The sequence below is a fragment of the Acanthopagrus latus genome, chromosome 12 (genome assembly GCF_904848185.1).
Source record: "Acanthopagrus latus isolate v.2019 chromosome 12, fAcaLat1.1, whole genome shotgun sequence".
Taxonomy (NCBI): domain Eukaryota; kingdom Metazoa; phylum Chordata; class Actinopteri; order Spariformes; family Sparidae; genus Acanthopagrus; species Acanthopagrus latus.
The window spans coordinates 4,002,569-4,074,657 of record NC_051050.1 but is presented as its reverse complement, the minus strand read 5'-3'; the positions used below and the strand labels follow the sequence as shown (position 1 = coordinate 4,074,657).

At 41.6% G+C, this 72,089-nt stretch overlaps 2 protein-coding genes across 3 annotated transcripts in view; one reads left to right on the top strand and one right to left on the bottom strand.

Moving 5' to 3' along the window:
• fech (ferrochelatase) overlaps positions 1 to 16,730 on the top strand; it is an 18,880-nt gene extending 2,150 nt beyond the window's left edge. The window contains exons 3-11 of the mRNA XM_037117306.1: positions 2,397 to 2,516; positions 3,359 to 3,507; positions 3,984 to 4,118; positions 5,490 to 5,596; positions 5,918 to 6,016; positions 7,229 to 7,336; positions 9,070 to 9,234; positions 10,270 to 10,329; positions 11,650 to 16,730. Of these exons, the coding sequence (XP_036973201.1) occupies positions 2,397 to 2,516; positions 3,359 to 3,507; positions 3,984 to 4,118; positions 5,490 to 5,596; positions 5,918 to 6,016; positions 7,229 to 7,336; positions 9,070 to 9,234; positions 10,270 to 10,329; positions 11,650 to 11,787 (1,081 nt within the window). The 3' untranslated portion in view covers positions 11,788 to 16,730. The remainder of the gene's footprint in view (positions 1 to 2,396; positions 2,517 to 3,358; positions 3,508 to 3,983; positions 4,119 to 5,489; positions 5,597 to 5,917; positions 6,017 to 7,228; positions 7,337 to 9,069; positions 9,235 to 10,269; positions 10,330 to 11,649) is intronic.
• Positions 16,731 to 37,542: 20,812 nt separating this feature from the next.
• Positions 37,543 to 71,014, bottom strand: onecut2 (one cut homeobox 2). 2 transcript variants are annotated; one of them, XM_037117506.1, is made up of 3 exons: positions 69,451 to 71,014; positions 48,703 to 48,798; positions 37,543 to 37,848 (listed from the first exon to the last, which is right to left on the bottom strand). In XM_037117506.1, exons 1-3 carry the CDS (start codon positions 70,673 to 70,675, stop codon positions 37,559 to 37,561), a joined length of 1,611 nt encoding a protein of 536 aa, XP_036973401.1. In that variant the 5' UTR covers positions 70,676 to 71,014; the 3' UTR covers positions 37,543 to 37,558. The 2 variants fall into 2 exon arrangements, with proteins under 2 accessions (XP_036973401.1, XP_036973402.1); XM_037117507.1 differs by lacking the exon at positions 48,703 to 48,798.
• Between the last annotated feature and the right edge of the window lie 1,075 nt (positions 71,015 to 72,089).

Here is a 72,089-nt window from a genome sequence, read left to right as displayed (position 1 = left end):
CTCAACCATCAGACGCCTGACACACACCCTTCAGGACACCAGCCGAATGTGACATCCTCTCTTAGTGGAGATGTCCCTGAGCAATTAAACAGTACGAAATGGGAGCAGGATCAATAGATAATGTAGCAGCAGATATGAGGGTAATGAAATGTGGAATTATTAACTTAATCTTTAATAATGGCCTTCAAGCCAAGTCAGCATTTCATTTAAAGTATGGGATGAAAAGCGGCAAAAAATGCCTGAGATGAAAGAATTCGAGCTGTGAGTTTCAAAAGCAAAAGACTAAACAAGTTGGATTTTACAGTTGAAGAGTGAGAGATTAAGTCAGAAGTCGAGTGGTCGAGCCACATGCACTCTACACAACTCCACACAATATAAAATCTTTTGTCCGAGACTGTTATCATGTTGAGCTACACAACTGATCTCCGACCAGGTGCAGTGATTACAAGATGTGTGTGACTTCTCTGAGTCTTGCTGTGTGATGCCTCTGGCTTCAAGGTCATTCTTATTAGATACCGCTCTTTTCTTGTTATATCTTCGACAGCTCAAGAAGAACGAAATGAATTTGTCATTCGTCTTTCTGCAATATCTCTACCTTTTGAAATAAGACAGCTGACATCTGATTGCTTTTCATACGGCCTGGGGACATTTGCATATCCATAGTTGGCAGACTGCTGGCTGTATAATTTTTTTTTTTTTCCCCCCTCTACTTATAATCATCTTATTAACCTTTACAGTTTAATATTTAAACCAACAGGCTTGAAACCATTGAATTAATCTAGATCTTCTAATGAATGATGCATCATGAAATTCATAAAAATGAAAAAAGGATGAGATTTGTCCGTCGACAGTTTCAAGATCCCAGTCCCAAGTTCATAAACTGTGTACTCCTGAAACACAAAGAAGCAGCAAAATCCTCAGATTTGAGAAGCTAATATTTTAACTTGATGAATGACAATAAATTAGCCAGTTATCAACATCATCATGGATGATTAAGCTATTAGAAATCAACTGAGAAATCTTTCAGGTCTTTAGATTTGTTGGGTTTGTGTAAAGTCGTCTGGAGAAACTGAATGGAGCTCACTCAGTGGAGCAGCTGTTGGACAGATGCCAGTCTGTCCTGGTTTAACCTTTTGGTTTTTTTAATAGAATGAACCAGTAGATCCATGCCAGCTGACTGTAGGCGACCTCTGCTTTCTGGGGATGTCTGTTTGCACGTGATCCTTCTCATCTCCGTACTGTCAGCTTTTTGGCTCTATAAAGTCCTGTGAAGACGACAGCCGAACAATACTTCTGAATGAGACAGCAGATTCTTCAAAGGGCATTCCAGTTCACACGTGAATGCAGAAATGGAAGCCACAGCTGTGCATTTTTCAGCTTTACAGTGGTTGCAGTGGTGATGCAGTGCACAGTTAAAACCACTGCAGCACCCTTGATATTAGCTGACTGACAGGCTAATATTAGCTGCTGGCTTCAGAAGCTGACAGGGCTTGTGATCATTAGCTGCTGCTGGGGCCAGAGTTATTTGTAACGTTACACACGGACCAAATAGCTGCGCAAGGTTACGTTAAATTCACAAAGTGACACAATCTACTTGAGCTAACACTAGTTTAATAAACTAAGAGGACAAGCTCACACACTGCCAGGGTGCATGTTAGTCTGACGAGCTGACCGGACAAACTGAGATCACCCGCAGGAGCTAGTGTAACATCACAAGCTCTCAGCTCTGAGTTCTGCGTAGTCCCTCATTGGAACTGTTTTCAGTTCAGTGGTCACTTTGTTTAGGGGCCTTTTTATATATGAGGAATGTTTTTGTCATCAGCTGTCTGCAAACCTGCTTGAAAACAGTAAACTGAATGACTGCTGGCAACGTCTTTCTTTCTGCTATCTTTACCTTCTCTTGGGGAATGTTATGCATCTCTAAAGCGAAGGTGAAGAAGAAAAAGAAGAAGTTGTTCAGCGTGTCGTTCTCCCTAATGACCACCAACTGCTGCAGCTTAGTAGAGCCATACAGTATAGACAAGAGAGCTGCGTTTCCTCTAGGGTTCTGGATGGAGGTGAAAAAAAACATGAGTTTTAAACGACAATCTCATCAGAGCTGTGGAATCTGAAATCATCCATCTTTGCTCACTACATCTTAGCCTGTAGTGCATCTGTGTTGTGCGTTCCCTAAAAACATCAGGTCAAGTCATCAACGATCAGTGATGCACAACAAACCTGTGGACAAAGACTTAGACATCAGCAGGCAGAAACCAAATATGTCAATATATCAATGTGCTGTGAGATGTCATAATAGAGAGGCCCATTAATTCACCGTTAATCAATAACCTCAACACATGTTTGTGGGGAGTGATGAGAATGTTGGATTAATGAGTGTGAATCACTTGTGCCTGCAGGAAACCTAAGACGGGCATCCTGATGCTGAACATGGGAGGACCCGAGAAACTAGAAGATGTCCACGACTTCCTGCTGCGGCTCTTCATGGACACAGACCTGATGAAACTCCCTGTGCAGAAGTATGAACCACGGACACACACAGACACACACAGTCACACATACATTGTCTGCTTCTGTGTAAAAGTGACTTTTTTATAAATTGTTACTCACTAAGTTACTCGACCGTTAATGAAGCAGCATAGTGTATATCTTTACTATTGATTGACAGTCAACTGAGGAACTGACATCAACACATGCAAGCCTTTGTCTGTTTCATTACAAAAGATATCACATCAGCAATTAGTCAGTAAACAACATTATGTTCAGTCTGCGTTTGTTCAGTGACACAAACGCTGGCCTGAGACTTGAGCTAAAAATAACATTGTAAATGTGCTGTGGAAAGCACAGGCAATGGCCTCCAAAGTCATAGGATATAAACACACACACACACACACACACACACACAGTGAATGGGGAAGGTTGTTGGGTCAGAGTTCTCTGCTGTGTCTGTGTCTGTTTCATAAGTGATGATGAACCAACAAAGGGTTTCTTGTTGCTGCAGAGAAAGAAAAAAGCTCTTTGGTCTTCTTCTTCCTCTTCTTTTTTTTAACATGTGAAATAAACAACGCAGATCCTTGTAAAACAGTTGTTCCCCAGACAAATAGACAGGTGACCCATTATAACATGAACCAGCATCACAGGTTATGGCTTCAGTGTGGCTGTGACTTACAAATGGATCATGTGAAGATTTGGCTTGAAACTTTTTGGAACTGATGTGTCTCTCTCAAAATAATGTCAGTTCAACAGAAACACAGTTACATATCCATTTCTCATTTGCTTTTGGTGTTTTATGAATATATTAATCTACTATAATACAGTCTATCAGTTAATCTCACTCTTCATTCTCTCCCCCGCTTCGCAGTAAGCTTGGTCCGTTCATTGCTAAGCGTCGCACGCCGAAGATCCAGGAGCAGTACAGTAAGATTGGAGGGGGCTCGCCCATCAAGCACTGGACCTCTATGCAGGGAGAGGGCATGGTGAAGCTGCTGGACGAGATGAGTCCTGAGACTGGTGAGGCGGCTCAGATTGAGAGTTTGAGTGTCCTGTAGGCTTCTGACATCCCTGGTATAAGACATGTTGGCATGTCAACAGTGCTGCTGTGTTGCCTACGGGTGGACTCATGAGCAGCTGTGTGTGTGTGTGTGTGTGTCAAGTGTAGATAGTGACACAGTGAAGGAGTGCCTCCTCAAACGCCTGCACTCACCTCACTGATAACAAGCAGCTGTCTGAAAACTGACCATATCTAGTCGTTTCCAATTTAGCACTTCAGGAACACCCCTGACAATAATCTCCATAAGAGCTTCCTTTTACAATCCGGACTGAGTGAATCCTGTTATTCAGATATTTCAACAAATGTACAAGAGACAGATTTGTGTTTTTTCAACGTCGTTTCAACGTTTGTATTTAAACGGTCAAACTGTTGGCGACTGATGAGTTTGTTTCACATGGCCGTTGGTTACTGACTCTCCCTGTCTCTCTCGTTTCAGCTCCGCACAAGTTCTACATTGGTTTCCGGTATGTTCAGCCGCTGACGGAGAACGCCATCGAAGAGATGGAGAAAGACGGAGTGGAGAGAGCCGTGGCCTTCACACAGTATCCTCAGTACAGCTGTTCCACCACAGGTCACAGCCGCACACAGTGATATCGCTATAAAAAGAATGTCACAACACCGTTGCAGGACTGTGACCATATCTACCAACACATCATGTGGTTGTTTTTCTCGTAAAGTTCATGGATCTAACAAGGGAAGGCAGTATACTCTCTTAAAAGTGTCAAGAATGCTCATTCTGTGCACTGAAGCTCTTCAGAAGCAAGTTACAAACTGTCCAAAGATCACGTGTTAAATGAATTGCAAAGGAGATAAAAGGAAAAATGTTCAGATAAAAAAAGAGGTTTGTGGCCGTTAGTGTCACCACACCCTGAGTGGTATCCACCCTGTTAACCTCTGCTGTCAGTAAATATCAGCAGTCAGTAAGACTGCATCATGCTGGATGGAGGAGTCTCTGAATCAATCATCATCTTTATGAAACGCTGCCTGCAACACATTCTTAACTATTTGGGCTTACTTCTTGATTCCAACATTATGCATGAAGGTATTTTTTTCTTTGTGTAAAACATGTATCTGTCAGTTCCACTGGTGTACGTGTGTATTTGCATACATAGAGGAAATAGGGGAAATGAGATCCGATCGCAAGAGTAAATCGAGACGCTTTGAATCCAGGTGTGAATTATCGGGCTCGAAGCTGTCCGCTTGTGATCGGATCACTTAGTATAGATTTTAAAACTGAATGTGAATAGCCTCTGTGTTCGTCGAAAGGCAACCCCAGACCCTTCAGTGACATCCAACAGTGTGCACAATCAAGTACACGTGGGAAATGCAGTTCCCAAATGTAGTTCCCAAGGTCTAAATGCTTGGAGGCTAAATCAATACAGAAACCAAACTGAAGTTGTTGGAAAATGTGTTCTGTTTGCCAGAGTGCACACACCACAGCAATAGCAGCCAAATGTGATGCTTCATATTGCTCACAAGGTGCAGTTTTAAATTGGGATCATGACAAAGAGGTTTTTTTTGAATATACTTCAATTTGAAAACCTCTGAGGTTCCTATTTTACGTGCTGATCAGGGGGATAACCCAAGTGTTGTGGTGTTGTGCAGTCAGTGTCGGTGCTGACCAACGTAATAAGTCATTCAAGAAGGCTCATACATTGTATTAAAAAGTCCAAAAAGCAGATGAAATATATCCACTTCACCTCTCATTTCGATTGTTAACTCTGTTTTTGTGGATCCCCAGAAAAGGAGAGACTGACCCAAACGATGCAGCTTGTCTTTGGGAATTAGTTTATAGCCTGAGCAGTCCTGCCTTTGAGCAAGGCACTTGACCTCGTTCCCTCCAGTGGAGCTGCTCAGTGATCAACAGAGAACACTGGCTGTTGTGTTTTTATATTGATTAATATTTATAGTATTGATATGTTCTTCTTGGTTGTCTTAACAGGCAGCAGTCTGAACGCCATCTACCGTTACTACAGCAACAGAGGCGAAAGGCCAAAAATGAGCTGGAGCGTCATTGACCGCTGGCCCACACACCCCCTGCTGGTGGAGGTGAGACACACACACACACACACACACACACACACACACACACACACACAGTTTGCCAGAGAGCCCATCAGGCACCTCCTTCTGTCAGAGAGACCAAGTTGTGGAAAATAAACTGAGTAGGGGAAAGAAGTCGTCATAGCAACTAATGAGCCGAAAGTAGCTATGGTTGGTGACCATGGCAACTAACAAGCGTGACTGTCTTAAAGATCCCTACATGTAACAGAAAATTTCAATAAAATACATAGAATAAATTCATTGATCAGGTTTGTGTGTGTGTGTGTGTGTGTGTGTGTGTGTGTGTGTGTGTGTGTGTGCGTGCAGTGTTTTGCAGACCACATCAGTAACGAGCTGCAGAAATTCCCAGAAGATAAGAGAGACGACGTCGTCATCTTGTTCTCAGCACATTCGCTCCCGATGGCTGTAAGTACCAGCAGTCCTGCCTGCTGCTGCTGCTCTGTCCCAGTTGTACACATTCTCATGACGGGTGCAGTGACACCAGCACTCGTCCCTGTAAACGCTCCCCCGTCCCCCCCCATTCACTTTAATTTAAACCCATGTGACTAATTCAAAGGCAGGTCACAGTTCTCCTTTGTTCAGCAATTTCCTGTCAATTTGCATTTTGTTATTTTTTTTCTTGGCTCAGTGTGGCAAAGATAAAAGTTAACAAGGCCGCCCACATCAACATCAATAGCTATAACAATACATTTAGCTATGTATTGTTTTTAAAAACTCCACACCACAGCTTTAACACACAGCTATATTGGGGAACAATATCGTTGGAGTGTTTCGATGCACGGTAGAAACGCTGACAGCCGATCAAAATCTATTCCAATTTGTGGGGCCTGTAATTGGCTAAAGTTTGGGACATTTTTCTCCAAAATGATGTTGCAGGAGTGCTTATGATATTGGTCTCTTACTGTGTTAACTGACTGGTGGCATTTATGAAGCATTCTCGGATGCTATAATTATTGCAAGTTACTAAATGCTTACATAATAAAATATTAATCTATACATTACAATTCAATGTCACAATTTTATAAAACCATTTAGGCTGGGGGGATTTTGCCTGTTTGTTTTGTTTGTCTGTTTAAGGTACAGCAGTAACAGGCCATAGTGTCAATTTCCCTAAGCTGCATACACAGCCGGAGCACACATCATTATAGTTATAGTGATATAGTTATAGTGATTGGTGTTGGACAGGCTAGAATTTAAAACACCGTGATGGTGTTCCCTGCATGCACAACCATTCACAATCATTCACAGCAGAACCATGTTTACCATTTCCCCAATAAAGAGCCAAACTTTAAAGTTCAGGAATTTACCATTCAGATACAGGTATCCTTTGATTATTAATATGTGGTTCTGAATGAGTCCAGTTTTTTTGTAGTATGTCAGTTGGTATCTTAAATCATTTCAGTACCCTTTCCCAGGTTACCATATTACTGATGATGCTATTGTTGCTGATGCTATTTATACCACATTTACACCACAAACAGACAAGTATTTCTGCTTATGATGGCACTAATACTATCACTGCCACTGGTATTAGCACCACTACTTTTATTACTTCTGTAACTGAACTTTAACTGCTATAAATAATAAGATGGCATTCCTGCTGTTAACTGTGTGCAGGTTGTAAACAGAGGCGACCCGTATCCTCAGGAAGTGGGAGCCACAGTTCAGAGAGTCATGGAGAGACTCGGGCACTGTAATCCTTACAGACTGGTGTGGCAGTCAAGGGTGAGTACGCACACACACGCAGGTACTTGAAATAGACTGAGGCATTGTGTCAGTGTTAGAAAGGTGGCATCATCTAGTGGTTGTTTGCTGCAACTGAACAGCAGGGACAATTACAACCAGCAGCAGTCAGTTTGTCATTAAGTGTCATTAAGTGCCATTAACCTTATTTGGTCGTACTTTATAATGCAGCCTGCCATTTACAGTCTAATTTCATTGCATGAACTGGAAGCAATGAAATATGTCCCAGTTCTTGCTGGTTTTTACTGGCGATGCTGTCATGGTGAGAGTGAAAATTGTGGACCAGACAGCTGAATAATGAAACTGTAAAACTCCATAAGGTGATAAGGTGATGATTCTTGGTAGGTTCATCCCTACGATTTCAGATTCAACAAAATTGCACTGTAAATTGTAATTGCTCTAATATAAAGGGTGTTTATTTAAATAAAAACAAGTGTGTATACGTGTGTATTTAAACTTTTCTTATTTGTTGCTTATTTTTTTGTGGCCTCCACACTAGAGAAAGAAACATGGATGTGTACTGGGCTCGAACGTTGGAAGTTCATTGTTGAAACATGATGTTTCTCATGATGAGATACAAAAGTAACCTTTTGTGTTATTATGATAAACAATGTGTCTTGTTACGATGTGAAACATTTCATATATTAACTTTATATTTTCTTTTATAACAAAAAAGGTCTTGTTTTAATTATATTCTAAGTTTATAATGTTGATCTAATGATGTTATAATGGAAGTTTAAGTTTGATAAGAATCAGTTTCGTGACAACATGAACATATTTTTAGAACAGTAAAACATCTTTTCATAAGAACAGATATTATAATGTGATACAGATCTATTTTCCTTTTCTGGTGTGGCAGCAGTGTACACTGTAATTCTTCAAACAGAAACACTTTTCTCATTCTGAGAATAATCTATAATTTAACCTGAAATCTTATCTTTTAAAGTAGATCTTCTGGTATAGCAGAAGTTAAAAGGATTTTCTTAATATGTCTTTTCAGGGTTTTTTATTTTTATACATGAAATATCTGCAATATTTATAGCTGTTTAACTACAACTTCAAACTTTACAGTACAGTTCTCTATTCATCAGAATCATAGACTGTTTAATTTTTCTTGGTCACCACAAGATGGAGCTACTTGTCTGTCTAATGCTGCAGTGGACAACCCCCAAAGCTTTTAGTTCTCAGGTCAGAGTGGCTGACAGCTTACAAAAAACCCACTCCTCACATGAATTGTACCCACAGCCATTCATCTGTACACAAAAGAAGAGGACTTAGAAGTGTTGCCAGCTCCCCGTACAGCAGAAAATAAACCAAGCATGTGGAAATAATACCTGAATTACTGTGTAAAGAATTTTTGTGTTGTTGTAGCATATTGAAATTAATTTTTAAGACATAAATTTTGTTTGTTGCAAGATAAAACCCTTCTTAGGAAACTCATAAGATTGCACAGTCATGTTAAATTAAGGTGTGCATCATGAGAATACCTGGATAACCCGCACATCTGCAGCACTCACAAACTGCATGATATGAAAAGGTTTGTCCTGAAGGTGGCAGTGGAGGGAACATCACAAAGTCATAAAAAAATGGACCATCATCTGGAGACCTTGAATGTCCACAAGAGCAGGCATCAAAGAGTTGTACCATGTCGACACCTGTGACTCCCCACCTCACTGAAGTTAAACTGTTGTCACGCCCTGTGTTTGGTCTTTCAGGTGGGACCCATGGCGTGGCTCGGCCCCCAGACGGACGAGGTGATTAAAGGCCTGTGTGAACGAGGGAAGAAGAACCTCTTGCTGGTGCCCATCGCCTTCACCTCAGACCACATAGAGACATTACATGAGCTGGACATCGAGTATGGACAGGTGCTGGGGGAGGAGGTAAGGAAGCCCCAGGCTGATGAGTCGGCCTCTGTCTGCACAGTTAAATGAACAAAGTATCACATGACGGTCTCAAGGTGAGGAGAGGCTGAATATTACCTGAATGTTCCAGATAATTTGAGATACTTTAAATTCTCAGGACGACACGGACAGACTAGCTGCTTGAAGCATTCACCAAAAACATACACAGAAATGACTGAGAACACTATTTTTGTTAAGAGATCATTTGGAAATTCGGGAAGACGATAAGCACAGTGTTCATTCCTAAAAGTAAACATTCAAGTCTCTGCACGCCAGACAGTCAGATCAGGTGATCAGAGAACCTGAAACCTGGAAACACGGAGATCAGAAATCAACTAACCCTGCATTGTGTTCACTTGAAGTGGAATCTGTATGATGGTTAGACTTGAGACTTGATATCCAGTTTAGGAAGCAACCGTGCGCGCGTGTGTGTGTATGTCCTCTGTTTAAAGGCACCAGTGAGGTGACCACCAATCAATGTGACTGGTGCCACAAAGACACACACACATACACACACACACACACACACAGCTGTCTGTACTTCTTTACTTCTGAGAACTATGACATGATTCATTCCCAAATCTTGTGTCAGGGGGTCGTAACACCGACCATAACCCAAAAATGTCCTCACTTTCCAAACACCTCCTCACTTTGCAAACATGTCCCCACTTTGCAGGTTGTCCTAACTTACCGAAGTGTCCTTGTTTACCAGAACACCTGTCCTCACTATTCAAGCATGTCCTCAGTTTCCAAGTGTGCCCTTTGTTTCGAATCGTGTCCTCCCTCATCAAAAAGTGTCCTCTCCTTCAAAACATGTCTTCACTGTCAGTGCTTTAAGATTTATGCCTTTCTCTCGTTAAGGTCCTTAGCAAGAGTTAGTGGACATCATTATGTTGAATATTGAACTACCTGTCCTGTTTGACTTTGTTCATATGAACTGTGTGTGTTTGCATGTTGGGTCCAGTAGTATGCCGTGTGACAGATTTGTCCGTCTTTCTTCCTTTGTGTCTTCAGTGCGGAGTGGAGAACATCAGGAGAGCAGAGTCGTTGAACGGGAACCCTCTTTTCATGAAGGTACGTTTCACACACACCGAGCTGACCCATGTCTACAAACACCACATGGAACTGTCCCGCCATTCAAATGTTTCCATGACCAAGAACCACCAATTTTCATCCTAGGTAGAGAGGAAAATATAGATTGAAATGTAGACATATGTTTGCATGAAGGGGAGGTGACAAAAGACACACAGAAAAAAAGTAAATGATAAAAAATACATTAAGAATTGAAAGAAGAGGAAGAGACTGCAGGAAGACAGGCAGGGCTCTAATCATAGAAAAGGAGACGGCAGTAGAAGGTTCTGTGAAGTAAGTGAGCTTCAGGCACGAGAGGCTCAATAAATGGATGCCTTCCTTCCTTATTTCCTTCCTTCCCTCCTCCACTCCTTCTTTCTTTCTTTCTTTCCTTCCCTCCCTCCTTCCTTCCTTCGCTCCCTCTATCCTTCATTTTTCTCTGCCTTGTCCCTGTCTTTCCTTCCATCCAACCTCCAACCTTCCCTTCTTCAACTCTGCAACCATTTTCACAACAGGCAACTCCTACTGCTGTAACTGTGTGTGTGTGTGTGTGTGTGTGTGTGTGTGTGTGTGTGTGTTGCGTGTGCAGGGTTTATGAAAGGAAAGGGGCAGATCAATGGGAACCTTTAGAGCTGACTACAGTAGAACTGAACCGCCCGGCTGGCTGGCTGGTCAAACCCGCCGCGCTCAGAGACCCCTCGCCAAGTGTGTGTGTGTGTGTGTGTGTGTGTGTGTGTGCGTGTGTGCGTGTGCTTGAGAGTATAAATCAATATCCAGAGGATGATTAGTTGGTAGTTACTGAAGGATGGTTTCCTCAGCGTAGTTTTAGTTTCTCAGTGAGCTGCATCAGTCTGCTGCCGTCTGCAAGCAGCAGCTGCTGGAAAATAAAGAAAAATACATTCATCTGAATTTCTTCTGCAGAGCCTGGCTGCTGCTGTTGGCTGTTTATTTTTTAAATAAATCCTCTTAACATCGTGACATCTTATACAATCTTTTTTAATAATGTCACTCTTCATTTAGACCTTCCTCTCAAATGAGTACTTTCATTTATATCTATGCAGGAAGTGTTTGATGTTATTTAGATTTACTTTGGTGGAAAATGAGCAAGCAGCGGGACATAATTCATGAACAAAAACAATGTTTGTGTGGTGATTTGTAGTAACTCCAAGTTTCTAACTGAAGGGAAAGTTACAAGGAGGCCTTGGGTGGGAAACTTTGTCTGATGAGCCGAGACACAACCAAATGTTCACAGAGATAAAGGAGGGAGAATCTCTTTTTACTTCTGTCTCGATAATAAACGTGTGTGTTTTCCATCCTGTCCAGACTCTAGCAGACCTGGTCCACTCCCACCTGAAGTCCAACATGCCCTGTTCCCGCCAGCTGACCCTCCGCTGCCCGCTGTGCACCAACCCCACCTGTGGAGAGACCAAGGCCTTCTTCGCCAACCAGACACTGTCATAGAAAACACACACACACACACACACACACAAACCCACACACACACGCAACCACACAGGCACACATCTGTAGGTGCCCTTCTTGCAGCAGTGCTACCCATGCAGAAACTGAAGGCCTTCTTCAATAAAACACATGCATACTATAAACAATAAACACATACTGTCTCTCCAGCAAGAGTGTCAGTTACACAGTGAACAGATCATGAGGAACTGGCCAAATGGTTTCTGCAGATACAATTTGGCGTTTGTTTTATTGTACCTGAGTGTCGGAGCGAAGGAGTTAAGCCACTTCAAACATAAGAAAAATACATTTACAGGTAGATCAACAGTTATGCATTTTGGAAGTCACACTTAAACAATGATTGGAATTCTTTATATCAGGCATTTGATAAACGGATGATGCAGTTTATGGTTTACATGCATTGATTGATTCTCGTGGGATTTGGAGACAATAAGACGAAACAGACTTCTTCTCTTTGAACTGGATCAGTCAGTTTCAGAATCTGACTGATAAGTGAAAAGCAAAAAAAAAAGTTACCTGAATATTCTTCAGTCTGACCGGCACACCGCGGAGAAAACAAACGTCCCTGTAATTCCAACAGATTCCGTTTGGTTTAGTTTTGGCAGATAAAAGAACTGGCACTCTGCAGAAACATCTGCTCACATCACATCTGCTACAGAAAAAGCCTCTCACTAGTTTTGTTGTTGTTGTTTGTGTTTTTTTTGAAAATTATAGTTCCCCTGCTTACATTCCATTCACTTGGCCCCTGCAAACTCCCATCAGAGATCCTGCTTCTCTTCTTGCTGGTGCTTAATGAATCACAGTCAGCCGAGGGTGATGACACCACCCATTAGGGACCCCTATTGTTGGCTGTTTCTCTTCCCCGTCATCACGTCTGTTGCTTCGTGCCGTTGGGCCAGGAGCCAGAAACCCCGTCCCATCCAGCCAGTCCTGGCAGTGTCACTGGAGGAGGTTGGTGCTCCTCAAAACCCTTTGCTCGATAAATGAATTTGAGTGAGCTTATTGGTACGGTCCCACACGCGCAATTCAGTGTGTGAACATTGCCTGCTGAGGCGAATATTGCAGTGAAGTTCAACAAAGTTAAATTCCACGTGAGGCGAACACACTCGTTTGCTCACGTAATTTTGGGTGTGTGACCGTACCCTGGGAGAGAGAGAGAGCACGATTTAGCACAAATTGCAGCTACTTTAGGGATTCGACAGATTTTACTTTGACTGTCAAGACAAAATCCAAGATAAAAACTAAGACATTAGTAATTAAGAATTATAACTAGAAAAAATTAATGCTGCGTCATTTTATGTTGGTGCTATACATAGGTAACAAAAAGGTATTGCATGGCTTCTATAGCAGACTAGATTGCAGCTGTAGTCCAGCTAAGTTAAAGAGGGTCTGGGGTGGAAACCTCTCAGGGTGTCGTGAAATCATTTGTGGGGTATTGTGACTTGGTTTACAAGCTTGGAGAAACATGTTGCTATGATACAATTTCATTAACAAGTTTATTTTTATACTCTGCGTTTGCTTTTTTTCCTGCTGTATTGTTAAGCGCTTTGAGCCTCTTGGCCACTGCCGATGACATCAAAACTAGAAAAGGGAAAATTTTAATTGTCACCGTTGTACCCGTGCAGCTTGTGAGATGGATGTTCCAATCGACACAAACAAGGCTGGTTGAGTGTAGTGTACACGTTACTGGGTACTGAAATGCAGATGTCTCTTTTTGGTCATATGTCATCACCACATCTGGTCCCATGAGAAGACAGCAAGGCTAGTTAGATGCCAACCTGCTAACAATCCTGTAATGACATCCGTAGTTTTTCTTTAAATCGGCTCATTATTTACTAAATCAGTGAGTAATTTTCGACCTCTAAGCTAAATATGTGCAGATACTACTTCATTATTAATGCTGATCCAGTACTTTTAGACCTATGATTTTGTGCCCTATTTAGTGATTAGTGAAGGCCTTCTGTTCCATTTAGTTACTCTATATAGATTATACAGTGTGAGCTAGGGACTATAATACAAACAAGTTTCTACATTTGAATCATAAAATGTCACATCTTTGTAGGTGTGATGAGAGCAGGACAAAAAATATTTTTGAGGGAAAAGTATATAAGACCGTCAGGAAAATAACAGTGATGCTGGAATTGTCCTTCAGTGGCAAGATGCAGTATGTGTTCATTAAAAAGAAATACTATGTAGAGACGTAGCAGAGATGTGTCAAAAGTACATATATTGAGTGTGGGGCTAGTGTTTCATTTGAATGTCAGTTACCTTTGATTTCCGTCTGCCTAACCTTCAGTGCAGTTCATTTTTGTTCGTCCGCTCACACCCGCTGACTGCAGCACAACTACTAAATGTGAAAACCTAACTGAATTAGTCAGTGGGTTGACTTTATTTTGTTCCACCTTCAGGTGCTACAACTCCAGAAAATGTCTCGATGGTTAGAGGTTTTATCCCATCTGCTGTCCCATCCACTCTGATTATTTTGAGACATTGCGAGACTCCTAATATAATGTGTAAATGTCAAAACAATGTCACTTTTTATGGTTAGTAACTTGACCTTTGACCTCCAACCTTGTTCCCCCTCTCCTGTTTCTGTCCCGTTACGCCATGAGAATGTGCCTTTTACACTGGCTAAGTAGAAGTACTGGACTTGTGCTTAATGTCGATTTAATGTGTGCTTAACCAAAATGCTAACAGGAAAAATCCTCCCTGAAATCTGAACTTACATGTGCCTGCTGTGATCTGAGCCGTCAACAGCTCTCTCCTCACGTAGAAATCCAGAAAGATGAAACACTTCCTAAATGAACTCGGTTCAAGTTTGGCCAGTGGTCTAATCCTCCAGCACTGAGCTAACTAGATATTGGGTGAGATAGCGAGCTACAGTATCACTTACTTTTAAGCTGCCCAGGGTGCTAGCTTTCTTTTCACGAGGTACATGATGACCTCTGCAACTGTGGCAGGCTTCATATGACAACTTTGCTGAGAAAGATATGTGATATTTCTGATGTCTACAGTGTCCAAGAGCTGGTGACAGAATTTACACAAAGTCTGTATCAGCGGTGGCATCTAGTTTAAAAAATATCTCTGGTTTAGAGGAAGACAGTAGATCAGCCTGAACTACTGAGCAGCTGTACACTGTATCTGGGGTCACCAGCTAACGAACCACTACAATTATGTAATGGGATTTAAAAAACATGGCTACTCGTGCGCCTTGAGTCGGCTCCAGTGCTACCACGGGGTCAAACAGTTTTGGAATAATGCACGAACACTCCCAGATCAGTAATATCAAGATTTTCCCCGATCCTCTTTCTGCTGCTGTTGTGCACTGTTAGCTTGCTTGCTAATTAGGTCCGCTTGCTTATGCATTGTCCTCACTCACTAACTAGTTAGCTCACTACTTCACTAACTGCAGACATTCTGAAGATGCTGTCAGTAAAAGATGGCCACTGACTTTCTAATCATCTGCGCTTGATTCAAATCCAGAAAAAAGCAGAGCGTCAGACCGGGGATGTCTTACACTCCCCAATTTGCTGTCAGCGGAGCTACTCAGAGACATTTGAAGTGTTTCATTCTGGATAGGTGCTTACACTAACTCAGATCAGCCTCTTTCTAGTCACCACAGACAGTATACACGGTATCTACAGCTGGAAAATGCATTTGGATGTGGTTGCCTGATTACCAAACAATAAGTCACCATGTTCAAAGAGGTTTAAGTTTTTTTTCTTCTCTTCATGTGAAGCTTTGTTACCCCTCCTGCCAGCATTTATGTTTTACTCTTTTAACATGGTAATATGTTGTAATCACTGGCAACCATCACCAGAGCGTTCGTGAATTGTACAGTTGTCTGCTTCCACTGTGCAAGGCCTCATTCAGACCTGATCAGAGAACACCATTTACACTACATTAATAAAATCATGGATTTTCACAGACAGGACAGTGATGCTCTCCCAGTTGGGTCCAAATGCAACACTCGCACAACCCTGTGCTAAAAACACCGCAATGCCTGATGTGGTCTGAATCAAGCCTAATGCATGCAGCAATGCACTTTACAACACGTTCTCATTTAATACAACAGCGTTACTTCTTTTTGTACTTCCAGCACTCTTCCAGACATTTGAAAAGGATGGTTTTGTTTTTCGAGGAATTTACTTGACTGATTCTGTGTCTCTGCATGCATGACAGAACATTATTTTAAGTGATGGTGTTAGCATAGCTTAGCTCAATTACTTGATATCAGTGGGTTCAAGTAGCAACTCAGCTTGTGTAGTGTAAAGGATTATCTCCGTACTTCTGCGCAGCCGCTAGTCGACCCCACAGACATTTAGCATTTGAGGTAAGCTGAGCTAATTACGCTGTTTTACTTCAAGATGCATAGTAAAGTAAAGTCCTCTAGAAACCAAATGATCTTTTGAACACGACTTTCCCTGGGGAAAAAAATCCAGTTTGTGCAGAAATGGCTAAATGTTTACGTCACAGCAGGGAGACATGCTAATGTCTGTGATGGGCGGGTTTTTCCTCCACCAACATGTTTTCTGATTTATTTTTATCTATCATCTGTGAGTCAGTTTTAGCAACTCTGTATGCAGAGTTTTCTGTGTGATGTGTGCGTGTGTGTGCGTGTGTGCGCGTGTGTGTATTTAGCTGAAAATGCATTGCGCAGAGTTTGTATATATGAAAAAGATGCTACAGCTTTGTTGCAGCTACGGCATACTTTCTCTGTTGTATTGATTTATTTATTTTTGTTTTGTTTTTTTTTTCCATGTGTATAAGATGACGCAAACCACCTGTCTCAACTGTTTGAATCATTTTTTAAAAAATATTTGGGAGACATGGTTAGCAGTGCGATTACACACAACGATGAGTCTTCCTTCAAAATAAAATACAATTAAATATAAAAATAAAAAAAAACAGCAACTGGTGTAAGATGAAGTGTCTGTGTGGTTTTTTCATACAAGGCATGTATACACTTAGCAATTTTGATGATTGTAGGGGAAATGTGGTGAAATCTCTGGATACATCCAACAACAGCTGAGTCAGAGGTGACACAATAAACACATGAACCGTAGTGTTGTGTCATTCACAAACGTTTCGTGCAAAAGAAAACATGTTTTTGAGTCAGCAACCTGAGCAAAATCTCTCACATATGGTACATGCTACAGCACGAAGCTGGAGGCCAAACAGAACAGTGTGAGAGATGTGTGGACGGGAATGAAACATCACGGGGATGAAGGGGGAAGACAGGCAGACATCAGGACGTGATGTCAGCCAGCTGTCTCCTGTACTGGGGGACATCTGTACAACCTGAGTCTGAGTCAGGAGAAAGTCCCAGTGCTGTGGAAGACGTCCTGCTTGGCTCCAGTCCCCAAGAAGTCAAGGCCGTCCGACCCGGGAGACCACAGACCAGTCGCCCTCACATCTCATGTGATGAAGGTCCTGGAGAGACTGGTCTTAGCCCAGCTGAGGCCACAGGTGAGGATGTTTCTGGACCCTATCAGCCCCCGAGTCGCTGATGCTGTCATCCACCTGCTGCAATGCATCTGGATGGTGGAGGAGGCATTCTTTGATTTCTCCAGTGCTTTCAACACCATTCAGGCTCTGCCGCTGGGTGAGAAGCTGCAGGTGATGGGTGTTGACGACACAATGATCTCCTGGATTACTACTTGACAGGCAGGCCACAGTTTGTCCGTCTGGGCAGTGTTCTGTCTGATGTGGTGGTCAGCGATACAGGAGCTCCACAGGGAACTGTGCTTTCTCCCTTCCTCTTCACCTTATATACCGCTGACTTTCAGCACAACTCTGAGTCATGTCACCTGCAGAAGTGTTCTGACGACTCAGCTGTTGGTTGGTCGGTTGTATAGTATGTTGTAGTATAAGCCAAGGAGAGGAGGGTGAGTACAGGACACTGGTAGACAACTTTGTAGAGTGGTCCGAACAGAATCATCTGAGGCTGAATGTCGACAAGACCAGAGAGATGGTGATCCACTTCAGGAGGAAGAAGAAGCCTTCGCCGCCACTACCAATGAGAGGGGAGGTGGTGGAGGAGGTGGAGGACTACAGATACCTGGGAGTGGTGATCGACAACAGACTGGACTGGAAATCTAATACCGAGGCTGTGTACAAGACGGGGATGAGCAGACTCTATTTCCTGAGGAAGCGGAGATCCTTCAACATGTGCAGCAAGATGTTGGAGATCTTCCACCAGTCTGTTGTTGCCAGTGTTGTTTTCTTTGCTGCTGTGTGTTGCGGCAGCAGCATCAGAGCCAGCGACACTAACAGACTTGATGAAATCATCAAGAAGGCTGGCTCTGTACTTGGTCTCAGGCTGGAGCCTTTTGAGACCGGGGTGGAGAAGCTATCTATCTAATTTGTTTATTTTGAGTGGATGTGGAGGAAACAGTATCCTCTGGCCTTGCACACCTCCTATATATCCTGACAGAAAATGGCGAGCATTTTGAAAAACTCAAATAAATTAACATTTCAGTGACAACGTGGCTCGACAGACCAATAGAGCTGTTACGTTAGTGAACAATGTTACGATATGAGTCCAAACGCTGGTCGAGGTCTGTGGTTTTGAGTGAAGCACCTCAGCGACCATCTTAGCAGACAGACATTAATGTCCTCCTCATGATAAACTGTAATCTCTTGCCCCTTAACTCTCCCCCATCTGTTTCTCTACTCTTCATATCTTTCTCCTTTTTTCTCCGTTCGTACCATCGTTTCCCCGCCCCGTCCTTTCTACGTCTCCTCTTCTTCCTCCTCCCTTGCATCTCTCTCCCCCCATCACCCTCCTCTCAATTTTCTCCCCTGTATCTTATCCAATATTCCGTCTTCCCCCTTTGTCTTCAGCCCTTCTCCTCCTCTCTCCTCCTCTCTCTCCCCTCGGCCCCATTTTCCCTCCGTTTTTCCAATCTTTCCCTCATCTTGCGGCCCCCCCCCGCTCCACTCCACACCTTCCCATTCATTCCTATCTCGTTCTCTCCCCCCTCCCTCCATCTTTTTTTTTTTTCTTCCTTTTTCCCAGCAGTCCCCTGCGGTGTTGCAATCACCTCTGCTGCTGTTGATTAAGCTGAGAGAGATTGGCTGTCCACGACCCAATAACCCCTGAGGGCGCCGGGCCGGGCGCCTCCCCCCCTCCTCTCCTCCCCTCCTCCACCCCCCTGCATCCGAGCCAGCTACAATCTCTCCTCTCATTTTATTTTTATTTTCCCCCCTCACCTTCTCTTTCCCCGTGTCTCCTTTCATCTCTTCCCTTTTCCTCTTCACCCCTGCCTCCTCTCCCATTGTTTTCTAACTTCTCTCCTCTTTTATCTCTCCTCTCTTCATACTCTTCCTTTTCCGTCTTCTCCTACCTCTGCTCTTTCTAACTCCTCCCCCTCTCTCATCCCCCTCAGATCTCCTATCACCTCCTCTCTCACCAGGCACTTGTCTCCTCTTCTGCTCCATCCTTGGTTCCTCCCCTCTTTCACTTCCTCTGACCCCCCCCCCCACCATGCCCACTCCTCCTCTTCTCTGCCCTGACCTCTTCCCTTCATCTCTCTGTCTCTTTTATCTGTCGCCTCTTTTCGCCTCCCACCTCTCCTCGTGTTTTGCTCTTGTCTCTCTTTTCTCCTTTCTGTACCCTCTCTTCCTGTAACACACAGCTGTCGCGTGGCAAATCACCTTAAATCACAGGTCCACCCACCGGCTGACATTAACCGTGAGCAGTCACACCCCTCACTGTCTCACTGTTGAACTGTGTTAAATGTTGTACTCCTAGCTGTTTAGATGTGGTAGGATCCATTACAGCACACAGTTTTACAGTTCCCGTAAAATTACAGTAAAACTCTACATATTACATATTATTCAACAATTTTAACATGTTGTTTTAAAATCACAACAGAAGCTATAATTACATGAATTGATTATTGCAGTATGTGTAGTGCATTACTGTAACCATACAGGGAGGTTCTGTGGTTTTTCACTTTTTCACAGCAAACTAAAATGTGACTTGAATTTTATGATGAATATATACAGGGGAAAGCTGTGGTTTCACGGTCCTTTACCGTAAAATGATATTGAATTTATGGAGACTTTTGTGGCGGTAATCTTAAAGTCACAACAAACACATGCGGGAAATGTTTTGTGGTTGGTGATTACATTACCTGAAAAAAAAGCCATAATATTTTAAAATATGTGACCTGTTTGTCTGCAAGCTTTATTTTGAAAATCTTACCAGGCTTTGCGTTTGACATATTATTGCGAAACTGACTCCAGGTAGAGCGCCACAGTTTGAGGCTTAAGGCCACTGAGAACGTTGCTGTATTTGACAAATTGCCGGTGAACGCGTGTTAAACTTCACAGTAATTAATCATCGAATTATGTATGTAATTATCTATGCCTGTAATTTTACTCTTTCTGCCTGACATTTTACCATTTTTTCTACAGTGCTTGTTTTAGTATCTGTTTTCTTTATCTGTGAGGTAAAAACATCAGATTTCCACACAGCCAAAGAATTCAGAGTAAGTGCTCCCCTCATCACAGTTCAGTCATGAAACCCTGCCGTCTCTCCTGTCAGCCACACTGCCCGTCACTCAGGACGGCAGCAGAGGCACTTCTCTCCTCTCGCCTTGTTCCCTCCTCTGCCCCGGCTCCTTCCCCTCCCATCCCACCTCTCCTCCTCTACAGGCCTTGCATCCTTTCCTTTCTCCTCACCTTTTGTCCTCTCATCTGTTCTCTATTCCTCCACTCCTTGTCCCTTCTGTTTCCTCCCCCCTGCCCTGTGCTCTGACTCCCTCTGTCTGTCGTGCTCGCTCTATTCAACATCAAAACGATTCGCTTTAATTTTGAAATCTTTTCTTTTGACTCTGTTCGATGTGTTGGCCCGTCAGCAGAGGGGGGGAAGGGCTGTTCAGGACGAAAGGTGTGTGTGTGCGTGCATGTGTGTTTTGTGGTGACTGCAGGCTGCTAGTAATTGAAAAGCCTGAACGCCAGCGACTGCAACCCCTGTGACCTCCTATTGAGAGAACAACCATTGATTTCTACAGAGAGAGAGGGAGAGAGAGAAAGAGAGGGAGGCCGTGAGGACTAAGTGAAAGAGAAATTTGAAAATGAATTTGGGAGAGCAGAGAGGGAAAGGAATGGAAGGCAAAATGGGACAAAGGAAAGAATTCAAAAGAAGAAGTACAACAACAACAACAACAACAACAACAGGAAAGCAGAGGTAAACAGGAGAGGAGAAAGGAAGGATGGAGACAAAGAGTGGGACGGAGGAGGGAGTCAAACAGAGACGATGGGAGGATGTATAAAGGAGAGTAGCAGGAGAGAAAGGGAGTCAAATGATAGATGATGAATGAGGAGGGAGAGAGAAGGATGAAAAGAAATGAGCAGGAGAAAAGAATGACATGAAAGTTGGGGAGACAAAAGAGGATGCGAGGGAATGATAGAGGGAGGCGATGGGAGGAAAGCAGAAGGCAGGACAAAAAAATGGAGGAAAACAGGAGGTTGGAGAGAAAAAGTTTGATGCCTCGGTGTGTTTGTGTTGAGCATGTTCTCTAAGGATGCTGCTCGCTGTCGCTGAGCCAGTCATTTCCCCCAGTTGCCACTGTACTGGTGCACATGGCGCTTTTGTATGAATCTATTTTAACATAGTTGTGTTGAGTGTAAAACAGCTCTGTGCTTCCTTCTCAAGGGAATCAAATGAGTGTGATTTGCCGTCACCTGGTTCCCCCACACTGAGCCCCCGGGTGACTTGATGGACAGAGCCAGCCTTTTTTTTTTTTTTTTTTTTTTTTTCCAAGGCTCAATTCACAGTGAATGGGTCTCCTGCTGCGTCTCCTGCACTGCAGATGTGTGTTTGGTGCCTATTCAAGGTAATTTAGTATAAAGGCAAAACAACAGCCTTCAAGTTGAAGAATTAAAAAGGATTAAATGAACTCCTACCAGACGGTGTCAACAAAAACTGACCATTGAAAGCTTCTCAAAAACAGTCATTTTTGCACGGCTGCTGCACTGGATTGGCTTGTTTAAATCCCCTCAGGCTGTGTATGAGTGTAGTCATTTATGTTTACCACAGTAAACAGGTTTTTCCCCCCCTGCAGGCTGTTCTGTCACTGCAGACTCCCCCTGCGTTAATGAAGACCAACATTTTACAAACGTTTAAAGTGAGTCGCTCTTCCGTTTCCCACCCTTTGTCCTCCTTATCAGGCATCTGACCTGCAGGTAATAGAAAGACAATGTCAAAAGATTAACAGCTACAGAATGGACTGTTGTTTCCCTGGCAACGAAGAGAGGCAGAGGAGGATGGGACGGAGTGATTAAAAGGGGAGAGGAGGAGGAGGAGGGGGGGAGTTTACAGGGGTGAAGTGACGAGGTGGATTGATGAGAGGAGATGGACGCTGGGATGATTACACAGAGAGAAAACAGAGCAGAGAGAGAGAAGAGTGACACAGAGAGAAGAAAGGAGTGAAGGGACGAGAGGTGTAGAAGGAGACAGACAGAGATCGGGTCATTAAAGGCAGAGACAGAAAAAAACAGACGGATTGAGGATGGAGTGGTTTAACAGAAGGGAGGGAAAATGAGCAGGGGAAAAAAAGAGAAATGCTGAAAACAGAGAAAAATATCAAGAAAGAGCTGAGACTGACAAACGTGATGCCCGCACTGTTGACTGTGTTAACTTTGCAAGTGTTCTGCTGTCGTTCCTCCCCCCTCTAAATGATGCTCATATGCAACTCATTTGTTTTACCAGTCACACTGCGGTGTTACATGTAATTGCTGGTGGATTACACTCACGGGGGATGACTGAGAACCTTCACCAACACGCTGGCAGGCAATGAAAAATGAATCACAGCATTTGTGAGGAAGCGCAGGGTCATGAGGTTTGTGTCCTGACTCCTGCAAGTGGTTAGGTGTGGGGAACATGAGCACTATGGTTCAGGTCAGGGGAAGACAGTGCTTCCCTTCTATATTGTTTCAAGCGGATAGAGCAGGTCACTAGTGATCAGAAGGTCACTGGTTTGAATCCCTGCTGCCCTGGGCAGTGCTGAGCTGCATGTCGAAGTATCCTTGAGCGAGATACTGAACCCCAAAATTGCTCCTGATGTGCAGTTGGCACCTCGAGTAGCAGCCTCTGCCATCGGTAACTCATCCAGGATGTACCCTGGCCTCGCCTATAGAGATGACTGGGATTAGCTCTTGTAACTCCTGCGACCCCTTGAAAAAGGGGATAAAAGCAGTAACATCTCCTCGACCCTCTAGGATAAGCGGAAGAAAATGAGATGAGTATATCATATAGTGATATCAGAAGTTGTATCTGAAGTTTATGTGGGATTGTGCTTATTAAACAAGACAGATTCCCTGAAATGCTGTGTCAACAAGATTGAATATTTTGTTCAAAAAACTAATGAAATATTGTGGCAATATTGAAGATATAAACAAAATATAATGAAATAAATTATAATGTGAACAAAATTGCCCAAAAATATGTGACTAATTCAACACTTGTGAAAAAAACTAAGAAAATATGATTAGAACTCAACTCAGTCTTATGAAATGCGATCACAACATTCATTTTCATAATAATGTCATTTCATTGGATAATGTTTGTGTTTCGTATTAAGAAATTGGACTACGAGTCATTTTCATCTTGACATAAGGCATTCAAGTCCTGCATTCACAACCTTCCCAAAGTAAAAGTATGTTAGTATCATGTATCAGCAAATATCAAGTAATCATTCTGCAGAGAGCTGGTCCCTGACAGTGCTGTGGTATCACACAGTATGTTTTAATACTATAACTGCAACATTAATGTGTAATGTGTGTCATGCTGTAGACCGTCACTACTACTTTTGTACAATCATCATATATTTGTTGCATCGGCATATTGTAAAGAACCAAACTGCGTCATTGAATAGTGAGCATGTCATGCTGTCAGAAAAACAGCCAGTTTGCAGCGCTGTGAGTCTGTTTTAATCACGTCACATAAACTGACACACACAAGCCTGTGTGTATGTCGGTGTGGGGTCTTTGTCCCTTGATACCGGACGCACATGGTGAATTGATGGATTCTTATTGTAAACACTTACAAAGTTTCACAAAACCTGCACTTCTCTTGCTGGCTGCACTGCTGTTGGTAGATAACAAGATACAGACAATGTATCCAACGACAATGTGCTCAACAAAAACATTGTTACTATGTTCAGGGCTGTACCTACAGTAAGTACAACATTGAGGTGCCTTTTTTTTTTTTTTTAAGAGTTGTCATTTTAGGTTATCTCCTAGTTCTTTTATTGCTAGATTTCTGATGGAAATATGATTTAATAGTTTTCATTCTCAATTCCCAAAATGTGAAATCCAATCATGTGTGCTTGTGATTGCGTTTTCCAAAGTGGCCATTTTTTGTTGTTGTTGTTGTTGTCTTCTGAAGAGAAAAAATAACAGGAGGATAGTTTGTACATGGATAAGACCATTGTGATTTCTTTATTGTTTTTTTTTTCTTCTTTTATACATAGAGTGGAACAACATTAATTCTTCAAATATCTCCTTCATGTTTGATCATCGTTTTATTCCACACCACAAATTTTCAGTCACTTCTCTTTTTCTGTTTCAACCGAATGTAAAAAATAAAAATACATCACTTGATTTTGATTACTGTATGACAGCCATGAAAGGAAATGATAGAGAGAGAAAAAAAAAGAAAAGATAGAAAAGGGTCAGTAAACAGAATGGAATGACATATTGTTTTGGACTGGATGAGGTTTTTGGCAGCAGGGTGTGTTGTTCAAACTTGATGTTTAGGGAAGAAACTGCTTGAATACTTTATCTGGTACGGTCCAGCTCAGGAGTTGCCTGCTGTGAGGCCTTGGATGCCCACAGCAACATAAAAGTGAACTGACTGTGACTCTGATTGTTCAAATACTGATGTTATGGATCTGCCTCTTTGACCTTTGACCCTCACAGTTGTGGTTGCTGATGTCTGAATCAAAAACCGGTTCTGTTGTAAGCTTGTAACTGTGTACGTGGGATTTGTTTCGTAGGGAACCCCTGGGATTCTGAAAGATACCGATGATATTGTAGGTTAATATCTTTTGAGTACAGGTTAAAAAATCTCCTCTGATGGGTCTTGAGGTGTTTCTCAACTGAGCAACTTTGAAAGCATGTTAAGACATGATTGTGATGTCATCAGATATAGTTCATTTGCAGCCCTGTGGTTCTGACTTACACTTGCAATTAGACATTAAGCTAAAATGTTATCAAACTGATAATCAAAGAGAAAATGAATGAAGCATAAAAGAACTGTCCTCTAAGCAACTTTAGAAATGGTCTGAACATTTTTCAACAGCATTTACTACTCTTTGTGCTAAAAATTCATCTCAAAATCTAAACCAATTTCTGAATTTTCCAAATACATATTCCCATTGAGAAAAAACCATTCAGATTTTTGAGAGAGATTTTTTGATGCTCTGAAAAGAATTGTTTAAGGAAGACACGTGAGACTGGAAATGCTCTAAAACTTGGTGTCCCTTTAAGTAGCATTGCATGAACGTTAATAAAAACACAAAACACTGATGAATTTAATCTGGTCTCGGGTCAACCTTGTAGATCCTGAAGTTGTCTAAGCGAGTTAGTACTGGGGCTCATTTATGATATTCTTCCGTTTATATTGCCAATAAAAATGTTTTTTATCTTTCGATTGGACGCTGAACTATTTAGTTCATTGCCCATTTGTTCTCTAGCTCTTGTTGCGTTGTTTGATTGCAGAGTACAACCACCAGTTCAGACTAAATCTACCTCTCCTCGCATTAACAGAAGGGTTCCTTGGATTGAGAGTGGAGGGCTAAGTTTTAATTGTTGGTTTAAAATTGACTGGAAACATTTTTTGCTAAACCACTAGAAAACATCATAGTCGTAAGCATGAATTAAAGAAAGAAAAAAAAGATTCTGTTTGGGATTTTTAGGTTTGGGAGCTGGTATGTACAGGACTGAACATTGCTAAAGCTTGAACAGGTGTTGAGACAATTCTGTGGCCAAGGAGTGCCAGCAGTTGCTGTCTGTCATCGTGCAACAATCTTCTCCTTTCTCACTTTGAATTCTGCCAGAATCGTATGCACATCTCATGTAGAGTGTTGTATTTAACTGTTGCCATCACAGGGATGGCTGGTGTCCAAATGACCTCACCAATTTACTTTTCAGACTGTCAGTAGCGCAGTGAAAACCTCACAGTCCTCTCTCAGTGTAGCTGCTGATGCTTCACCCTCTGAAACTGACTGAGATGAAAGCAAGTTTGCAAGTTTCATATCTGCGGGTCAGTGGTCTAACTAATGTGTGATGCAACACAAAGTTCTGTCAGTGTTCAACACACTATCGGCAATGAGATGAGAGGATGATAATCATAAGGTTAATGATAAGAATCACAATGCATTACACGGCTAGCTAATTGTAAATATACTCATGCATAAAATCTGGGCTATAGCACTGCAGTATGGATAATGTAACTGTGATGCTAGCATCATAACGCAGGAAAGCAGGAGTTGAAACTGATGCATAGAAAATGAACTGAAATGTGACAGGATTAGAAAACAAAATGGATGGATCAAAGAAGCCGGCATTATTCTGGGCTGAAACAAGTAAATTCTGGCATCATTCTAACAATGTTCCCAATCCCAAAAATATTCACATGAGGGGACAGTGACCCCCTATAAAAGAACCAGAAAACTGAAAATCAGATCTGAAATTATACATCTCTCAATCCTCGGCAGATGGGACAGAGAGGAAACAGTAATACATCAACAAGAAAGAGAGCATAGAAGACAAGCATTTTTCATTTTTGGTTTTAGCGCACCTTTTCAACTATTACAAAAAAAAAAAAAAAAAAAAAATCACAACGTAAAAATGTGTAAAGCTTTTTTTTTTTCTTTTTTTTTTTACCAACATTTGTTTCATTTTAAAGTTACAGTTACCAAAAAAAGGAAGAAGAGCAAGTGAATAATTTATGACATACGCTATTATAACATCATCCTAACACTAGTGTCTATGAGGTATATCTGCAACAGTTTGGTAAAGAGAGCACGGTCTGCGCACAACTCCCACAGGTTTGTCTCTGTGGTCCCCCCCCCACACACACACACACACAATTTAAAGCTTTGCAACCATTTGAAAGATTAAGAGAAGAAGGAGGATGATGAGAGGGAGTGAGCTGTGTTTCCACCAAAACGGGGTTTCTAAATGTACTTGCATTGTAGCTTTGACAGCATGGTATGTGCTGATCCCAAAATAATTATTTGTTCAGGCAAGATCACGGACGATGTTAATGTTATTTTGTGATCACAAAGTCAACATTTCAAGCAAATTTGAAATCCTGAAACAGAGAGAAAACAAAGCTATTTGGATCTTTGGCCTTCCATATATATGGAACGTCAACGTGTCAAAACGTTCTCACTTTTTCCCCCATTCTGTTTTATCTTGTTCTTTGCCGCTCAAACCAGCTTGACACAAACATACAATTATTTTTCACATTATCTCGAATCCCATTTCTTGTATTTCATTCACATCTGTCAGCTAGTGTAGCTGCAGCTTCATCGTCTCAGATCTGTGTATAATCACAAGTAAAATCAGATTTGACTTGGTTTGCCTTTGAACATCTTTGAGAAGATCAATGGATCTGAGACACAAAAAGCTAAAAAAAAAAAAAAAACAACAAAAAAAAACAAAACAAAGAGCAGACCTTTCCAGTGGAAACCCAGCTCAGAAAAAGAGATAAGAGAAGAGAATGAAAGAACAGGAAGCCTTTGGTATTCACTCTGGATTTCTTTGTGTTGATTGCATTGCAAAGTACCAGAGTTCAGAGAGGAAATCGGAGAGGTATTTATTTTTCACAGGAATAGAAAGTTTACAGCACAACAGAGAGGTCTAGACTTTGCTTTGGTTCAAGCAAGGCACTCATCCAAGGTTATCTCATACTTTACAACAAAAGCGCTCTCTATGACTTCTTTTTGTGAGTGGCCCGCTTTGGGGAAAAAAGGGCAACAGCAGGAGTCTGAAAACTGGTGTAACCCTTGACTCTAACCAGATCACGCCATGGATCTGTCACTATTTGACTTTTCTGGTCAATTTCTAAGCCAAATTCTTGTAAGAGGAAGCAAAATGGCACAGCTGGATGTATCGATCCCGGGTATCTAATCCTACTTGCATGTTGCTTCTTTTATGAAAAAACAATGCTGTTGTATAAATTAATCAAATGACTACAGAGATATTTGCATATCCTCCATGTAAGTGTTATGACTCTTCAACCTTTGACACATGAAAAGATCAGTCGCTTCACTCTCCTGCATGATTTCAACCTGCTTTGCTCTTCCACATATCTGAAGGTCCATGGAGTATTCTAGGATCCTCTTGTATCTCAGGATTGTGTTTTTGGTCTTTTGGGGGCAGTCTAGGGCCCGCACAATGGAACCAAGAGGGTTACCAACTGCTCAGATTGTACTGAGGGTTTTTGTTTTTACATTTTGAAACGATCTCTCATCATCAATCAAAATAACTGCTGGAGGATCTTTAGCTATGCTCGCACTGTGCATCTAGAGTTATCAGCGTTGGTTGGTTGATAGGTTGATCGGTTCAGCACTTTGGTCCAGACCGAAATATATGAGAATTTAATGGATTGCAATGAAACCTAGTAAAAACCCCCAACCTCCCAGCTGTGTCACTGTAATAATTTGATGACTCTCTGACTTTTAATGTAGCATCGTTATCAGATCAAACTTTCTATTTGTCCGATACTGAACGTGACACATCAGCACAACTCTTAGGGCTTTAAAAGTGTTGGCTAAATGGGCTAAGCAATAACACTAGTATTAGTAGTATTTACTTAATGAAGTCACTGACTGAGAGCTTGATGAATTAATGAGATAACTCTAAGAAGAAGGATTGGTGTCTTGTTTCCAGTTGAACACTAAGTGACGGGACATACCAGACGCTGCGTCCGTAATTTTGCGCAAGGCACCACGGGGGCTAATGATAAGGTGGATAACCAAATCTCTGAAAACTAATGACATTCCCATCAGCATCAGCTGTACTGCAGCTGTCTGTGGTGCAAATTATCATGACTGGCGCTGATGTTAGCGTTTAGCTGAAAGACCCTCATAGCAACAGGAGAGCAGCTTCTGGTAGGACTCAATGATGTTAACTCTTCCTCTTTCAATTTACAGACTTTACAGACATTATAAGGACAACTAGACAAAAAAAGCTCAGCCTTGAGCTCAAAGGGTCAGTACAGTGTTGTGTCATCACGGTTGCTACGCAGCACTAAGTTGGTGACAACCAGCCATCTAATTGCTGTTAGAAAGATGGGGTAAAGAGGGATAAAGGACAGAGTCTTGTTGGAAATAATAATAGCCACGAGGAAACTTGCTGCTGATGAAGAAACAAGATGTGGGTGTCTGAGAAGAACACCAACAGATTCATCTTCTCACCCAAGACCTCCATCTTCAGAGGATGTTTGAAGGGTGTCAGGTTCATATAACTTCAACTACTACTGTGACTTCACTATTTTCTAGCTTTTAGGTTTCCGTGGTTTTGCTTGTTTTAATTTTTGCCTCACTATGCTTGTAACAAAGCACTTGAAAGATGGTAAAACATCATCATAAACCCTCTCAAATGGCAGGATGGGGTGGTATGATCTTCCATGACACCTATGTGATCCTCAGTTAGAGACGCTTTAGTGTCTTTAGTCTCCTGGAGTCTTTGGTCCTGCTTGTTTGTCATATTGCTAAATTTGAAATTAGAATCCCTCTGTTCTAGCACTATCACCCAGAAAAATGTAGAATTGTGTACTTCTGCTTGCGCCACTTCAACATCAGGCATACAACCTGACACCTGTGCTACACCTGCCTATTAACACTTCACACATATTATTTTTTGAGGAGAAGAGACAATGCAAGGCCAAAAGAGAGGGAGGGAAAAGACAGCGAGAGGAAGGGGGAGAAAAAGTTACGGGGTCAAAATGTGGCATCATGGAGAAGAGAGAGCACAAAAGCACGGAGCTGAGCGCAGACCATACTGAAGAGGACAAAAATCTTTGGTTTCTTTGGTTTCATCAACACGATTAAAAGGACAAATGGAAAGTCAGTGAGGTAGCCTCTCTGGTTCTCACTATTGAAATAGAAAGTTTTTTTTTTCTTTTTACATACACACAAAGTCAGTCTTGGAAGCAGCTAGCTTTAAGGGACTCCTCAGTTTTCCTTCCTAACGAGTGAAACAAGTCGGTGTGTTTGCATTCACGCATGCCAGTAGTCTGGTTACAAATGGGATACACAGCAGGTGTTTTCCTGTCGAGGTGGTGTGTGTTGACATCATATCCTGTCAGCGTCAACCTGGATAAGATCTTATTCTGACACAGAGAATCGCTGAGAAAGTTGTAAATGAGCAGCCTTTACTGAACACAATGTGGGTCTTTATGTTGTTCGTCTGATGCTCGTCATTTGACACAAAGTCAAAGAGGGCGGTCTTAAGAATGTGTATTATTTTGAGCACAAATGCGTTTTCATTAGTGCTGCTTATGTTGAGATAAGGACAGTGAAAAAGCACTTTTTATCTCTCTTGATCACAGTGTAATATTCAGTGATGATTAAAATGTCTTTGACAGCTTGTTGGATTTTATGGAGCCACTGTGTACCAGAAACTCTCCACTACTGACTGCAGACAAACTTCAAAATCTGTATTAGCTTGAACCCCAATACCCTAACAAACGCAATAAATGCATCCGAACCCTGACGCGATTTGACAGTATTACTAGATTTCCCCTGTAAAAAGGCAAACTTCTGTGGCAATAAGAAGGGGCCGGGACTAACATACTGTGTAAAGAGACTTAACATATAATTTTATAACCGAAAGAGTGGATTTAGTAATAAGGTGTCAGAAAAGATTCTGCTGCATTCTGTAGCTATATATGATCACTTTTGTGAATGTTTAATTTAGTAATGAGACATGAGCTGCAACTAAAATCAGGTTGGTTCTCACAATGCAGCGAGTAAGTTTGATGTGCAAGGTAATGCCAAATAACAAACTAGAAAAAAGAAAATGCCGCATCTGAACATGGATGTAACGTTTTATAGTACCATAAAGTAAATAAGACTTTAAGACGAATAAGACCTTAACCAGGATATGAGCTGCGTGGATGTAAACGCACACATTATTGACCTCTCAAGGATTCCAGTTATCTTTGGTGATGGTCAGTTAGTATCAGCGTGTGGCCCTTACTTCACCTGATCAAGTGTCACTAGAACATCAGTCTGAAATTCATTGCTTGTTCAACAATGGTCAGCAGGATGCAAACAAATTAAAAATTAAAGCAACCATTAAATTAGCCATAAAATCACAAGGAGGGAAAGAAAAACAGATGCAGTGCTCATCATTCAGTAGGCTATTATTTGTCATCAAGAGATTGTTTTCATACTCGAAAAAGAAAAATCAATACCAGGACTGAAAACTAGATTGGCTAAAGAGTGAGAGCAAGTGTTGACATTCAGAAGTACGCAAGTCTACTCTGACATTCCTACATTGTTCTCATTAAGTCTACACATTCATCAAACAACATCTCATTTGCTTTTTAAAGTAAAGCTAACTAAGAATAAATTAACAGGCGTGGCATAAGCACTGCATCTTTGATGCAACTAACATTCTTAAATACTCATAAATATTCATCAAAAAGCAATTACATCTAATTAAATAACATTAAATTATTATTAAGTACAAAACTAGTGTGTTCTAAAACACCTCATAAATAAATACAGCATTGAACAGAAAGAAAAGGGAACATACAATGTAAACTTTGGCAAAGCTAATCATCATCAGGGGAAAAGGGTTCAGAGGGAGATTTGGCAACAAAATTTGTTCGCTTAAATTAATTCAGAATTAAAAAGAAAACATAAATTACATTAAATAAAAAAAAAATCACATATTGCAAAACCTAGAAAGGAACACAGTAGTAGTAGTAGTAGACACTTAAGTATTGGCAAATAATTTTTAAGTACTTAAAACAAACAAGCAATGAAAACCTCTTTGGGACAGTTTTTGGTTTCATACCCATTTCTTTTTGGTTTGGCAGGTTTAGCCTGTGTTACATCCAGACAGAACTGCAAGTGGGAATGGAAAATGGCCACCACCCCCTGAGCCTTAAACCACGCCCCTCCATTGGCCGCGGTTAGCAGGATGGGAAGCTCAGGTGGGTGGATGATTTCTTTGGACTAGAAGCTTTACATACAGAAAGAGAGAGAGAAAACTAAGGATAAAGCTATTTGACCGATATTTTAGCAGTTTCTCTCAGCGGGTGTAGGGTTTTTTTTGGTTTTGTTTCATTTATTGTTGTATATATGGAACAGTAGCGTAGTTCCTCCCCCCTAAAGAACAAGCTAACAAAGGCTAACGTTAGCTACGGACAGTTACAAATGTCCGATCATCACTCGCTCTGTGAGGATCCTCCTCCAGCATGGCAAGGCAGGATATAACAAACTGTGGCGTAATGATCGTCAAAAATGTGCTCTCCACTTTTCAAAACATTCCACCCAAGCCAGCAGTGCTTTGATTTTGTTAGGCAAAACTCAGCTGAACAGACATTCGTTCCCTGCCCTTTTATTTCTTGGTCTGGTATCTCGCACTTGGACATCAAGAAAACGGAGGAATCCTGTTTTCTATTTGATGCCCCCTCGTGAAACAGTGTGGGCTCGGCTGGTTTCTGCTAGATTTGGGTTGAACAGTAAAGACTTGGAGATGGCGAGTAAAACAACACTGTGCCTCAATGTAAATGAAAACTGGTCACGCTAGCAAAGGATCTGTTTCGAGAATCTTAAACAGGTATGGAATAAAAGAAAAGGTGTCAGTGTGCTACTATTAGTACAGCAAAAAATCTTTGGTATGCACTGTACGTTTCACATAGCATTACATTGTCACTCTCTCCGCAGTAGAACATGTGCCGGACAACAGCGAGCTTAACACGGCTTATTTGATTCCCCAGACTGGGTGGAGGCAAAACATGGAAGATGGAAGCATTTGAGTACCAGTCAATGAGTGGTTGAAGTTTTTTTCTTGATGGGAACACACCAAGCTGTTTCTGGCTCAAATGGGTCAGTGGGCCTAATGTATGGAGGTGAAAAAGGGTAAAAAAAAACAAAACAAAAAAAAACAAAAAACAATACGTCGCTTGAGCTGTTGTCTGGCCGCTATCTACTGCTGGAGATTGTTGGAGGTAGACTTTGTCCTGTGGGGCAGGTGATGACTTGTGGTGAGGGTAAAAAAACAGAAACGCTATCTGAGAAACTTAAGATTTGTGGATTCGGTGGCCATGGTTAAGATTGTGTCCAAGAAGGATTTATTACAATGATGGCTGCATGCGTTAACACCATGCTGGAGAAATCACCAACATCCAAATTGTCTGCCAGATGTATAGGCTACGTTTTAGCTTTGAAAGATACTGTACAGACCCATACGAGTGGCTGCTGTGGGGAAATCAGCAAAAGCAAAATACTGGCTACCCTAAAGGAAACTGTTATAGCATCCACTGTCATCTACGTTAGGTCAACTTTGAAAAGGCTAATTGGATAAAAGAAAGACTACTTACTTGGAAACTAAAGGACTAGCACGCTTGATTAGCCTACATGCTAACCCACAAAGTTTTTGCGTACAACAGATGTAATAGGGTAATAATTGATAGGAAATACTAAAAACCCACAGCACACCACTCCAGCATGGATGGACATCATGCTGTAGGTGTGTATGCTGGTTAGCAAAAGTTGAGATTTTCCTTTTTGGGGGGGGGGGAACTGCTACTGGAGTTTACGGTGAATCTTTGGTTTGTTAGCTGATGAGGTTTCTGTTGTTCTTTTAACCATTGTTTTACTTTGAAAAACTGCATAGGCACACGTTAAAGACACTCTTCAACCGTGAGAGACACATTAATGTTCTGCCTTTTTTGGAGGTTGGAGGGAAGAAAAATGGTCGACGGCGTCCTCCGTTGGTTCCTTCCCTCCTTCCTGTGTGGTTTAACCCTTTTCAGTCCCCAACTTGCTTTCCCTTAAAGACGGCCTGATGCAACATCAGGCAGAACAAAGCTACTTCTCCGCTCCCATGATGTCATCCTTTCTTCTATCCTCCCTCGTCGTCGTCGTCGTCGTCATCTTCCATCATCGACATCGTCGCCACCACTCTTTTTTTTGTAGTTTTTTTTTTCTTTTTTTGGTAATAATTCTCTTCCATCTTCAGTTAGTTTTTTCCGTTTGTTGGAACAGTTAGGTGCTGAAAAGGTTTTCTTTGGTTTCGATTTGTCAATAAATAGAAAAAGTCTCAAGTGTCCATTTTTATTTTAAATCGTTCTTAAAGCCTCTGGCTTGCCTCTAACCAGGCCGGTACTCAGCCTGGGGTTTCTATGGAGCAGGGGCTGCTGACTGACGCCTTTCCTTTGGTTTGGTTTCTTTTTTTGGTTTGATAGCTTGAGTGAGAGATGATTGATGAGGTGACTGCGGATGGTAAAGGCTGTTAAAACGGAGCAGGAGGTGGTGGAGGTTCTTTGGGTGCATTAGTATTTACATAATGTGTAAAGGCTGTACAGTGGGACGGTATCAAACTGAAGTCAATAAGTGTTGTTGGATTTGGTGGCGATGGATGCTTGGTGAAGTTGTTAGGACACAAAGCCAGCCAGAGAGACGTGTCTGTTTTTCAGTCCATCTGTTTGTCTACAGTCCTTTCAACCAAGCATCCAGCTCTCCAATGCAAAGAAAAATTCTGAGTTTCAAAATCAAAATTTTCTTCTAAAGACAACTGTTGAGTGGTCCAATTACCTGTCTTCCTGTTTTCCAGCCCCGCTGACCCTCTGGAAGAGACGGACCTGTCAGGCATCGTCTTTAGATTGTCCTCTTTAACTATTACAAAGGCCCTGATCCGCCTGGACAGTCCGTCCTCCGCGGGTTCAGGCGGTTCACTGGTTCTGCTGTTGTGTTTGTTACTCAATGTGGTGAGAGTTTGCCGTTTGTTGTTTGGGGGTTTTTTGTGTGTGATGGCAGCTACAGGTTTCCAAAAAGCAGCTTAGCTCTATGGCTGGAGTTACACCAAAAGGTTTCAACCTACACAGGACATTTTTTTTTTTTTCAATTTGCAAGAAAATCTTGACTTGAACACTGGTGGGTTTTGTTTTGGGTAAAGTTTTGGGTTTTGGTCATAATAGCTAAACTAACAAGCCCTCACATCAAATGTATACATATTACTTCCTAAATGGCTGTACACTGAAACCGACAATAATGCATACTCAACTACTTCCATCGCTTGTCATGTCTCCAACAACACATAAGCCTGCGTAGATAGATTGTCCAAAAAGTGTGCACCACTCTCCCATTTGTATGATTCATTGGACCGTGTCCCTCTATATGATGGGGTGGAAGTGGTCATTTGGAACAGGTATGAACACTTCTGGCTTAAGATGTAGTTGGAGACAACTTTCAGAAGAAGCCTGTAGCATCAAGGTACCCCTTTGTTTTGTGCTTTCTGTGCTCATTCCACACAACTTTGGGCAGAAATGGCTCAAGAAACCAGTTTGTGTTTTGTGGCTTCTGCTGATTTACTGAAAGCTCTTGACTGAACATGGATTATAATTAGCTTTTGTAGGCTTTTCTAAGTATCGCTGACTCTCTGTGGATGCTGTGGTTGGTCAGCGTCCAAACAAACTGTGTTCAAATGGAAACATGAATATGCTCAATGTTTCTTTAATCTTTTATGATCAGTTTGTGTAAATCCAGGCAGAAGTTGACATAGTTTTTTCTCTGAGGAAGTCAAGTCTGCCTCGTTTTGGACAATGACATTTGGATCAAATCGTTAGAGCTCTGATCATTTGACAGCATTAGTCTTCAGCTGTGTTGAGAGAATCTTTGTTCTGCCTGAAAACAGATTGTGCTAATGCTAAGTTGCTAGGTGGAAACCGCTGCCCTGATGGATGAGTTACCATGGTAACAGAAATGATGGGTGGGTGAAGCGAGGGTAAACTGGAGCTTAGCTTTGGTTAAACTGACAATGTTTTGGTCAGGGTGGGAGGCCTGGGGAACATCTGACAAATGACACTCCGAAGTTGTATGTGTGTGTGTGTATGTGTGTGTGTGTGTGGTTGCTTGTCTGCAACAGCATGTGTCTACGTGTGTGTCTGCACATTTCTACATTACAGTGTGTAACGACAGACGCCGAATGGATTTCAGCCACTGTTTAGAAAAAATGGTATCCTGAGTTTTTCTAAGATGTGAAGACCACTCGGCTTGGCAGGGAGCCCCGGTTCTATTGCAAAGAAAATGTGCTTCAAGATTGTGCTCACATACATTGTGTTTATCATATATAATAAACTAAAACACTACTGAATGCTGAGTATGCTGAGAAAGCTTGTAATTCTACATGTTGGCTCAAATGATGAGGAAAGCTGCATGTGCCTTGCTGAATGTTTGTGTATGTGTGTGTGTTTGTGCTTGCATATTCAGCTATCTCCTAAGATTCCTCACTGCCCTTTTAAGAGTCAAATTTATTACTTGTTGCTCTTTCTTGGTAAAATTGAAGAGTTTTTGTCCAAAAAATAACGAGAAAGTTGATTAGGTTTTTGTCATTATTTAAGAAAATAATAATCCATCTACAACCTGGATCATTTTTAATCCGAAAGTCAACAGCAGTAGGAGATTTCCTGGCCAACTCTTCAATTCTGATATCAATGCAAAACACAATTTGGTTTTTCTGAAGTGTTTGTGAACCTGACAGTTTAAATGGGAGACTGCACAGCCCACCGTCATACATCACCAAGCCATTTTCTTGAGCAAAACCCCCAACAGACTGATTTGGATGAATCAACTGTATGTTTGCCAAGATAATCTCAATGTAAGGCCAACTGGCTTTTCCCAGGCACACTGAACATACTAAGTCCAAGAGAGTAGGTGGGCCTTATGCTTAAGATTATTTTGTAAAACTACTTTTTCCAAGGTCGAGGTTGAACAATAATACTCAATCGTTGAATGTTTTTTTTTTTTTTTCACAGAGAGTTGGGCCCCCATACATCTTTGGTTTTTGTTAAAAAAATAGATTTCAGCTGCACAAACTGCCCTCCTTTTGTCAGCTACGAGCTTCCTAAAATTTGGCTGTGCAGTCTCCAGAACCCCACTTCAACTCTGTCCCAAACAGAGGCTCATGTCGTTTGCGATCTTTGGACCTTTAGAGGGTCAAAATTTCCACTTCATTTTTTTTTTTTTCCTATCTCATCCCAGAGCTTCTAGCACATTCTGCAGTCATAAAGCTTTCATTGGTTTCTTGTTTTGTTGGTTTGTTCCTAGCTTATATTGCATAATAGAAAACATACATTGTCTTCTAGTCTTTGGTATTTGGGCTAGTGTGTCAGCTTACTGTCCTACAGGAGACATCAGCAGTGAAAAGTCTATAATTCAGGAGTTTTTTTTTTTCTTTTTCCCCCAGTGAGGTCTTTAAGTTTTGTAGTTTACCCTTCAGCTTTTTTATGGATTTTATGATGGATTTGCAAAAAGGCGGTTAGGCTACAAACAAGTCGTCGCAGTGAGCAGCCCCTCTCTCAGTTTGTCACCCTTGACAAAAGCAAAACAGACAAACAAACAAACAAACAAAAAAATGTAAAAAGTTTGGTTTTCCTCCTCGCTTCGACCGGACGGAACCGCGACCCACGCCCCCGACCCCTCCACCCCTCCCCACGCCTCGACCACCCCGCCCCACCCCTCCCCGTCGCTTCCCTCCTCGCTATCTACCATCACGCTTTGGTACAAGTGCTGGACGCCGAAGATTGGCCGCCGGGGCTGGCTCCGTCGTCTGTCCATTTGTCCAGGCTCCGGCGGCGGGCGTTCATGAAGAAGTTGCTGACGGTGGTGAGTTCGAGGCCCAGCTGCTGAGAGATGGTGAGCTGCATCTCCTTGGACGGTCGCTTGTTCTCCTTGAAGATGGCTAGCAGGGTGCGACGCTGCAGGTCGGTGAAGACCAGCCGCGACTTCTTTGGCGTGCTGTTGCGGTCCTTCGCCGTGTCCTGCTCCTTCCGTTTGCACGCTGCGAGGAGGCGGGGAAGAAAAGGGGGGAGGAAGACAATGAGAGTGGGAAGAATAAGGGGGGGTGGGGGTGAAAGGAAGACGGGGAGAAAATAAAAGTGTTAGCGTTGTTTGTGCTGTTTGAACAGCAGTTCAATATTGGAGGAGGATTTGGCAGCATGTTTTAAATGAAACACAAACAGAAGATCTTGTTGACAGAAGTTCATGTTCCTGCGTACATCTGATCTCTGTTTACCTGTCTGTCTGTCTGTCTGTCTGTCTGTCTGTCTGTCTGTCTTTGCCTGTGGCATCCAAAACTTAACTAATACAGTTCAAGCATTTATAAGGACACAACAGAATTACATGAGAAGTAGAATGCAAATTGTGGAATGCAGGGTGAGGTTTGATGATGAGCTTTCACCGCTAACCTGTGTAGGTCATTTCTCCTCAACACTGAACAACCGGAGACATGCCTGACATAGTGGATCTTAGTTGACTTTTACGCACACTTTGGCGCACTGTGTTTGTGGCGTCAAAAGAGAAGCAGACCAACCTCAGGCTGTTGTGATAAGAGATATGTGATCTTAGCAAGAAATCAAAAGGATCAACTCCTATTAAGATTATTATCCCATCAGACGGACTGCCCTGGCCTCTGGGCTAAGAAACCACATTATCCGTATTTCCCACCAGCTGGAAAACCTCTGTGACATTCTCCATGTCTCTGTCCTCCTTTCTAACCATCAACAGCCCAAACCAAAATCTATCTTACAGAGTTAAACAGAGGTGTGTTGTGTATTTAAGCACTTCCTCATTAACACTGACCGATGCGTAGCACATTTACTGTCTCCCCTCTGCCTCCGCTTCATCCTCATTTATTCTGGTCTGGAACTAACTTCGGATGCGTGATGTCCTGTTGCTGGCTCCAATCATAATTCTCATATTTTTTTTTTTTTACCAGTTCATTTCTCGCTGACCTCTTTGTGATGCGGAGAGGAGAGATGAACTCTGAGGTGTGAGGTTCAGTCAGTAAAGCGCAGCACGGCTTGCTGTCAGTCAGCAGAATTAGATTTTTCTTCCTCTGCTTCCTTGTATGATGTCTATCTGCAACCAATAACACCTGTATCCAGCCTCTAATCACAGAAAATCCCTTTGAGTGTAATAACATCTGAAATGTATGTTTGGCAGCACAGCACACCTCTCTGTCTCTCTCTATCTCAGCATATGCTGGTGCCTTTCTTTTGATCATGAACTTGAAGGAAACATACCGAATGCAACAATAGTAATAGCGGGCCTTCTAATGTGCTATCATTTATATCTCAGTCAGTCAGTGAGGAGGAGGAGGAGGTCTGGGTGCGTTTCATTTGATTACCTGAATTAAGTATGCATGAGTCTGAGCCCGGCTGATCAGTACGAATCAGGTTAAGGACTCGATTCAGTCACAAAACTATTATGTAAGGGGAAACTATCCTCGCTGTGAACACACGCACACACGTACACACACACACACACACACACACACACACACACACACACACACACACACACACACACACACACACACACACCAACATCCCTCCCCCCGTCCCCTCTCAGCTCCTGTCACAGTGTTTAATGGAATAAACAGCTTTGTGTTTCTCTGCTGCTCTTTGTCTTTGTCTCGTGATAGATGGTTAAGTAGCCTGAGGGTCCTCCTGATAAACAAACATATGAGGTTCACACTGAGTGTGACATTCAAGCCAGATATATCCATGTTTTCAAGGGCTATCCTGTTTTATCGACTGGCAGTATTTTGCATGACTTGTGCATCATTCTAGACGCACTGACCCCAAATTCAGCCTAATGTATTTGCCATCTTGAGAACGATTTGGATCTGTACTCTGGTCTTCACGGCAGCTTGTGTGAACCTGATGAATTTGTAAAGATGAAAGATTTGCCAATAACACTGTGTGATGAGTATGATGAGTGACGAGGTCAGAAATATCTCAGAGATTTGGGGGGGAAATCTGAGGTACTTCAGCATGACTTTTATTCTGAAAACAATTTTCATACATACTACACACACGACCTGCCTTGAAAAGTTCACCTATATTTTTTTTTCACAGTCCAGCTGGCTAGATGAAATGACTCAAATGCAAATGTCCCTAGTGTTCATTATAGAGTCTGGGTTTATAATAACATTAATCATCCACACCATCAGGACGCAAATGTTTGTTAGCTGTAATGTAGTCTGCCGCTGACAGGTGGCGCTATTGATCTCTGAATATGAAGAACACCAAACCAGGAAAAATATAGAGTTTTTGTGTGTGTGTGTGTGTGTGTGTGTGTGTGTGTGTGTGTGTGTGTGTGCACTGGATCTAAAAGTGCTTTTCAATCTTTTGTAACTATTTATACAGATAGTGCCACAAACACATAATTGGGACATGTCATGTAGTCAATAGGAGCTCATCAGCATGAGACCCAAAACTGTCCCAGTTTTCTGTGTTTGTTCAGTCTGAACCACAAACGATCTTGGACATTGGACCTCACTATTTATTGGCCGATCTTTGTGATGAAACATGTGACTGTGGGCTGAAGTCTCTTTGCATCAAGCTGAATTGTTAATAACAGCTTTTCCTTATGAGCGACCTCACAGATGTTCTGTCAACCGCTTTTTCCCACCAGACGCCCAAATATTTCCTTTTTAACTTATGTTACAGAACATTATTCAAACAGGGGAGCACATAGCAACAAAGTGCTATTTTCACCTCTGCTGCTAAATCTCAGAAGCCATTGGCTATCGTCTGGCCTCTGGGGGAAACAGCCACTCTTCTGGTGTAACCAGCAGAAATCCAGATAACAGATAGCCGTGCCAATAGTTATTTTTCTGCACGTCTGACATACAATTTTTTACGTGTACCTAAATGTTCTGCAATGACTTTTGTTTTGCATTGCAAAAGGGGCAGAAAAAAAATTATATTGGTCTGAAAATGAATGAAAATATCTCTTATTATCTTAAGATCTCTTAATATCTCTCTTATTCAAATGTTTCAAATAGGTCGACCAGTAAATAATGAAACAATGAGCGCTGTTTCAAATGTACACGTTTCCCACTCGCCCTTTTCTGCTTACTGTAGCTCGATGAAAAGCAGCTCAGCAGCAGTTCACCCCAGACAAAAAAAAAAGTGCAGACATCTACGTGTAAAAAAAAAAAAAAAAAAAAAAGGAGCAATCAAAATCACCCACCCACACACACACAAGGCGCAGTCTGCCGTCAATGGAGAAAACAGCACGCCTGAGTGATTCAATCAGGCTTTTTTTCCTCTGGCCGAGGTTACAGTGAGGATGAAATACGCAATTATATTATTCAAAAGGGGTTTACCGGTTTGAGGAGGGGGGTGGGCGGGGAGGGGGAGGGATGGCTTTTCCTTAAAGATAAGGGGCGGAATCAATGGGATCAATAAAGCAGGGTGCCTCTGTCTTTCATCAGCTCTCTCAGTCTCTCTCACAGACATCAATGTGGTGCTAAATGCGTCTCTAACTGCAAACGGGATCAGCAGAAAAATTTGGAGAATCACTCGTCGTTTCTCTCTAGTTTTTTCTCCCTGTCAGGCTGCTCTGTCGCAGAGTGCCATCCTCATCTGAGACATTAGAGCTATGATCACATGATTATTCCCGTTAAAGCACAGTCATATTTGTACTGTCATCTGTGCGACCACTATTGAAATTCTCATATAAGCTTCGTCAGCACAATATTTATCATGATTTTACTCATCGCTGTTGTCACATGATAATGATCTTAATCAGGACTGGATATTAGGTGACAAATGCTTGCTTGATTGGGTGTGAATCATCTTTACCACAGTGATTCACATTGGAACATTCATCTTTTAACTTCTAACACACTGACATTTTAGGTCAAGCTTATTTGATTTCTGTGAGCAAGTGGAGAAGATCAGTATCAATCTCATGCCTGTGTATTGTATTTGTAGCTTAGTGAATGTGGTTAGCCTAGCTTAGCATAACAACCGAGGAGGCTAAATCGCACCGATGAACACATTTTAAGTTGTTTGAGTTGTTTAAGCTGTTCACAGGTGGGAATGTGAAAACAACAATATGTGGGAGACCATCATGACTGTACAGAGAAGACTAAGAAGACAAACCTGTGCACACCCACTGGATATGGTAACCTGTGCTGCAGCCAGAGATGCTGCACAGAAGTGCTAAGAAGAAGGAACACACGTTTCTTTTTCAAGAAAAACCCCCCTTCCATCAAGTGATTAAGAACTGTTTAAATAAACAACTTAAAGCATTGGATGTGTATAAAGGTACTTGCTCCCCCTGGCTTCCAGGCTCCTGCTAAGCTGGACCAACCAAGTCCTGATTCCAGCTGTGTGCTCAAGACACAAGCATTACACTGATATCACTTTTTATCATCTCAGGTCCAGACAGGAAATTAGCTTAGTTCTCAAGATGTCGAGCTATTCCTTGAACATCTACATCATCCTCATTTTCTTCGCGCTCCTAATCCCAATCTATTGTAAGCAAAGTCACCAGTGTATTCTATCCCATCACAATCATTATCACTGACTTCAAAATCCTCCTCATCACATCACAGAAACCCTCTCTGCTGTTAAACTCACTCACTCCTAAAACCAAAGGCAATCACTCTTATCACAGTCACTCTCGTTAACCACCGACAGAACCCTCATCAGTAACGTTGTGTACATCAGTAATTTTCTCGTCTTCACTTGTGTTGTCATCACTGCAACTGTGCTCGCTGCGTTCATGACATTATAATCATAATCATCGATCTGTAATAATGTTCACCACTGCTTCACTGTCAGCTCAGGCCCAGTTGCTAGAATGTAATTTGGACATTTCAGCAAACCACGGATAATATACAAGTCATACATATCAGACTGACTTCAAAACATGTCATGTCACATTCACACATGAGCTGATTTTCAGTTCAGGAGGTGGAGGGGATGGCAGTAACATCATAGAGATTGCTGCCAAGCCAGAGAACACACTTTGAGACAGTGTTTCTATAAGCCTGAAACCACTGGAAGTTTTCAACGAGATGTTTGGAAAATTTCCTGCCATGTTCGCTGTGACAGAAATAACACGATCTGTCTAACTCTAACTAAGTGGTTGTCATGCCTAAACCTAACAAGGCCACAGCATTGTAACAACATGCATCTGAATTTAATGAAATGTAAAGTTGCAACATATCATCAGTTTGCAGATATGTACGGTACATTGTCAACATTAATACAACATTTATTCTGGCTGTCATCAACAAAACTGCCATCGTTAATATGAAAACATTAAATCAGTAAGGTTTTTTTTTTTTTAAACCAAACTGATTTTGTATAATCAGTTCAGCTTGAAGATTTGGTGTTAACGACTTGTTCTGTTATGGACTCAACCCCTCAAGTGATTACATCACTAGTGTTGACCTGAACTTTAGTTAAAATGCTCTGATCTGACACAGCTTGGTAATGTAACTACCCTCGGTCCCGCCCATAAAGTATCTGATTGGCTTGGCAATTTCTCTGAGGGGTATTGCTAAGTTCATATCATATGGGGTGGAAGGATGGCAGAGATTTGTTTACACCTCACAAGCATTCACATTGCCAGAAATCTCAGGATGGTTGGAAAATAACTGTCTGATCTTAAACTTTTCTCCCTAATGATTACAAAAGTAGGACTTAAGCTTGCCATACAAGAACAATGCAAATTGTTCCACATGGATTGGGGTTATGGTCATGAACTGGTGAGGGTGTTGATGTTATTTTTTTTTATTTAGCAGAACATCAAGTATGTAGCGATCTGGTTCAAATTTAAGTTTTAAAACTAGCTAGACATCAAAGTCAGCCATACATGGTTTTCATCTAACTGATGTACTTTATGTTAATGCTAGCACAACATGTATAGTGAAAGTATCCTCAAATTACAACTTGAGAGTTGATGTAAACAGTATTAATAGGCCTGAAATTGGTAATTATTGTACCTCCCACATGACAGTGAAGCAGCATTTGGCCATCACGAATGAAACAGTTCATAGGTCTGGAACCAGGAGAAATTAGTGAAAGTATCTTTTTTTAGTCAGACACAGGAACAAAACCAATCTGTGCACATCTGTCGCAAAGCACAAGACCTACATTTTAAAAACACAATCACCTGGTAACACCAACTGCTGGCCAAGAGGTCAAGTCTTCCAATATGGAAGCTGAGAGGCATTATTTCACCTTAAAGCCTCTTCTCTATTTACTTGAATGGGTTTGAGTCAAGTGCTGAGCCTCAAGAGCTGGTACCACTCACAGCAAACACATCAATGTATTATACAGAGGTTTTAAGACTCAAGGGCTGCTAAACATCAATAGAAACATCAAGGTGATGTTTTATTGAAGCACCCACTGCAAGTGAATACAGAGAAACAGAGAGAACAAACAGAGCAGAGAGGTTTGGAGGAGGGAAAGAAATGGAGAGGATGGATAGCAGAGGAGAAAGGGGAAAACAGAATTAGGAAGGATGATATGGACAATAGAGATAAGACAGAAGTTTGGTATAAAGGAAAATGACAGAGACTGGTGAGATATGGAGGAAGACAAAGTGGTTGATGTTAAGAGAATGGAGAGGAGGAAGGAAACAAGAGGAGAAATGACAATATGCTGGGATGAGGGAAAGACGTAACGAAAGAAAGCAGAAAGAATGATGATGCTCTTTCAATAACAATTCAATTTAAAATTTTCTTTAGCAAAAGATTAATGAAAATAAATAGTTTGGTAAGTTGAATCAACCCGGAATTAGCTGCCAACTTACTCTCTGTCAACCGACTGATCAGTGAAATCACAACTTGTTTCAGTGCTAGTTGTAATGAATACTTAATTTGTAGATAGTTCATGGTGATCAACCACTTCTTAGATACACAGTAATGTGTAATGTGGGATCCCTCAGAGCTCCATCTAAGGCCCCAATTCTTTCAGCTTTGGGCATTCCATTATTGGAAACATAGCTATGCAGATGATACGCAACTGTACATCTCTACCATGATGTCCAGATGACATCTTTCGACAAACGTATTCATTTATTTGTCATACTAAGCTGTGGATTACAGGAATTCTAACAGATAAATCAATATACATTTGAGTCAGGATATTTTTAGAGTGGCTATGACAAAACCACCATTCACCTGATTACAAGATTGTGAAGCTGTTGTATTAAGGTAAAAAAAAAGTTTTATAATGTTCCTTTACGCAGAGGTGTCAAAATGTTTTCTTGTGGAGGGCCAACAGTGATACTTAGCAGTCGCCACAGGCCACTAGTCAAACACCTATTGTATTGTATTGAATGGTAATGAAAAAAAATGGTGCTAGGATCCCAAGTTCCTCTAATGATTGACTTCCTCCACAAATTGTCACCCTACCTACCCATACCTGCCAAACTGACATCCCCAAAAAATGGCATTCAACGTATATAAACATAATTCTAACCTCAAGAAAACGAATATAACCACTCAAACATCATATTTTTAAGTATTATTTTCTTTTTTTTTCTGCTAGAAACATCTGGAGGGGCAAATTGAACCTCATGGCGAGCCAACTGTGGTCTGTGGGCCTCACTTTGGGTGGCACTGACATAAGGCATTTTATGGGGCGCAATAAAGAAATAAAGTTCATTAAAAGTGAAAGTTAAAAGAGAGAAAGTGAGTGAGCCAGCGAGCTTTGGTTTCAATTTACAGACAGGGAAAGAGAGAGAGAGAGAGAGAGAGAGGAGAAAGACGAGCTCAACAGAGTCATTAGAGACTGTTTCATCCTCACCACCAAGATAGATCACAGCCTGGAAGCTTTACCATGACCGCCTCAGTCTCCACAGTTGCTGATGGACACAAAACAAAAATTCCAGCAAAAATGGAGGAACCACTCACAAAAATGTTGAAAAAAAAAAAAAGAACAATGTATAATGTTGGTCTGACTACAGACGGACAATTTGATACATGAAGTTCCAGTGAGAAGGGGTGGCTAGTAGAAATGATAGCGCCAAGCCAGACTACTATTCAAGGTAGTGAGAAATGAACTGTGAGTGTCCTATCCCATCAACAAGTAGCACAGGTTAAAAGCACAACAGCTTCCCTAACATGTGTAACGTTAGCTTGAAAGCTGAACGAACAATGTCATGCGTGCAAATGTTAATGATTAAAAGAAAATCAGAGCACACCAGACACTCCATTTTTTTAAGGCATGTTACATAAGCGCAAAAAACTCAGATCAGATCACATCACTAAAAGCTAATTGCTAATTATACATTCCATGCAGGCAGAGTGGGATATTGAATATTTTCCTCTTTTAGCATTTTCAAAGGCGCACACCTCTGTCTAGGTCTGTGATGGCCAGACACAGACAGCAGGAAAAGAGAGAGACTGAGATGAAGAGGTGGAGACTGAGAGATGAAGAGACGACAGAGAGCAGAGAGTTTGGGGATCAATACGGCTGAATGTAAGGACTCTACAGACTCAGACGGACGGGCTTCATTTTGGAAGAGAAAAAAAAAAATGTATAGCACAAAGGGCCGCCATCAACTGGAGAGCCCTCGCTTTATCTGCCGTCTCTTGTGTTTCTCTCAGTGTCTCAGACTCTCTTTGTGCCTAATTTAGTATTTCGCTGCAGATTTGCTTTTTCTTTTGTCTGTTCCCTTCATCACTCCCTTTCCCTCCCCATCTTCCATTTTTCTTTTTCTTCTCGTCTTTTGTTCCTCTTGATCTCTCCTGTCATCCGTCTTTTTGCGTCTTACTCATTTTCGCTCTCATCCCCTCTTTCGTCTCCATTGTCTCTTTTACCCTCTTCTCCGTCGTCTTCCTTTTTCTCTCTTTCTTCTCCCGCTTCACTTTTCTCCCTTCCTGTCTCCTTGCCTCTGTCTCCTTCCTCTCCTTCATCTTGCTACCCCTCCTACCTTTCTGTCTCTCTCTTCCCTCCCCTTTTCTCCTCTCCCCATGTCTCTCCTCTTGCTTCTTTCGCTGTATCTTTTTTTTTTATTGCACCATTACCACTTAAGCCCTGGTATCCATTACACAGAGGGCATATAAGTGCAGGGTAAGTACTAAAGTCGCCCTTCAACATACACTTCACTGCTTGTGTGTGGCGCCACATTTTGATGCTTCGACACTCCGTCATGAGCCGGCAGGGCTGAGCGATGTTTTGATGAAATCATTAATTAGATGTGCAGCGTTACATTGGTTCGTGTGTGTGATGTTGTCGCGATGCTGCAGGTGAATTTACCCCCAACAAATAATCGGAACTGTTCGCTGTCCTTTAAATGTGACCACTGCTCCAGGCTTTAAACACTGCCGCGGCCTACAGGTGTTGGAAAGCAGTCACAAGGTTTTCAGGGCGTGATCGGTCGGCTAGTACACTAATCTGAACTGAAAAATACACCAAACACCTTACATTAATGCAGTTGATGAATTTAAGCCAATAAGTGAAAACCAATTCTGAAAATCCCTAAATCAACAAATTAAGTGGAATTTAAATTGGCAATGGACAACTTTTTCTGACTTTGTCTTATTATTCAGTGCTGGCCCACCACCGGGCTGGACTGTTATGTGGACAAATGAAGGTTGTTTTTTTTTTTAACGTTATTTATTTTTCCCAGGTCACTATCCCCGGGTAACAACTGGAATAACTGTGGAACATCTACACTGCAAAAGATAAAGAACCTCACTGATGGAGGAGGCAAGGAAGGCAAAGAGGGAGGGTGATAGAAACCGAGGTAGAATAAGACTGAATGGACGTGCATTTGCTCAGTGCAGAGTGCTCCGGTGTTGTGTCAAAGTCTGTTCCCCTGGTTGATATGTATTTCCTTTGCTCATTACTACATGAGAGGTTCAAAGCGGGCATTCTTTTTACCTCATCAGTAAGTTACAAAACATGCTTACTTATTTATACAACCAAGTGTTTCACTCGGCCTTTCTCATATCGCTGAGATTGGAGTCTCCAGGTCAAATGTAGATTCTCACAGTTGTGTTTATCTTCGGACAGTAGCTAGAATGCCAGTGGTGCCATCATGCCAAAGCTGTCTTTACAGCAGCGGCAGTAACCGTAACACCAGATGAAAACACTAGGAGGGGGGGAAGATATGAATACATGATCTCACAAATCCATCTTGCCAGACTTAAAGCTACGTGCTTGTTGCTTTGTCCACACTGGTGGAACACTCAGCCTCCCACGGGGAGCTACTTTTAAAGCTTTTGAGAAGTTTTTCAGTAGTCAGAGGCAACTTGAGACCCTTCCTGGTATAGATTTGAGGATTTTCATGTTATTCGGGCAGCTATACATATTTTTCCATACTCCACATTTACATGAACATTGCACAGTTATATGCACACAGATCCATCTAGAGTATATAGAATTTCCATTCTATTGTATTTTGTCTATATTGTTCATTTTATTTCATTAAAATTTTTCTCTTAGTCGACTCTGACCTTTTGCTGCTAATTGTTGTATTGTTTACACACTGATCTCATATTATATTATCTTATATCATCACGTATTATATATAACATTCATAATGTGTGTATTAATGGAGTTCCACAGTAACAAAAAAAAGGATCAATGTAGTAAAAGATGCCATGGAGTATGATGGTGAAATGCACTTGATGCAGGCTATAACAAATGATATTGTTACTTTCTTAACGTGATGCCTTTCTTTTGCAACAGGATGATCAAGCAGTGGGGTATCAGTCTCGACAGATGACAATGGTTGGGGTGACATCACTCTCATTACATATCTATTTTCAGAATGACATTATCTTTTCAGCCATTTTTTTTTAAAACATGTTGTGCATGAAAAATCATGTTGTCATGAGAATGGGGACCAAAAGGACCATGAAAAGACCAACCCATGTTGTAGCACGATAATTCACTCTGGAGAAGACTTCCATGTTCCAGAGATGCCACAACTGTCAAGTCAGCAGCTCTTTGTTTGCTTTCTTGGCCTGTTTGGAGAAATAAGCGTATCAGTATGTCAACAAGCCACACGATGCCACAACATAAATAAAAACTATGAATGAAAACTTGATTTCACCTCGACTTAAGGTCTGGTATGAGTTGTTTTTAACATCCCATTTTCATTTTAATGACATGTGCATTGATCCTGACTGCTTGACGATGGTGAGAGTTTTACTGATGATTCTAAGCTTGACATTCAGCAATTTTCTAAACATATGGTCAGAGGCCAACTGATCATACAATATTACCACCTTATCGCCACATACAGTATGAACAAGTTATCAAGCTGCAACTAAGCAACATACACATGGAATAAAGATATTTCACAACAATCACACACTGACACACTTTGTATCACCAGATTAAACTGGGTTGGACTGGGTTAGGCTCCTGTTACAATGGGTAATATGTGTGAGTCATAAGTTATCATAATGGAGGAATGATGGCCAAAACTATGAAAACATAGTTGTAAAATCTTTACATTCTCCCTAGTAGTCGGTACAGTGCAGTATGTTACAGTCTGCAGACTTCATGCGATGCCAAGGGTCCGCATGGCAGCTGGGCAAACACATCTGATGCATCATATCTCAGCACTTAAACTCACACACACAGATATATAGAGTCACGCAGCATTGTAGCAAATCAGCACTGCACTATAAGCTTGTGTGTGTGCGTCTGTGTGTGTGTGTGGTTGTGCTTAATGCACATCAATGCTCTCCTCCTTCCGTTCTGAGAAGATAACCGGAAATGGAGCAACAGATTAAAGACTCTGTTTCTCTCTCTTACACACACACACACACACACACACACACACACACACACACACACACACACACACACACACACACACAGAAGAATCTCACAGTGAAGATATTTATTCTTTAACAATACGGTGCTCCACTGTACGCCTGTCAGATGAGCAATAAGGCAGCACTAATGAATATCTTCGTATTGATTCCTTGTTTCTACCTCAACAATTAATTCTTTAGCCTGCAAATGAAACATAATAGTCTAAAATTCCTGACATCTCCATTTCCAGAACCCAAAGTTACACCTTTAGTTTACCTATGTTTTCCATATCTTTTATGTTTTTCCTCTTTTGGCCGTCTAAAATGTTGCACAGGCATTCTTTGGCCCCAGAGGATGGATTCTACTGACTATCCTTTAACCTCTCCTGCCTCTATGAAGGTGACATTGTTGTTTTTTAGTAGAACATCTTGATCAACTCTTAGATGGACTGCAGAGAAATCTAGCCATGTTCATCCTTCATTTCTCATGCATCACCACCGTGAGGTCAAAATTCAGATTTGTCCAGCGCTTGAAACCAACACATGCACATACCAAAATGACTGGATAAGTCGATCGCCAGTGACTAATGTGACTGTTACAGTGTAACAGTGACAGGTGTACCTGAGTTTGGTTTGGTGAGGGTTTAGGCAAGAAAACTACTTGGTTGTGTTTAGGAAAACATTGTGGTTTGAGTTCAAATAAGTCTGTTAGTTATGTAGCTTTAGTCATGAATGTACCTAGATCAGGTATACAACTTCAGTTACGTTATGAATGTGATGTAATGTAACTCATTTAGTAAACTGAAATAACCCACCACTGACTTTTGCTTTTACACGGGACACATAAAGCTGAAGGCCCTAAGTTTGTCTGACCCAGCCACCTGTCTCCTCCCTCTGCATACTTGTCACTCTTTACGCTACTTCACTTGACCTCTTGCTTTGCATTACTACAGCCATCAGAGGTTGGCATGTTTAGAAGTAAGCATTTATCCTACAGGCACCATAGAGCTGCTTCAATTCATGAACAATAGTCTTCCTGAAGTCACTTGGATGATTAACTGAATTATTATCGAGAGTGATGGCAATGACTACACATACACATACAACATTCACTCAGACATATTCAAATACCTTAACCATCTCTCTGTATGTACAACAAACTCATGACTCATGAACCGTAGATTCATGTAGAGCATGGACCCCTTGTAATAATATAATATGATGATAAACTTAATAATTTTTTGGCCTCATAAACCAACAATGAATTACTCCTACAAACAAATAATGTCCAAAGCCTGATAAATCTTCTTCCTCTGTACCACAGAGCTCCACCACTGCCCCAAAACATATTAGTGTCATACTGTTACACTGGGTGACATGATCCATCATTACCATGAACACACACACACACACACTGTTGTTTATACTGCCTCAGTCCCACATGCCCTGTCCTGCTGTCCCAAACACTCGCTATTATTGTGCAAAATGAGTAATAATCCACCGCTGAAAATAGTCCCCCACAAAAGCAGAATTCCTTCCTGTTTGAGTAACGTTTGTTAAAAACGACAGAGACCAGCAGTTTTAGGGAATGATGATTTTTTTTAGGGTTTTTTTATGAAATGAAAGGTTTTCCCATTATATTCCCTTTTGTACACCCTGCACCACATCACATATACAGACAAATGGACAGATCTGTTTCTATGACTGATTGCATGAGGAACAAAGAGGGAGAGAGAAAGAAAGTGTTCAGTGTGTGCCCACCAACTCAGTGTGTGTGTGTGTGTGTGTGTGTGTGCGTGTGCACGCAGAGAGATGGTTTATCAGTGTATTATCTGTATGTCCACACGGTCTGTGGTGACATCACCGGACAAAGGTCTCACTGCCCACTTACACACACACACACACACACACACACACACACACACACACACACACACACACACACACACACACACACACACTGTAATGTATCTTCGGTTGTTTACCAGGAGAAAGGGGCTGACCAATCACAGCTCCTTGCGACTCAGTGATGTCATTGAGCTGATGAGGAAATGGCCTCAGAGGAATTTGATGTCATCTACCTCTTTCCCTCCCTCGCTCTCTTTCTCCCATCTTTTCTTTCTCTCTCTTCTTCTCCCATTTTCCAGTCCATTTCATCAGCTCTGTTTCTTTTTAGTTAAAGCAGTCATAGTCTGGTCTCAGTTGTCAAGTTCTTGCTCTTATTTGCGTTGATAATAAATACAAATGTCATCAGACCCCGTCTGTTTGACTCATTCTTTGATCGCTCACTCTGATTCATAGATGTTGAATTAATGTAGGAGCTGGACTGAGAGAGCGTATGGAGCAGTGGTGTCTGACCTCTCTGGCTTGTGACCTCTAAAATTCAATTCAGTGCAGACGTGAGTCATGAGCAGTCCAACCATACGAGTGATTTCTTTTCATGTTAAGGGTTTTTCGAGGTCTGAAGAGATAAAGGTATCAGAAACTCCAAAAGAAAACAAGCCCACCAAAAATGGAGGAGTCATTTCATTTTACAGATATTTCTTAATCCTCAAATGTATCCGCTTACCATAAAGATGAACTCCACATAGGCAACAATTCAACACATTGCACTATTGCATTGTGAGATTTTAGGCAACAAGTAGTGTACAAGCCACTGTGTGAATATGTGTGGGCACTATATAGTGCCAACCAGCCACCATTAGGCCAACAACTGGTGATTGTTTGAGCAGCAGGTTCACCATGTTCCAGCTTTTAGTCGAATAAATCAACAAATGAGATCACAAACTGTTAAGAAAGACATTATTACTATTGTTAATTCAAGTCCTTCTCTTTCACCAAACTAGAGGTAACTTATTCTTATACTAATTCAATGCAAAGCAAAAAATCAATCGACAAAAATAAAACCCAGACAAAACTGTCAGGCCTCTTACTTCTAAGTTAGCTCGCTGGACACAGTCATGACAGCAGCAGCCATCACTCATTTTTACACGACAGGCCATTAAATGATCTGAATAAACGGAGAAAGATTTTTTAAAAAAAACGTAGTTGACCAAGCCAATCAACAATAGCCGATACATTTATCCAATCGCCCAACTCTACTTTACACCTAGAATTAATACTTAAAGCTTCTATAATCAAAACCTACTGATCATGGATCACATGAATGTGGAAGGTGGACCTACAGATATGTTATCACTGTGCAGTCCCCCTCAGCTCTTATCATCACAGCAGACAGCTGTTCTCAGCAAACAACCTCTAAGAAAACACTGCAAACTACCTGCTGATAGGCACAGTTAGCAAGGAGCTAATACAGCAGAGCATTTATCAGCATAACAGCCACATATTTCCCCCTTGAGTAGGTTCAGACCAAAAACAGAGCCGAGTGAGAGTGAATGTGGACCTTCATCAACTGAACACGAACAACTTATTTAGATTAAACAGCACATACACAGAACATCACCTGTGGTCGGCTGTCAGTGTTGTACTCCCAGCTTGTCTCCACTACCCTCAAGATGTAAAATGTGTAATACAATGTCACAAATAACGGGTCGTCTCGGAACCAGTCACTGACCCTATGCCGACATCATACTTCCTGTTTACTCAAAGCATTATGGGGAACAATAATGCCAAAACTCAAACATGTTTATCCTAAACAGAAGCGAACATGTGTTCCAGACTTTCTGAGGGCTCATGTTACTATTCCCCATGATGACTCATAACTGAGCGGAATATTGTCCATGAATGTTTTTACCATATAATGTCACATTAACATGGTTGTTACATCCCTGGAACACTGGTGTGGCCCTGTTTTTATCCATGTATATATATTTTGCCTTTGTGTTGAAAACTTATGCGCATGGAAAAAAAGAGTTGACTAAGAATTTCCTTGAACATTAACCTCACTTACTTTGAAAATAACAATTTTAGAGCCAAGAATCTTTTGAGGAGTGAGCGAGCAACCGACGACTTAATCTAGTTTCCTGTATGATATTCGTGGGTGTTACAAACGTCGTGAAGACACGTAGCGACTGCGCTGCAAGCTTGTCAAAAATGATAGAAGGGTTTAACGTCTGTGGGGATAAAGTTGAAAAAACTCCAGAGAAAACATTCACTAACCTTTAACCTGCTAAATGTTGACTGTGGGGATAAGTCAGAATGAAGCTCTGTTTGGACATCACACACACATGCGTGCACACTGACAGACTAATGGATGATGAGTTAACCGGCCTCTCAGTACCTTTTCTTATCAGTTCTGGTTTTTTGGCAGCCTGAAGCCGTCAGCGCTCAGTCTCACCGCACACAGCTCCAGCGGAGAACAAACACGGGCAGAAAGATAATCTGCTCTGATCAATAGATTGTATTGTTATCGGGGATTGATCAAAAGGAGGTTGGGCAGCTATAAACGGACATCCTGGCAAACCGCTCACCGCTGTGTTTGTCTCCAAACGATCAGCGGCAAGCGATATGACTTGATCAGGTTTCCTACTCCGAGAGATGAAAAGCGGCGAGAGGAGACACACACAGTAAAGTGTTAAGCGTCTACATGCTTTTGGCCACTTAGTGTATTTTTCTTTCCCTTACCCCTTTCCTACAAGGTTTTGTGGTTTAGCTTCTTCCTTGTCACCAAAGATTAACCCTATGGTTTATATATATATTTTTTTAGTTCATTATTTCAAATTTCATTTTTGCTGTATTTCTATCGTATTTCCTGTCTTTATCTTCCAGCGTGATTCTGCCTGCTCTGCCCTGCTGAACCTGTCCACATTAAAGGCCGTAATATCTACAATTGGATCCCATCCATCCAATATGAAACATAATCCAATAACAGACAGATTCAGCTTAATGAATCCAGTTATGTGGCACAATCAAATAGAGGAGGATTTCCTTCAAATCTATCCATCTGATACACATCAAACTGGCTGCTTTTAATGCTTTTACTACCAAATCTGCAGGAGGGGAGCAAGAGAGGAAAATTAAGGATGATTTGACTGTGAAAATGTGATATGTTTTCTTGGTTATTTTTTGGTTTGGTTTGGACTTAATCAGCCCTAACAGAACACACGACAAGACAAAAGAAATTGTGTTGGTCGGCTAAAAAAACAAGTAGCTGGAGGTCACGAGGTTGGCAAAGAAGACTAGCATACTTTTAAAATTCCAAACAGGTGTATGAGAGCTCAGTTTACTTAAGACAACATGGGCGTACAGACAAAACAGCAAATTCATGCAACAACTTCTGTAACATGGCAACAAATATGCAGCATTCAGAAGCCGGCAAAATGAGAGGCGCGCTCTATTCAACAACACATGCACAGCATAATGAAACACAGACGCCACAGGAAAGTACAGGTGACACAAACAAACAGAACTATCCTCTGGAATTATGTTTTATTTTGGACAATTACACCTCATCAGGTAAATCCAGTGCCACTGCAGGAAGTAGTGTCTCATTCATGTAGCGACACACAAAGTAATGGTGTGGAGGTGAATGTGTGTGTAGCACATCTGACATTCATCAGCCTTCTCATGCATAGTGTCCGCTACAATAGATGGGTATTTGGAAGCCATTTTTAACTATTTAAGCTGGAGTCCCATGCCCAAACCACCATGTGCTGAATACCAATGTCTTGTTCACAAAAAACAGAAGAAGAAATAGGATCAGAAATGTAAAATTTGCTGAGGGAAGACAAGATGTACGCAGAACCTCTGGAATAACTGTTAAATCCTCTTATTCTCCAAAAATGGTAAAAACAATTAATTCAACTAAATAAGGTGTTTGAAATATTCTATCATAATATGTGTCCATTCCAGTGGACTCATTGCACCAAGCAGTATTGTCTGCCTAATTTAAATTCTGCCTTAATTTGTATGTTTTATTGATAATTATGAAGAATACTGAGTATTGAAAAAAAATGTTACATTTTTCATCAGTCATTCTTAAATCACTTTTTAATGCTGTACATCTACAAAAAAGAAAAAGTCGTTGACATGACATGACATGACGCTGATCTTTCACCTCTTCCAGAGTAAAAATAGACATGATACGCTTTGTGTGTGTGTGTTCTGTTTTTGTTTTTTTTTTTTTGATGTTTTGTTATAAAAAAAAAATGTAATTTGCGATTTAATAATTCATACATGAATGGAATCGAAACTAGAGTTTGCCAAGAAAATTCCAATTAATGTTTGCCTATTTAAAAAGCCTGTGATCACACACTGGCTGTAGTCGTCATGTGCACAAATTGTGGAGAGGTCGCATTTTCTGTTTGCTTTGCATTCATTACAGACCAAACTATTACTTTTCAATTACAGCACTATTCATTTGCATACAGTACTGCACATTAAAGTGTTCATGTTATTATTATTACAGTCATGAGCCATTCAGATGAAGCTTCTCTCTCCGTGTTGTATAATGTCAGCTCTCTCTCCCCCTCTCTCTGTCTCCCCTCCCTCCCCCCATCTCTTCCAGGAACTGGTCTGGATCAGGTTCCTGCAGATCAATGGAGATCTGGGTCCGCACCGTTTACGTTATCGTTGCCAGTATTAATGCTCTTTTAATCTGCTCGGGATTACAGCCATCGATCCACATCATCCATCTGCACGCACTGCAGAGCCCGAAACTGCTGCTTCACACATGCACACACATTTGAGAAAAAAAAACAAAACAAAACAAAACACACAAGGGCTCGCAGACAGGGAGAGAAACCAGAATACGAGGGGAAAAAAACAACGTGAGCAGAGACAGGAGCAGGAAGGACAACAAACAGAATGTGTGTCCACTTCCTTGTTTGTGTTCGGTCTCGGTATCTGACCATCAGAGTATTGATCGGTTATAGATACACATCAGCACATTTACATACAAAGAACTGTCAGCTAGAGCAGAAATCACAGACTGGAAGTGAGACAAACGGCCTTTTGTATGCAATTTACAAAAAAACCATAATAATAATAATTGTAAGACTTGGTTTATTCATTTTTTAATCCATTTATTTTCATCTTCGAAGGATATCAATAATTTTATGAATCTAATTTTTTATTACTGTAAATGATATTAATTATTACAGGATTTACATGTCAGTACAAACTGCGAACATGATAATAAAAATAATAATTATGTTTAAATTGAGAAAATAAAAGCATTTCACCTGTATGTGTGTGTGGTCTTGAGTTGTATATGTGAATGGGTTTGGCTTTGTGTGTATGTGAGAGGCAATCCTGAATAATGCCTCCTCACACGGCTCCTCACGCACATGTCGATAGAATCAATTGTATAAACTGTATGTATTTGTTTGACATCCTCAGAGGTGAATAGAGGATTTTCAGTTTCAATTCAGACACAAGGTCAAACCAGACCTTGTGTTTATTTCCTTTGTATTTTTTTTTTTTTTTTTTTCAATACTGTTTGTCTTATGCCGTAAAGCCTGCCTGCTGCCTGACAGGTCTGTCCCTCCTGTCGTCGTTCATTACGGCTCCGGACAGAGTTATTTCAGCAGCGCTGCGACACCAATACTAATGAACCTGAGTCAGAAGGGGGAACAACAACGGAGCATAGATAGAAAGAGCAAAAGAAAGACAATTCAAAAGGAAATAGACATAAAAACCAGACTTAACAAATGAACAGCGACAGAGAAGAATTAATGGAATTGGGGAGCGGTGTTCCGTCGGCTCTGTCTGTTCAAATGCGTCACATGTGCCTCATATACACATGAATTAATCAATCCTCCGTGATATTTGAGTCACTGCGTACAAATGATCAGCCTCTGTACTACACGTCCCCTCTAAACCCAGAACGACCCAATCAAGGCCTCAGAACCGGACTGTCTTGTTCACCTCCGTTCTAGGTCAGCGCTGACCTAAATTGTTACCAGTCTCCCTCCACTATTGATTGAACCCGAGACTCTGACACTGTGGGCAAATACTTACTGGATCGTTGAGCAACTCTGAACACACCGGTTTGTTTTATTGTTTACAGGATAAGCCCACCGTTGTACATAATTATAAACTAAATGAAAAAATGAATATTTCACAAAATCCTACAAATGGGCATTTTCATAAATCCACATGTGCCTCTGTGTGAATACATGACTGAAACGATTTGGTTTCAGATATTAAAAGGGGCTTCCTTTCAATCAACCAAAAGCAAACATTATTCTGCCAATCAACATGCAGCTGACTCATTACACATTTTCAAGAAGCTGTCCAGTTGCCTACAATGCAGCACTTAGAATTACCATGACCTGGATGACTGAGAGACTTCATCAACACGACTGATAATAATGTGTCTTCTTTCTGTGATTCATTCTTAGTTTTTGTACAGCCAGCCATGTTAGCTCCTCCAGGGTTAGCACATCTGGACAGTTTTAAAACAGCCTTTTTTCTGATTCAACCTGTCGTTATCAGAAAAGTGACCGATTCAGTCAACTGTGAAAGTAGATTATTACGACCTGTATTAACGTTTCTTGTTAGGCAGTGACCTCTGGTAACCATTGTAATTTTAATGCCAGCAAAGGTGAGAGTCAGGTAAAGTAGTATAAATAGCAAGAAAGTCCACATAGAGAGGAGGTCGGGACGGATGGTCGGGTTAGGGTTAGGGTTAGGGTTGGGGTTGGGGGGGGGGGGGGGGGGGGGTTAGGGTTAGGTCCAGGACTTTACCCCAGTAGACTGCTGGGTCGTCCAGTACAATGGTGCGTTTTTTTTGTATTTTATTCACTAACATACTAAGTGACATCGCGTACATAATGTAACTGAAGTTACGCAAATAACACAGGTACGTTCGTCAATAAAGTTACATATATATCTATATTTCCTTAACCTAATCACCTGCGAGGGTACATTAAAGGTCCAGTATGCCTGTTGCTGGTACACTGCATCTGTCATACTGTATCAGATCAGTACACAAGCTTTCTGTTAAAAAGTCACCAAGCCCAAAGTTTGTTAGACCTAATTACGTCACTATGACATCTCCAAGGTTACTTTCTGTAATTGGACTATAGCTCCTCCAGAGCACAGAAAATATCATACAACTATTACTAACAGCCTACTAACCATGACAAATAAACTGGAGTGGATGTGTAAAATCAGGACTTTCTTCTCAGGTGGACTGCTACAAAATTCCACCGTGATCTTTACGCTCCACGTTACAAAACAGCAGCCTGAGCATTTGGGTGTTGATGACTGGGGGAGCGGAGGGAGAAAGACTGATGGAGAAAAATTACTTCTGGCATGTTTATTCTCTTCAAGGACTGGGCAGACACACGAAACACCAGGACTGATGGGAAATGCAGTCCATAATTTGAGAAAGATGAGGCTTTTTAACAATATCACTGTACTGAGATATTACCGCTAATGCACTGCTTTCAAAATGCATTTGGCAAATTGTGTGGAAAAACTGATTTGGTCTTTTAAGAAGATTCAGAGTTGCGTTCCTGTCGTCCCCGCTGCTTTGCACCTGTGTGTGTGTGTGTGTGTGTGTGTCGTATTGTGTAGCTCTGACTGATTGCGCCGTGTGTATTCTCTGAGCGCTCCGCCTCGATGAGCTCAGAGTCCTTGTGTCACGTTTGATTTGACCACCGTAATAAAGCGGCGACAGGACCATTTTCTCCTCTGAACCCCAACCGCTCAGCTGGCCCCAGCAACACCTCTCCCACTCCAGCACCGCCAGGGCGCCGTAATTGGTGTAGACAGTGTTAACAAAAAATCACTACGCTATTCCTCTGATTTTCTTATTGGGCGCTACAGTGAAGGTTGTAGATAGTCTGAACACACAGGGCTGGTGTTTGGAGTTTACGGATTTGATAAAGAGCTTGGTGTTTTGCTGAATGAATTTGAGTCTTTACATGGATGACACAGACAAAAACATGCAGATGTGTTGCTCTAATGTTTCCCCTTGAGCCACAAAAGGCATAATACAACTTTTATTTTACATTTTTCTGTCATGCAAAAACACTTTGTCATGTCTCGATTTCCAGCCTCCAAAACTGCTGTTGACAGGACAGTTCAGAGATAGACTGATAGACGGTTTCTATCAAATCTTCTCACACTGACCCACAAACAAACATCAAAAGTCTCCTCTCAGCAGCCTGAAATCCATTATTACGGATCAATAGTGGCCTGTGAATATGCAGGAGGTCAGAACAGAAACCCTGAAAACGGACACAAACTGTATTCCCACAGTCTGGAACTGTAAGACGAAACACACACACACATACACACACACACACGCGCACACACACACACACACACACACACACACACACACACACACACACACACACACACACACACACACACACCAGAGTAACTGCTGGTAATCTGTGTCATAAAGCAGGGTCCGGCTCATAAATAATGCACTGTGTCTGCTCGCAGCAGGATGCGTAAAATGGAAAATATTTAGGCTCAGTCATTCAGATTTTCAGCGCAGTGTGACTCAAGGTGGACTCTTCTCATTCTATCTCATTAAAGACTGATCAGACCAGTGATAAAGTATGGTTTTGAAACAACCAACACCAACAATTAATCTATACTAACTAGTACTGTTTCTGTATCCAAACCCTGATATACAGCATCTTCTTCATCTGTGCCATTTAAGTACAAAAACTATTGAAATCAGATCACATGATTCATTTGCCTTAATTTCCATGGAAAGCTCTGGGGCATCTTAAAGTGCATAACAGGTAGGTTATTCCAACCAAAACATCCAGACCAGCAACACTCCTGAACACATGACCGTGCACTGCCGGACTACTGACTGCTCTGTAGCTTTGCTAGCAACGAGTTTAGTACATTCATCAAGCTCTATGAGCTTTTTAGTCTAATAAATACATGAACAAACAGCTCTGTTCCAATCACATAAACATGAGCAAAATAGCATCAGGAACTCTGAAAAGGCTGCTTGGTGCCTCCATTAGCAGTAGCAGTACAAGTGTGCATTGTGTTCAATGGGTAAGCTTGGCTCAGGGCCTGTGTGCTTTGTGCTACTGAGTTAGCTTGCAGGAGCCTAATGGGCTCATCCGCTGTATACTGTGAGCACGGCGCATCTTTGTCATCGCTAAACCTTTTCCAGTTATCTAATGTCTCACTCACATGTAAGAAAACAACCAACATTATCATGTGAACTTAAACAAGAACATGTAGGACTGTTGTTGGTACTGTCAAGCTAGCATGTCAGTGCTGGAAAAATGACTGTACTTTCTCTGTCATTCTTGTGACACCAGCTTGCTAATAGCTTTAGCAAAACATCCGCCTAGTTTTGTGGAAGACTCCAGTCATGCACAATGGACACATGGGTAGGCAGCTATGTAGGCAGGCAGACAGACAAGTAGCCTGTCTAATGTTTCCATGGTCCAGCTGAGTGGACTGGAGGGGCTTGTTAGACACCTGCAACAGTCACAGTTATTGGATTTGTTTTTCTTTTGTAGGAGCATTTGACTTATTATTTGCTAATGGTTTTCTCCAAATATAACAAAAGACGCATCTAGAATAACTTACGAACCCTTAGCTTTAATGTGAAACATCTACAGGAAGCGCTGATTTCATTGGTAAATTTAACGGTGACCAAAAAACGGCAAGGTAAAAATCTATTTGAATAAACGTGTCAGTGACTGTGGTGACTGTGATATTACTCGGTTCACTGATTGAATCAGTGCTGAGGAAATGTTTCTTACACTGACTCAATCATGTAAACCATTATAGTCCAGGTTAATTCACCTCCGCCCTTCCACTGTGTGTTTTACCCAGCGTTTACTTTGTTTGTGCTGACGGAGGCTGCTATCTGTCCTCCGCCTTTTATATGAGCTATTCAATTCTAACACTGATTTTAGCATCGTTGTCTTTTCATCCATAATTCACTGGAGTCAAAAGCAGGCAGCATCCTCCGACAGAACAATGGACTCCTCCTCCTCCTCTCTCTCTCTCTCTCTCTCTCTCTCTCTCTGTCTCTCTCTTTCTCTCTCTCTCTTGCTCTCTCACTCCCTCCATTTTGCCTGGTTAACCTGGCTGCGAGGTGAAGAAGAAGTGAAGTGAGCAGACCGAGGTGGGTCACGCCGAGATTCCCATCAATAATTCATCAGGCCGCTGCTGCCTCTGCTTCTGTGTTCAATTCCCCCGACGATCACATAATACCTCCCCCCAAAAGAGACGGGCAGGTCCAAGGGAGGAGAGAGATGGCGAGAGAAAGGAAAAAGATTAAAAATGAGGTAGAGGGAGAGGAGAGGGGAAAAAAAAAAAAAAGCTCCAGAGAGACATTCAGAGATAGAGAGATTTTCAAGCATTTGTTTTGCTTTTAATACACTGCTTCACACCAAATTGTTGTCTTTTTCTTAAAAAATTCTGAATTTTGTATGTTGCTTGTATGATGATACTGTGCTAAGACTACAGGGCTAAGAGTGTGTGGACAACAAATCAGATCTCTCTGTACCTGAGAAGGAGCCAATTTGGGCTCAAAATGTTGTTCCTTCTGCCTTTATTTCAAAGGGGAGCTTTTCACGCTGCTGTTAGTCCTTGGCAGGCAGAAATCCCTCACACATTAAACCCATATGTGATACTTGGACGTGCCATTCTGAAACCATGAACATTTATCTGCCGCTATAACAGCCTCCACTCCACTGTTAAGACTTCCCATAAGAGTTTGGTGTTGGCTGCAGGGGTTGTTTTGTTTTGACCAAACCAATCATAGTTACTGATGAATTTGCCCCGTCATCGGCGTTGTAAGTCGACACAGAAGCTGTGATAGCGGATTCTGGGTGTTCTGTACTTTACCATGTAAAAGATGCTGACAGACCGATAGATGTTGATGGTAGGAAGATGACATCCTGATTCTCAGTCATGCCTAAAAAACTGATTGGTTCATTGTTTCTCCAGCTGAATCTGAAAAGCACATCAGCGTATCTTTTTGAATCACTGAAAAGATTGGAAATGCAGGGCTAAAGTGGCCTAACCCAAACCATCAAACATCAAAAATAACAGATGTGTCCAAAGACAGGTGTGTCCACTCATTTTTAGCCATGTAGTGTATTTAGGGGCGTGTTAGTAAAGACATTTTCAGTCTTGAATTGGACAGGAAAATTTTTTTTTTTAAAAAATCCCTTTGTGTAACTGCCGGTTTCAAAAGATACAGCAATTTGGCTCACATACACCCAAACAGAACAAAGAGGAAGAAACTATGTGACGATCAGAGGTGTAAAAACCAGATGGGACATGGAGGACAGATCCACCCTCAATGTATCACTGCAAACACAACTGCGTAAGTTCTATAATGACTGGAAAAGCATCTTTAAAGCAACATTATGTAACTATTTTACTTTAAAATAACAGCGTCAAAATCACCCCATACATTCTATAAAGTTGAATAATTGTGAGTTTATCAGGTGAACACAGTCTCTATTTTCCCTATAATTAGGACCAAGTAGCATTTTTCTTTCCAGGAATCTTCTTTGGAAATAATTTAGATTTATTATGCACAAGAGCATTATGGAAATAATTCTACAATGAAACACTGTGTAACATTTAAAAATGAATCCACGCATTTGTGTCTTCATGGATAGATTACTGTATTTGCACCTGTCTTAATTCTTTCCGGCAATCCAGCTCCTCTGGCATTTTGTGTAAAAGGCCTTTATTATGATGCACCCATGTGTCATTTTTGTTTTTGAAAAGTGTTAGAAATATAAATAAATCTTTACTATTTACTAACCCTGACCAAGAACACTGCACAAATAAATGAGAGAATGAGGCCATGAGGGGGAAGAAGTAGCCCTGCGACTACTGATTATTTTGTGAACGAAAGTTTTTTTTTCAAATGCCTCAATGTGACTCCTTCACATGTCATATTTTGTAAATATTCAATTTAATAATACATAATCCTAAGACACACTGCACATTCTTTAGATTAAAAGGCAGGAGCTAGGTCATCTCTGCTTTACAAATGCCTTTAACAAGTGTCGCTTTTCTAAAGGGAACCACGCAGAAGTGGTTGCTCTTTCATGTCTTTGCTGCTGCTGCACACTGCTCCTCCCGGCTCCTCTCAGGGTCAGGGGGATATTTGCTCCATCTATTGTCTCAGTGTTGCAGCGCTGACCTTTGACCCCAGCTCTATTGGCTGCTTGTACTGTTGTTGATCTAGGAATTGAAGCTATCTCTGTCCCTGCAGTCATTTTAAAGTCACAGTGGAGAGAAGAGAAAGCAATCGAATGAGCATGTGCATCCGTGTTTCCTCGTTAGCCTTCTCTGTGAAACCACAGGACGCCAAAACTGGAAGGACGAAAAACATTCGTATAATGGATCTGTTATTGCGTGAGAGATCTTAAAAAGTGGAAGCATAATGACTCAAAAATGACAAAATGACAAAAAAACCAAACAAACTGTGGGATCTACATGATTCAGAGACAGGTCGAGTACATGTTTGGCCTATATCAGCACAAAGACAGGAAGCATGGAGCTGCGTTGAGCAAGTTACTTTCAAAATGCAATAATTACATATTACTGGTTGCTTTCATTTTAAAGTAATATATTACATTCCAATATTACTGTCCGTGTTGAGTAATCTATTACTTGTCACACTGCTTTTGAGTTATTTTCAACTGAATGACCAATTAACCTATGTAGAACAATTAGACAGCCTAGATGTTTTGAAATAAAGGAAAGGCCTTGGACACCAGGGTCAGCAGGCAGACAAAGGATCAATGTCTGATGTATTATCAGATAGGAATAAATATTTTTAACTGTAGCCTGTAACGACGGGACAAGACAAACATCCCTTTTTTCTATGGCTTCTTATTGTAGTCACAGAACAAGGAATGCATGGACATGTGTGATTCAGGGATGTAAATTAAAGTGCGCTCAGAGGATCAGGCTTCATCACCTACGAACTACAGCTCATTTCAGTCACACAGAGACTGAACCAAGAATTTATTGGCTCAACCACATCAAACACACACAGTCTATGTTAATATTGGTCATGGTTGGTGTGGATGGCTTCTTAAAAGAACAACAAGCGCTTCACCTCAGTCGGTAACGCGGACTGTAACACATTACATGACCTTACTGTATTAATATATCATTAGGAACACATTATATTTCTCTGTTACCGCTACAAGAAATAAATGACTGCAGTGTATTTCGTAGGCCTCGCCCCTCACACAGTTATGGCTCGCTCCGAGCTTCATCAAGAGAGCAAAAACTGACCGTCAGAGAACTTCAGAACTGTGTGATTTACACAGGCCTGTCACCACAGCCACGTTTTTATACGACATATAGCCCCAGAAATAATTGCAATGAATGATATTACTGACACTATAATTTCAAGACCATTTTATGTCACTGATAAAATGATAGAGTCATAACATAATAATGCCAAGGTTTCACTTGCAAACGTTGGACATTATCACACACAGCAGCTGGTATGGGTTTTTCCTCATTATTAGGGGGAACGCAGATGAGTGCAGCTCCGTCACACAGCAGTGTAACTATGTGGCTGTGTCCAGTGTGTCCACACACCGACGCACAAATCACACAAACGCTGCCTTGCTCTCCTGCAGCTCCACCCTCCATCAATAGTCACTCGTTTTCAAATTAACCTATATTATCAAGCACCGACAGTGAAAACCTCATCCATGTTAGAACGTGCACAAGTTTTAAATAGGAAGAGTCTGAACTGGATTAAAACCTAGTGACCAAATATGCAGGAGGCTGAATAAATAGGCTGTACAAATAAGAAACAACACACCCAACTCACGTATATGGGTTCAGATATTATCAAATAATAACATTGATGATCAATAAGTAAACAGTCTACAGATATCAAATCTTTTTGGTTTTTTTTGTTTGTTTTTTTTGCAGTGATCATTCTTTAAGAGTTTATTCTGCAAAGACTGTTCGGCCAGACCACGTCATGTTCACACCGTGAGTGACACCTATTCTTCCTGAAAACAAAACTCAGAAGGATAATGATACTGAAAGGAAGACTCTACTGACAGATTTTACGGCCAAACATCGGAATGTGATGTAGCCGGAAACTACATATGATATGATACGAAATCCTTAAACATGTTATTAAAACACTACAAACCAAGTGAGATCATTAAGATATAATGTAAGTGTACAGAGACTGGAAATAAAACTTATTACGGTGAAATTCTTCTAAACAACATTTTAAATGTTGTTTTAGGAATAATATAGAAATATTATACTGTACATCTGTACTCTCTGGTCAGTTTCTGGTGCTATTGTAAAGCTGAGTCTCCTTGCTGGGAGCCAGAAAAACAATTTTTAACTTGTTACAGAAAAATGATTGGTAACATTATGAAAAGAAAAGTATGGAGAATCATAGCTCAGATATAAGGGCACTATGAATATCGACATGGCGTTAATAGCAGTTTCTACACAAACAACTTTTGGAGCCTCATTTATGGCTCTCAGAGGGGAGACCTGAAGACAGCCAGGATCCAGCCTGACAATCCCACAACCATAACATGAGTAAGACATAATAACTCTCCATTTAGGAACATTTTAAGCTGTGTCCTGTAAATTAACAGTACATTTTTATCAGGTTTTTAAACCAGTTATAGTTGTCGTTACTTTATGTTGTAATTTCATGTTGTGAGCTTTAATAAATATGGAACACAAGTGTGTTTTATCCCAAAGAAGACACACAGATTTGATAAAAGCAAAAAAAAATGTAAAACCATCACGTGCACCAATGTTAAATTTCTCTTTTAGACGACTTGATTCCACCAGGATAATTAACCCGGTGACCACAGTGCTTTTCAAACATGTCCTGGAAATATATCAAAAACAACTGCTGAAGATAAAATGTTGATGATGAAGGTTTTACTTCAGGTTGGATGTATTATAGTGACACCAGTAGTGCTATAAACACACGTCAATCACTCTTGGTTGGCCTTAGTGAAAGTGTTGAATTAAAGAAACACTTTTTTTTTTAGTGGAATAATTCTAATAATAATAATAATAATAATAATATTCAACTTAAAGTAAATGTCTTTTAATGCAACAAAGTTGAGCCTAACAGTACACCTCTATGCTCAATAAACACTATGTAATAAAAACCATGTATGTCTAAAATGCCAACTCTTCACAAAGTTAGAAAAACAGCCTTGTTTTAAATGTCATGACAATGGATTTTTTCCACAGTCTGATAATTATTTTGTTTAGGTGAAAATTTTGAAATATGGATCTTTTTTTCTCTTTTTGCTGGAAAGAAAGTAATGTATTATAAGTCCTACTTAATTTCAAACATTTTTTCATGACAACCTCTGTATACAAACTGTTACTGACTAATTATCCTACAGTTTGACATCATCCTGTGATCATTTAAACACGTAGCAACATTTTAATTCCACCATGCCTCCACACACTCTCTCATCAATAAGTGAATCTGCATAACCTTCCCCATGTATATTTCAATCTCATAATACATATATATAAAAGATTTCTTCATTTTGTTTGCCATGTGATTTTCAGTGTAAAGTGAATGTTAAATACTGGAATAAGGGTTTTTTTTCACAGTGCTTGAATGAATGAGAGAAAAAGTAGTGAAGCGAAGTGAAAATATCAATACTGAAGCAAGCTCTAACTGCTTTAAAAGACACCCGAGGAGCTATCCCAACACTGATCTCCTCTGTGTTATGTCCTTAAGGACTGAAGTCTATTTGTTACAAAACCTACTATTGGCTGGCATTAAGTGCACTGCAGTCAGGTGTTTGGAAGCTGACCTCGTACAACGGTAGGATCCGAAGTTTGTGGACTTTATGAGATCGAACAAATAACATTCAGTGTTGTTCAGTCAACTCAAGGTGTGTTCCTCTGGGCGTTAGACAACTTTAAAATAAATGAATAGTACATTTTAAAAAAACCTGAAAACTGTTCTCCTCGGCTCCCAAAAACTTTGGGAGATACTTGATTTTTACAGGAATTAGACTGTATCTCCAAAAACTGGAATTTATAAACCAGTGCTTTGTAAAAAGCTTATTCAACAAATACCTTCTTTATCTAACCACAGGCCATGATTCCCTCTATTTTCATCTTCTCCATTTTTGGTTTGGCCAGACTTTTATTTTATCATTATATTTGTTAATAATCATATATGATTTATGTTGCTATATTTAATGTATTTAGGTAAAACATTAGATGAAGGCATAATTAGAGTAAAACAAATGACGGGTGTGTTGAGTGTGAAACTGAAGGCAGCTCATGTTATTTTTTGCACAGACTTAAAAATGAAAAAAAAAATACAGTAAAACTTTAGAATAACCATCATTAATTGTTGTATCTTTATAATTAATCAAACTTTAGTCAGTAATCATTGTTAACAAACAATAAATCCTTTTTTAAAATGTATCAAAATATAGTTTATTGTAAAGTTGTAAACGGTTCATAAATACTGTTCAGTTCCTCTATAAATATTATTTGGAGGGTTTTGGAAGTTGTAGCCTCACAACTGTTGAATTAATTAATGTCACTGTTAACAGTGAAAACTATTTTTAAAAGTTTCATTTAAATTACTATGAACTTACCATTTATTGCTGATGATTATTAGAAAGGGTGACTACAAACACCTCTCACACAGATTAGAATTTAAACTGTAACTATAATTACTGTGCATGTAAACACGCTTATTTTCACTGTGAATTTTCCAAAACTGCAAAGTTCTTGAGGAAGCTTATAGGATATATTATTATTATTTTTTAAATAATGCCATGAAAACACCTCTGTTACATACATGAAATGTGATCAGGCCTAACTGTGAACTCACCACAGACAAACTAAAAGCCCAGCAGCAGCATTAAACTCTGTTCCTGCGCTGCAACGCTCCTTAAAAAGAGAGAAAATACCGGAATGTAACCCTCCACTCCTGAGCTGATCCCTGCGCGCCGTGCCGGGTCCCTGCTGCTGCCGCCCCCCCTCCTGCAGACAATAGAGGCTCGGGTGTCGGGACAGACACCGGGTCCCTCACTAGAGGGGGCCCCAGACCCGCTGATGCTGCAGACCTTCATGTTTGTGTCACAGCCGTCTGATCACCTCAAGCTCCCCCACAACCGAACACAAATCCTCTCCCGACGCTGCCTGTCTGCTCTGAGCGCTTCTCACACCTCTGTCCCGGAATATCATCCCTAATCCCTAATACCAGAAAACATGCAATAATCCTTTAACGGGCTAATGACAGAAACCACGCCATCCGAATGATATAATCCCTGCGATTAATCCCAAAAAGCATGAGGATGGTGAAGGATTAATATTCCACCCCTCCTTGATATAATGAAGCCTGAACAAGTTTAACGATGATGAATTATTCGCATTCTGTGCAACAATCACACAATGTAAAAACAATCCGCCCTTTCCGCTTTGTTACCCGATATTCTCTTAAAGTGCGATTTATTCTAAGCCTCATTTTCCAGCCTTAAATATAATGCGTAAATGTAGAGCCGAGTAAGAACGTGGTGTTTTGGTAAACCAGCAGGAAAAACACAATCTGGGCTTGCTGCACTGTCACAGAGAGGGAGAGAGGGGGGACTGTTGGAGGGAAATCCCGTGACCTTGTCATTTCGTATCGATCCCGTTTTGTTATTGATCAATAATGGTAATCATAACACCAGCGATTCTAAATAAATTCCGCGCATCTACGTCTGGGCGCCGTGCTGGAGAGGAGACACGAGGAGACACCAAAACAAAGCCAGGAAAAGATTTGTCTTTTTTTTTCTTTTTCGAAGTCAAGACAACAGGAGCGACAGCAGGGGGTCATTTCAGATTTGTGTTTTTTTTTTTCTTGGGGGGGTAAATTCCTCTTCTTGTTCCGACGCACACAAACAAACAAACTAACGAACTAACCACAGCAGCTCTTACCTGCCAGTCTGAGGGCCGACATCCTCTGAAACTCGGGCTCCTGCAGCCACTTCCACATCCTCCTGAAGGTCTCCCGGCCTGACTTTAGTTTACTCCAGGGTTTGGGGTTCCTCAGGAGGTCCGACAGGGTCCCCTGGGAGCGGCACAGCACCCTCTGGGCGAAGATGGCCTGGGGGATGCTGTACCTCTTCAGCTCCGCCGTGATCCTCTGCGCAACCTCCTTGGTGTTGATTTCCTCCAGCTGCCCCGAGCTGTTCACCCCCTGCGTCCCCGAGGAGGAGGGCGGTCTTTCCCTGGTGGAAGCCAACACGGGCCCGTGGGATGGAGACTGGAGGTGGGGGTTGGAGTGGGGGTGGTGGCCCGCCGAGGACGCGGCCGGGTGCCCCGGGTGGTGCATGCCGTTCAGGTGTGGCATCATCCCGGCCGCCGGGCCACCGAGGCCTCGGTGCTGGTGGTGGTCTCCTCTGGCCAGCATGGAGGCGGTGTGGTGTGCGTCGAAGTTCAGCATCTTGTCGTGGCCTCCGTGCGTCGTGGTGCCGTAGTTGTGGAGACCCTGCTGGGTGTTGTGTATGGAGCCCAGGCCGTTGCCCAGCACCGGGGACAGGCTCTGACCCATCCCGGACATGTGGTCCTTGTGATAGGGGCTGTACAGGTTGTTCATGCCCGGCAGCCCCCGCTCGTCCCGCATCAGGGTGAAGCTCCCGCTCACGTTCCCGGAGAGCCGCTGGTGGTGGTGGTGATGGTGATGATGGTGAAACTTGTCCGACACGGTGGAGATGGGGGGCAGCGGCTGCAGCGGGGTTAAGGTGGTGTAGGTGCCGCTCATCCCCATCCCGGGAGAGGACGTGTCGCAGGGCACGCTCATGGCGTGGTGCAGCGGCAGGGACAGCTCCGGTCGGTACTCCCCGCTGCCGTCCAGTATCGTGGCCATGCCGGTCACCATGGCCGAGCGGGATGAAGCGGCGGCGGCGGCCAGGTCCTGGTGTATCCGCAGGGTGGACGCCGCCGCCGCCGCCGCTGCCGCCGCCGCCCCGTGTCCCGATGAGCTCCCGCGGCCGTGGTGCGGGCTGTGGCCGCTCATCAGCTCCGCATCAGGGACCATGGAGCTCACCGCCACCCCGCCATGCAGGCTGCCAATGCCATCCATTGTCATGTCCGTGTTCATGGCGTAAGCGTCCAGGTCCTTGGCCAGGCATCGATAGGCGTTAGTGTAGGCAGTCTTCATTCATCTGTCCTCTCAGTCCATCAGGTCGCAGAATTATCTCTCCCTATCCTCCTTTCTCTCGCTGCTTCACCCGTGATGCGCCGGGATGGGTCAGTAGCCGTAGTCCCCCTTTTCCTTCACTTCCTCGGTTGTTTCCCCGTCCTCCGTAGGCCTCTCCAGCTCCGTGTCTTTGTGTATTTTCCCCGGTGTGTGCACATTTAAAAAAAAAAAAAAAAAAAAAGTGTTTTTTATCTCGATCGTACGGGCCTGTGCGGTGGCTCCCCCATATCCAGCCCTCTCCTCCTCCTGCGTTACTCTGCTCCTCAGACGGGAGCTGTCCACGGTCCCCTAGCCGACCGCTCAACCCAACCTGCTGCGGGAGAAGGAGGGGGAGAAGCGGGCTCGGACGGAGGGGCGCCACCCGCCTGAGTGACGCTGCAGCGGACTAATCGGAGCGGTGCTGGTGGACCCGGAGGGCGTGGCGCACGGACAGGCTGACCAATCGGTGCCTTTGAATACGAGTTGCGGTTTGGATGCTCTGGGTAGGATTGGAACGGAAAAAAAAATCATTATTGTGTAGTACTCCTGTGAAGTGATGCCACCCTCACTACAGTGACTTAGTGGTCTGTAGGAGAAATGTGAGGACAAGGTGTCACATTGTGCTCTGTTCTGGGAAAAGTCTTTCCTCCTAATTTAATATTCTGACAGAATTAGAAATGCAAAGTAAATGGCTAAAGTCATTACAGTGTGTCAGTGGAACCAAATATTAAGTTCAGCCTGCTGTTATTCTATTATCTGACTAGCTCAGCCTCATGTTTGTATAATGGTAACCTTTCATAAGTTATACCACAAGGTCCATTTAGTAGCTGTTCTGGACCTTTCGATCACTTCACATGACCTTGATCTGAGTTTGCATAGGTGTTTTCAAGACGTTGGATGTTAAGAATGTGTTCTGAACACCCCTCATTATCATATGATGATGATGATATTACAACTCTAAATAAAACAAACAATGAAAAGCAAAGCAAATGAAGGACTGTAAATAAATTAAAGGCAATAATAATAATTGTTATTATATTGATATTGAACTATTCTCAGAATTTTACTGGAAAATTACAATAGTGATTTTTCTGTGCACTATACATTACCACTAAATCGGGGGCTCCATGAAAACTTGCCGAAAGAAAAGATAGAAAATGTATTTTATGCGATACCAATACAGGTATTGTGAAGAATATGGGTCTCAAACTAGAGACTCTTATGTACTTGTCCTCTTGCTCAGTTAGGTTACTGGTTAGAGTTTCAGATTTTTTTTTTATCTTATTTTTTTTTCTGGTCATTTTGGGACTAAAATTATATCCACACATGCTGAAAATACAGACAATCCTGTGCCTGAAAGCCATTTTTAGCACTTGTTTAATCAGTTGTACTAACA

Coding starts and splice junctions, on each gene's coding strand:
- onecut2 (XM_037117506.1), bottom strand. CDS start 70,675: ATGAAGACTGCCTACACTAACGCCTATCGATGCCTGGCCAAGGACCTG. Junction 48,799..69,450: donor GTCGGCCCTCAGACTGGCAG/GTAAGAGCTGCT, acceptor TTCTCCAAACAG/GCCAAGAAAGCAAACAAAGA. Junction 37,849..48,702: donor ATTATCGTGCTACAACATGG/GTTGGTCTTTTC, acceptor GCCTCCTCGCAG/CGTGCAAACGGAAGGAGCAG.